The 72089-nt window shown below is 35.5% G+C and overlaps 4 protein-coding genes and 3 pseudogenes across 4 annotated transcripts; 5 read left to right on the forward strand and 2 right to left on the reverse strand.

The window, feature by feature from the left end:
* The first annotated feature begins 6018 nt into the window (after positions 1-6018).
* On the forward strand, positions 6019-7548 carry LOC145942130 (uncharacterized; annotated as a pseudogene).
* Positions 7549-18945: 11397 nt separating this feature from the next.
* On the forward strand, positions 18946-24270 carry LOC145942131 (cyclin-C-like; annotated as a pseudogene).
* Positions 24271-31447: 7177 nt separating this feature from the next.
* On the reverse strand, positions 31448-32542 carry LOC145942132 (cyclin-C-like; annotated as a pseudogene).
* A 4715-nt stretch (positions 32543-37257) lies between these two features.
* On the forward strand, positions 37258-40579 carry LOC145942133 (uncharacterized). Its single transcript, XM_083048612.1, has 3 exons — positions 37258-39084; positions 39284-40261; positions 40364-40579. Exons 1-3 carry the CDS (start codon positions 37258-37260, stop codon positions 40577-40579), a joined length of 3021 nt encoding a protein of 1006 aa, XP_082904738.1.
* A 198-nt stretch (positions 40580-40777) lies between these two features.
* Positions 40778-42199, forward strand: LOC145942134 (uncharacterized). Its single transcript, XM_083048613.1, has one exon. The coding sequence runs from the start codon at positions 40778-40780 to the stop codon at positions 42197-42199; it is 1422 nt and encodes a 473-aa protein (XP_082904739.1).
* A 3827-nt stretch (positions 42200-46026) lies between these two features.
* On the forward strand, positions 46027-47240 carry LOC145942135 (uncharacterized). Its single transcript, XM_083048614.1, has 4 exons — positions 46027-46085; positions 46529-46560; positions 46644-47096; positions 47197-47240. Exons 1-4 carry the CDS (start codon positions 46027-46029, stop codon positions 47238-47240), a joined length of 588 nt encoding a protein of 195 aa, XP_082904740.1.
* Positions 47241-54717: 7477 nt separating this feature from the next.
* On the reverse strand, positions 54718-57401 carry LOC145942137 (uncharacterized). The gene is made up of 5 exons (XM_083048615.1): positions 57187-57401; positions 56837-57005; positions 56463-56658; positions 55289-55486; positions 54718-54764 (listed from the first exon to the last, which is right to left on the reverse strand). Exons 1-5 carry the CDS (start codon positions 57399-57401, stop codon positions 54718-54720), a joined length of 825 nt encoding a protein of 274 aa, XP_082904741.1.
* Positions 57402-72089: the final 14688 nt, after the last annotated feature.

Raw genomic sequence — 72089 nt, forward strand, 5'->3', positions numbered from 1 at the left:
GTAGATGTTCGATAGCCGCTCCTAACCCGTTCACTGCTGCTCATTCAGGTTGATAGCCGTTTCTGAGTTAGCGTTAGCCGCGCGTTGAAGTTCGTTTATCACAATCTGTATTGCCCGCACATCCTTCTCGAACGAAGTCAGCTTCTCATCTGATTCTTTCTGTTGATTCATCAATCTTTTAACGCAGGATTCCACATACAGTTTGTTGACGGCATCGGTGTCAGCCTCAGGTTGCGCTACACGACGAATCTTCCTAGACCTTGCGTCATAGTCCGTAACGACGCGACACAGAGCGTTTTCGTGCACATAACTTTTCACCAATCTATCCCAAGAACCGCTTGTGCCGGTTGCATCATTTCTTGGTTCGAATAATCCAAATTTGTTGATAGGCATTTTTTTCCCCCGATACGAGTGACGCTGATCGACTGATTAGATTTGTCGAGACACCATTCAATTTATAATAATGCCTGCTTCGCGAAGTTCCTCGATGATCGACAGAATCTCATTGTCGTGAGCGTTGTGGCCAGCTCGGCGCGAAGCGTCCAGCAATCGTATCCGATCCACTAGCTCCTTGGGGTCATCCCAGTGTATGTAATCGATCTTATTGTCGGTTAGCGCCATCGCGTGAGGCATGAATACTCCCTTTCCAGATTTTTTCTTTTCAATCGATAACAATGGTGCGATTATATGTTTGTACTTGTATCCCCTGTTGCTTCGTAATTGGCCTTGTGTGTCATAATTGCGTTTATGCGCGTTCGTCGCCAATAATATGCTCTTGTATTTACGCATATCATCCTCCGTGTAAATGTCATCATCGGGAATTCTCTTGAAGATCAATTCGTATAATCCTGGTGTACCAATGTACCTCACTTTGTCTATAATTATAGAGTCATATTTGTCAATGTCGAATCGTTTGTTACCGAGACGCATTTCATCCTTGTCGAAATAGACACCGTACACGTGATCGATTTTCCTTTCTTTGTCGCCACCGAGGAGAGTGCTCATGCACTCTTGTCCCAGTGGTCCCAAGTGCTTTCGCAACATTTCTTGACCTTCCAGCGTTTGTAATGTGTTTCGAACAAACGATGTTTCGAGCGTGCTGCCCGAGGTTTCGAAAACATTTTCGTTTGCGAGTGTTTCGGGTATAGGTTGTACGATTCTCGTTGTCGTGAACGGTGTAGAGGTTATCATCGGTTCATCCAGTAAAGCATCCGATGTACGCTGTGTCGATGAGCGATTCGGGTTTGACCGTTTCCTCTTTTTCGGTGTCGCATCATCCTTCTCCTCTTCCTCTTCCTCCTCCTCCTCCTATTCCTCCTTGTACCGCTTGATAGGTAAGATTTTAATCTTTGCGGTACTTTCCGGCTGGTTTTTCACCGCGATCGAGTTGTCGACAATCTTTTGTAGCGGCTCAATAATAGGTCTAAAATGGGTCTTGATCGCGACATCGTCATCGATCTTACCGGTCTTCAAAGCGCGATGTTTCTTGCGGATTGATTCACTAGTTTTCGCAATCTCCTTCGCTATCTTTTCACGCTCGCGAATATTATCGTTCTCAGCCATGTCGGTAGAGTGTCGAATGCTCGTGTTTCACCTCTCTCGACAGAACATCGGCAACGACTAATTGTTTTGCGGTATCGCGAACACGTTAAATCCGTTTCTGTATCGGCCGATCGTAAGCGAGCTATCCTTATCTATCACTAGAAATCCATACTTTTGCTGCCAACAAGTACGACATAATTCACTGAAATCCTCGTATGTCATGTCAGTATTCACGTGATCATTGTACACATGTTTCAAGTTGGTACCATCCTGTTTAAACAAGATTAGCAGGTTTGCGTTGTCGCGTATAAGATGTTTCGGTATTCTTGCGTATGTTTGACAGAGATAGAAGCAGTCGACGTTCGAGTGGCGTCCCATTGAAAAATATTCTCTTATCGTATTTTGTTTGTCGCACGACACGTCATCGAAAACGAAAATCGAGTTTGGACATGCTTCGCTCGGTGGAATGACGTCACTGTTATTGGAGAATGTAAAATAGCCGATTTCATCGATCGACGTCAACAAATTCTCCAGATACTGATATTTTGGCTGTTGCAGTGACTTTGAGTACACGTACACGTTTTCAAAGCGGACGCCGTGCGGGCTTTCTATCAAACTAATCAACACGTTAGTTTTACCGCAATTCGAGGGGCCGCAAACGATCGCGCGTATAGTAGTCGGCAGTATCGTACCGTGTCTACGTATCTCCGCGTTGTCCCCCATCGATCGTAATCTGGCGTCATAATTCGTCACGCGTATCGCGAAAGGTTGTCGCACGAATCTCATTTTCCCACTCCCCGATTGAATCGAACGCTTGCCTATTTATAGCTGCGCGGAACCACGAATCGCTCAGTAACGAAAAAATGTTTGTCTTGCTATCAAGTCCTTACGATATTTGTAATTTGAGCGTCGAACAGCTACAATTTGTGTCGAAAACAGTTTTATTGCGAATGTGTGGCAATTACGTCCACTGCGTGTGGGACAAGCTTCCGGAACATATAAAGGCGGATTTGGAGGTTCAAACTTATCGCCGCTGTTTCGAACATTACAATCGACCGTGGCAGCAGACGCACATCGACGGTCCAGCGCCGATGATAAAGGATTGCAGCGAATGTCAGCGAAAAAAATAGGTAGAGGCCTATTAAATCTCGCGATAAACGCACTTCCGATCGAATTCCATATCCCCGGCTATCAGTTTTGCGGTCCGGGCACGCGACTACAAAAGCGATTAGCCAGAGGCGATCGAGGTATCAACCCATTGGACGCAGCGTGCCGTGAACACGATATAGCGTACTCTCAAAGCAACGATCTCATCGAGAGACACGCGGCAGATAGGATACTCGCCAAGGAAGCGCAAACTCGCATCGTTGCGAGAGATTCGACTCTCGGTGAGAGAGCCGCCGCCACAGCTGTCTGGGCAGCGATGAAAGCCAAGACGAAGTTCGGTATGGGCCTGAAGACGACAAAGACGAAGACGAAGAAAAAGATGGCGAAGAAGCGAATACTTCCGGTAGCGAAACGTGGGGGTGTATTGCCGATTCTACCAATGTTGGGCGCGCTCGGATCTCTGGTCGGTGGAGCGGCTGGTGTAGCAAAGATGGTGAACGACGGAAAAGCCGCACAACGTCAGTTGCAAGAGATGCTACATCACAATCGCGCCATGGAAGGTCACGGATTGTATCTCGCTTCATACAAACACGGACGAGGAGTTTCAACGAGAAAAAAGGGGGAAAAAAAAACGTCAAAGAGACGCTAAAAATGCCACAGGGCGTAACTACCAACATACAATTGCTACAACTGGCAAAACGTATGCACATTCCGTATTTTAGAGGTGTTTTCATGCGTGATTCATTACCGATCGGTGGTATATATCGAAACGAGAGCGGCATCGTAAATTTGGATAACGCTAAAGGATCGGGTACTCATTGGGTAGCGTATGCAAAGAGGGGGGATCGCGCTATATATTTTGACAGTTTCGGCAATCTTCGACCGCCGAATGAATTGGTGCGATATTTAAATGTGACAAAGATACAATACAATTACACACCTGTTCAAACTTACAATCAAAGCATCTGTGGACAATTGTGCTTACAGTTTCTCTGAGCGGTCGATGCATGTGAATTTAAAGACTGACATTGCGCTATTTAACTCAGTATGCGTTAAACAGTTTTGCCGATATATCTATGACATTCACGCTGTCTGGAAAGAGTAGCGTCCTCGCGGCAAACTACTTTCCCGCCGTAGATTTGAGCGACGATGAATACGAGCTAGGTCTAGCGGATTTTGAGACTTATCATACGATATCGAACGTGAATTCCTCGAATAATAAATTTTACTTTGGCAAAGATGACGCGGAAATTACGATTCCCGAGGGTTCGTACGAGCTGCAAGCGATACATGAGTTTTTGAAACTTGCAATTTTACGAAAACGTCCGCGACACGCTGTTCATGACGATGATAAAAAACACGCTGACACCACGCATATTCGGACGAATGACGACGGTGACTTTGAAGATGGAGAATATCCGATAGTGCTCCGCGCTAATTATAATACGATGAGGAGCGAGATCAAATGCGCCTGCAGAATGAATTTTAGCAAGGCTAACAACATTGGATCGCTGCTGGGATTCTCGAACCGTATACTGCAGCCGCGAAAATGGTACAAGTCGGACATGCCGATTAATATTATCAACGTGAACATTATCCGCGTAGAATGTAATGTGACCGCGGGCGCGTACAGCAACGGCAAACTCGTTCATACGATACATGAATTTTCACCGAGGGTACCACCAGGATATAAGATATCGGAAACACCGGCGCACATCATTTACCTGCCGATCATCGTGCGGAGCATTACGGATTTAACGTTACGCGTTGTCGACCAGGACAGACGATTGCTCGATTTTCGAGGAGAAGAGATCACCATTAGATTGCACGTACGACGACGACAGCGATAACGTACGTGTGTGGTGTATGAGATGCTCGTGTTGAACGGATCGAAAGACACGAGAGATAACACAATCTTTACGGAGCCAGCGACAACAACAACAACGTCGACATTCACTAATATCCAATCATCCGGTTGCAGTAAGAAAAAGAAACTGAACGCATCAAACGTTGCGTTTTTACAATCTTTGGGATTCGCGGTGCGAAACATCTGAACAATGACCGACATCCTCAACATCGGAGACGAGCCAATCTTCGACGATCGCATCGTCAAGATCGAGACTCACACGTACAACCCGTTCGCTAACACAACATTCGGACACAGTGATGAGATAAGAATACCCATACAACAACAGGATCTGTATACGTTGCCGTATGAAAGTTTCCTATACATCGAGGGAGAACTAAAGATAAATAAACCAGCCGAAGGATCTGCTGTGATACTGGGAAATAATTGTGTCGCATTCATGTTCGATGAGATTCGATACGAACTCGATGGCGTGGAGATTGATCGCAATAGAAACGTGAGAATAACAAGTTTGCTCAAAAACTATGTAACGATATCATCCGATAGAAGCGTGATTATGAGAAACGCCGGCTGGACTGATCCGACTACTGCGAATGGAAACTTCAATTTTTGCGTACCGCTCTACATGTTATTGGGATTTTGCGAGGATTACAGACGAGTGGTGATGAACGCTCGTCATGAGTTAATCTTAATACGATCGCGCAACGACAACAATTGTCTGATTGGAGATTCGACGCTGGAGCCTGTGATCAACATATTCAAGATACAATGGCGAATGCCGCATATGTTGTTGAGCGAGATTAAGAAGCTGTCGATGCTGCGCGCTCTGGAAAGCGGACATTACCTCAGCATGGGTTTTCGCTCGTGGGATCTGTATGAGTATTCGCTATTGCAGCGTACAACCAAGCATTCATGGGCCATTAAGACAGCGACTCAGCTGGAGAAGCCACGATATGTTATCTTCGCTCTGCAGACAGGTCGGAAAAACATCATGTCTGAGGATATGAGTCGATTCGACGATTGCAAGATGACCAATGTGAAACTCTATCTGAACTCGGAATGTTATCCGTACGACGATATGAATCTGGATTTCGATAAAAACAGATGGTCGATTCTGTACGATACGTATGCGCGTTTCTGCAAGAACTATTATGGATACGAGTATCTCGAGCCGAGTCTCACCGTCTCAATGTTTCTACGGAACGGTCCGTTCGTGATCATCGATTGTTCTCGACAAAACGAATCGGTCAAGAGCGCAACCGTGGATGTGAGATTGGAATTCGAGTGTAAGGAGAATGTGCCGATGAATACCACTGCGTACTGTCTCATCATACACGATCGCGTGATCCAGTACAACCCGTTGACCAATGTTGTGCGCAAAATCACTTAAACGCACCAACAATTTAGAGAGAGGGGGAAGCATAGCAGAATATAAATCAAAGTGTTATGAGATAGTTGCCATTCTTCTTTTTAACTGATACATCGAAGAGAGAGATCTCGTCATGTCCGTACCAACGTTTGTGTATCTACAGGAGTTTATCCTCAATAAACAATTCATTGTAAAGGAAGCGGCAATCCTGAGAAGAGGATTTATTTTGTCACATTATTTTTTCGCATGTCCTGTACCATGGGGTGTGCTCATAAAATCGGAGAGACACCAAGCCTCATGGTTGACTCGAAATCATCATGGATTGCAATGGGAAGATGGAAACTTTCCATACAGCATGGCTCAGCGTTTGATTACAACAGCTATCGTTGGTGGACCACATGAAGAAGAAGAAGAAGAATCCATTCTCGTATATGTAAAAGGACTTGAGAAGCGAGAATGGTTAGCCGATATATTGGATGATGCGGGAAACGGTTTCATTATTGAGACCTTGGATACTGATTACGATGATATCGAGTCTCTAAATAATCTAGATGTTAAAAACACTATGCGATGTGGAAAACATGTTAAGAATTGCGCATTACAAAATGTATTCAAAATATTTAACTGGTGGTCGCAACGCCAGAAAGAATTGCAAGATTTGGAAAAATAAAATATTTAAACATTAATGTGTTTTATCTCTTATTCCCCTTCCCCAATCCTTTCCTCACGAATCGTTTCTAAGAATTCTTTTTATCCGAGCGCCGTTTCCCCTTTTCCTAAATTTCATAGCGCCAATAGTATTCTAGAATCTCCCACCATATTTACCCCACTACTTTTAAAAATAAGCGTCACGTATATTCTTAATTTTATACGATCAGTGTAGCGTTAACCGTTCATACTGGTGGTTCACTTTTAAAATCTGGAAATATGTACTACGCTGAAAGAAGCAGTGGCTCCGGCAGACGTGTGAATAATTACGTCCCGAGTCGTGATGACACTCCATCGTTTGAGAATAAATGTGACGAGTAAGTTTAACTTCTTTCTATCTTTATATTTTTTTTTTTTTTTTACAAATTGTATTATTTACAAACTAATTTCATTTTTACAGCATTTCGTTGGAGCGTCGTGCGGTTCGTATACTAGGCAGACGATACGCATTGACAGCTACGGAATTTAAATTCCTCGAAATTGGTATCAAAGTGGATCCACCGAGTTACGTGGAAATCGCCATTGGAGATCATCGAGGAAAGGAACTGATATTATCTCTCGAAGCGTGGAAAGGACTCTACGAGCAACGTCACAATATTCAGAATCTGCTTCGAAATGATTCTAAAGATGCCTACAGTTTTATAAGCGTTGGACCGTTAACAGTGCGAGTTCGTACGATTAACGACACCAAGTTAATAAGTCTTGAATCTTCAAATGTATGCATGATGATGATCGAATCGACATTACACCGTATGTTCGATCTCGATCCATGCATTGATGTAACTTTTTACCGATTGGTTAAAATTACCAATACAGTCGATATCAAGTTTATGCAATTTTCAAATATCGCGTCCAATGTAACGAATCCTAAAGAAGTATCAAATGTAATACGCGCTAGCGACGCCTTCAACAAGCATCAGCTCATCGATTGCGAGCTGGCAGCTTTAGTTTTTAGTCCATAATATGTAAGAAAAAAATATTTAAAAGAAGAATAAAGAGTTTTTAAGTCTAAATTATGATGTAATTTCTTTGCATGCATTTCCATTCTCCATCTTTCTCCCACCCGTAAGCAGTCTCAGCTCTCATACGTAGCTCGTTGTAAGGTCCTTGCGGGGATGACGTCATGCGGAGAAGGGGGAACGTGACGCTAGAGACTGAGAGGCTAGGGATCGCGAGACTAGGGACCGAGAGGCTAGGGATCGCGAGGCTAGGGACCGAGAGGCTAGGGACTGCGAGAGAGGTAGCGCTTAGGAGAGAAAGAGAGAGCGCGAGGTGAACGCGAGAGAAAGAGAGGGTGTGAGGCGAACGTGAAGGAGAGAGATGTTGCGGCGAGGAGAGAGAGAGAGAGAGAGAGAGAGAGAGAGAGAGAGAGAGAGAGAGAGAGAGTGAGAGATGACGCGAGGTTAGGGACTGCTAGAGAGATAGCGCTTAGGAGAGAAAGAGAGAGCGCGAGGTGAACGCGAGAGACAGAGATAGCGAGAGGCGCATGCGAGAGATGACGCAGTGAAGGAAAAGAAGAGGAATTTTTAAAATGAATATATTAATTTAATATTAATTATTTTTAATTATGAATAAATGTGTATTATACATTTGTGTGTGTGTGTGTGTGTGTGTGTGTGTTTAAAAGAATATAAATGGATATAAATGTATATAAATGTATATAAATGTGAATATATAAATGTGAATATAAAATGGATATAAAATTTTTAAAAATATATATAAATGAATATAAAGATAAGAATATAAAGATGAAAATATAAAGATGAAAATATAAATGAATATCATAATATATAAAAATTGTCGGTGGTGGAGGTGGCTATGGTAAAGCCGACGATTGTGGATGCGAGGCGGTGAGGCGGCCGAATGCTAGGTGCTGTGAGAAGCGGAGGCGACGGCTGGGCGGGGACTCCTGCATAACAGAAAATTTTTATTAATTATTTTAATAATTTATAATTTATTTTAGAATATATTTAAAAAAAATAAGAAACTGATACTTACAATGCGTACACACCGAGCACATGTTCCGGCTAAATATCATACATAGCGGGGCACGACAAACGCTGCACAATTCTTGTTCTATTATGTTAAACATTCTCGTATAATGTTGTCGTACAACACAAATGTTTGGAAATAGTTTCACATTTCTTATAAAGCAGCTAGTGCACAGTTTAATATTATCCCAAGGTACATAAAACAAATTTAAAACGCACATTTTCAACGATGCATTTATAGTAAGCATCTCAACCGGTGCCACAAATTGTATAGTTGTTTCGGCAAAGTCTTCACAATCATCACTATTATAATCAGAGTCTTCAAGAGGCTCTATCACTTCTTCATCATCAGATTCATTTATCACATTTACAATTCTATTATTAATTTCTTCGACTATCATTACTTCCTCGTCATTATCACTATCCTCAATCATAATAATATCTTCATCCATTTCTTTTACTCTGATCTGTGCTATACGAATGCTAAAGACTTTTTGACGCGGAGACAGACTCTCTCCATAAGTTTCAACCCCCATCCCTCTCAAAATTATCGCAATTCTTCCTTAGAAAGATATTTAGGAAGATGTTTCGCTCTCGTTTACGACCGATTTTCTGCGAGGGTACAAAGCAGCCGAACGTTGGTGCCGATACGTTGCATTCTTCCTTAAAAAATATTAAGAAAAATGTTTCGCTCTCGTTTTTATGGGAGATTTTCCGCGAGGGTACAAAGCTGCCGAACGTCAACGCAAATAGGTAGAGGCCTATTAAATCACGTTTGACATGTTCGTCGCAGCGTCGGCTTAAAATCTTCATTCCTTTCCTAATGATAAAATGTCCATAAAATGAAAAACATAGTTTTAATGAACTCTAGAACGCTCCGTTGACAAGTTCGAGCAGCCGGACATCGGCGCTTCCGTAATAAAATTATATTAACGAGGGTACAAAATTGTCAATCATCGGCGCTTGTTCTATACCTTTTTGGGGAAAATGTCTAAGACCCCTCATAAAAAAGTCGTAAAGATACCATCTACAAATATTGCACTCAGAAAACTCCCCCTCCTTTGTCCAAACATCCCCCTCCACCCGCGTGACGTCAGCCCCCGCGCCTACGAGATACCCCCACCCCGCGTGACGTCATACCCCTCGTCTCGGAGAACCCCCCGCGCCCCGCACCCCCCTCAGAGGACCTGGGTTAGAACTCTCATAGTATTACTACTAAGATATATAAAATTTCTTTATATATATATAAAATTTTTCTATATAAATATATATATTATTTAATATTTAATTTTATTTATTTATAATATTATTATTATAATTACATTGAAATGAATCCCTTCCATCAATTTCATTTTATGGTATTTCTGCAGGCTGTGGATTGTTAGGCTGAGGATTATCAGGCTGTGGATCGTCAGGCTGTTCATTTTCAGCATCCACCACTGCAGGCTGTGAATTGTTAACCACAGTTTGTAGTGGTAGTTGCTTGGCCAAAGCGTCGGCCAGTTGATGCTACAACTCTTGCAGTTTCATTTTTAATAAATCATTTTCGGCAGTAAGAGCATCTCCACTAATGATGTCAACTTAAAAAAAAGATATATATTAGATATATATTAGATTAATAATCCAGACTTCTCTCTCTCTCTCTCTCTCTCTCTCTCTCTCTCTCTCTCTCTCTCTCTCTCTCTCTCTCTCTCTCTCTTTCTCTGCCTCTCTCTCTCTCTCTCTCTCTCTGCCTCTCTCTCTCTCTCTCTCTCTCTCTCTCTCTCTCTCTCTCTCTCTCTCTCTCTCTCTCTCTCTCTCTCTCTCTCTCTCTCTCTCTCAAACAAACACACACATACACAAACACACACACACACATACACAAACACACACACACACACACACATACACACACCTTTCTTTATCTCTTAACCTAATTTTCTGCCTCTCACTCACTCTCTCTCTCTCTCTCTCTCTTTCTCTCTCTCTTAGGCTACATTCGTTTTGGGCGCTCACAAATTTTAAGAAAATTCTTTCTTCGTTGCAAATCGAATATCAAATTCTAAATTTTATCTCTCATTCTTTCATTTTATGTCATTCTCTCTATTTCATTCTGTAATTCCTCTCTCTCTCTCATTCTATTTCTAGAAAATTTAAACTTACATTATGCTGACTTGAATTGCAAGAATTTTCACTGCTCCTTTTTGTCTCTTTAAACATTTTTTTTATTATTTTATTATATACGATATGTCGTTATAAGCGATACGTCGGATATTAGCTCAAAAAGAAAAAGTTGAAGATATATGCGTATAATAAAAATATTGGGGATCAAAATTAAACACACATACAAACACACGTACACATTTTTCAAAAATTAACTGTTGGTTATAAGTTGCTGGTTTCACTTTAAATCACGTTAAATGTCATCATGGATAGATGGAATGAAATAGAAAACGTTATAATAAATGAAATCAGTATAATAAAGGAGGAGAAGAAAAAGTAAAAGGCGTAAAAATTTAAGAAAGAAGAGTTAGTAATAGACGAAGTTATAACGTTGAAGAAGGAGAGTGAAAGGAGAGACGGTACATTATTTACATAGTTATATATAGATATTTTGTATAAATGTGTATTGCATAAATGTGTTTAAATATTTGTAATTAATATTTTTTAATAATTACACTTTTATTAAATTTTTGTTATATAAAAAAAATTATCAGATATTCAAAAATAAATTAAATTATACAAAAAGGCTACTGTACGTCTTTAAAAAAAATATCAGATATTCGAAAATAAATTAAATTATACAAAAAGGTTGCTGTGCGCCTATAAAATAGGCTGCTGTGCGCTTATAAAAAAGGCTGCTGTGCGCCTTTATCAGATATTCTAAATTAAATTAAATTATACAAAAAGGTTGCTGTGCGCCTATAAAATAGGCTGCTGTGCGCCTGTTAAAAAGGCTGCTGTGCGCCTGTTAAAAAGGCTGCTGTGCGCCTGTAAAAAAGGCTGCTGTGCGCCTATAAAAAAAGGTTGCTGTGCGCCTGTAAGAAAACGGATGTATTCTACAGATACAGTGCTGCTGTGCGCTTATAAAAAAAGGCTGCTTTGCTCCTATACAAAAAATTAATATAAAGCAGAATAAGTACGAGAAAGAAAAGATAATTCAAGAAAATCAATAAATTAATGAATAAATAGTTCGCAGTCATACTGAAAGACAAACGGTACTTATTTATATAATATCTATATAATATCTATAGATATAATTATTTTTTTATGTAAAATTATGCAATATTTGAAAAAATTTAAATTTAACTTAGGATTAATCAATCAGTTATTTATTTATATTAAATCACATTAAATTTGAACTATATTATTGCTTTATAAGCTTCATAAGATAATTTAAATTATTTATTAAATATATATTAAAATTACGTATTATTATATAATATTTAATGTAATATATCTACGCATATACGGTACGACGCAGATAATTATGCCTCAAAAGAGAAAACGCGGAAATTTGTATATAGTGAGTCGCGATGGTAGGCGCTCACTAAAGGCGAAAAATTGAGAGTTCGGAAGAAAGGTTTCAACGACTCGAAGCTGATGCTCAGAGACATGCTCAGCAGAGGGCCGATGAAAATAATGACACAAGGTTTCAAAGACTCGAAGCTGATGCTCAGAGACATGTTCAGCAAAGGAATGATAATGACAAAAAGACTAAGCGACTCGAAAGTGATGCCCAGAGACATGCTCAGGGAAGGCACAAAGCTAGACAATTAAATTATCACATTGCGTTAATTGCCAAGGACGATGAAATAAATGTGCCAGTTCATACACTTGGGCAAATGAATGTAGAATGCCAATTTTGCAAATCATTAAACTTTGCATGTGAAAAATCTAAAGATGAAAAATTCACATATTGTTGTCAAAAAGGCAAGCTTAAATTAAAGCCAATAAATTGTCCTGATTTTATAAAAAAATTATACATTGGAAATGATTTTGCTTCAAAAAATTTCTTAAATAATATTCGTTCATATAATAGTGCTTTAGCTATGGCTTCAATGGGTGCGCCGGGAAATAGAAATCCATTGGATGTTGTGAACAATGCTCCTTATTGCTTAAAGATTCATGGGCAATATCATCATTTAACTTCAACAGCAATGCGCCCAGCGGATGGGCAAGCTCCGCGATTTGCACAGCTTTACTTTTTAGATACAGAAGAAGCTGTAAATCATAGAATGAATAACAAAGCTAATAAGGAGTGTGATTCAGAAATAATGAAAGAGTTGTCAAGTTTTATGGTTCAATGCAATGAATTTGCAAAAACATTCAAGATGATGCGTCAAGTTGAACAAGATCTTAATCCGATAGGAAATAAAACCATAAATTTAATGTTGTCCTTTAGAAAAAATCCTCAACAAGATCAAAGAAGATACAATGCTCCACAAGCAAATGAAATAGCTGTGGTCTTTAAGAATGTAGATAGTGAGCCTCCATTTGAAAGAGACGTTCGGATTTATAATAAAAATTCGAACGATGTTCAACAAATATCAATTCTAGACAAAAGGTGTGACCCAATGTGTTATCCTTTGTTATATCCATATGGTAACGATGGATGGCATTCAGAACTTAAATCATATAATCCTAAATATCCAGGATTCAAAGTAACTCAAATGGATTATTATGCTCACCTGTTAGCACCAAGATTAGAATTTAGTCAATTTAAAAAGGCAGGCAAATTGAGATGTCAATTTATACTTGATGGTTATATGAAAACTGAAGCAAATAGGCTTAATTATATTAAATTAAATCAACCTCAATTAAGAGCAGAACTTTATTCGGGATTAATGGATTACCTAGATAATCGAGCACAAAATGAAGGAATTACAGCTGGTATACCTGTGATATTACCATCTTCATTTATGGGCAGTCCAAGAAACATGCAAGAAAGGTACCAAGATGCTATGTCTTTGGTAAGAAAGTTTGGTAAACCAGATATTTTTCTTACAATGACTTGCAATCCTCAATGCCCAGAAATTAAGGATAATCTTGATGGATGTTTAATAGAATTTCGACCAGATTTGGTCGTTAAAACATTTAACTTGGATGTCAAAGAGATTTTAAATGATCTAATTCATAATAAAATTTTTGGAAATATTATTGCTTATGCAGGTGTGATTGAATTTCAAAAAAGAGGACTTCCACATTTGCATTTACTTGCAATGTTGAGTGATGAAGATAAGCCCAGACTTCAAGAAGTTATTGACATGATGGTATGGGCTGAAATCAGCTAGTAACAAAAAATCACCCATTTCAAACCCATGTAGAATCGTATGAAAAATTACCCATTGCAAACCCATGCAGAATCATATTATCATATGCAAAAATAAATGATATAATCCCTATAAAAACTTACCTTTAAAAAAAAGGTCAAAAAAGGCGCCAAGTATGGGCACGCCAGTAACAAAAAATTACCCATTGCAAACTCATGTAGAATCGTATGAAAAATTAACCATTGCAAACCCATGTAGAATCCTATGAAAAATTACCCATTGCAAACCCATGCAGAATCATATTATCATATGCAAAAATAAATGATATAATCCCTATAAAAACTTACCTTTAAAAAAAAGGTCAAAAAAGGCGCCAAGTATGGGCACGCCAGTAACAAAAAATTACCCATTGCAAACCCATGTAGAATCGTATGAAAAATTAACCACTTCGAGAGCTCCACATTCTCTATTATTAGTAAATCGCAAAGCAATATTCCAAAGATGACTCGCTAATGATTTGTTTTTGTTATCCTTACAATCAAGAATAGTCTCAGACAATTCACTTTTTCCCGCTTTATTCATATATTTAGTAACATACCAGGTAAGCAGCGATGATTTTCCACCAATAAATTGTATATCCATATTACCTTCCCATGCAGTAAGAAGAACAGGATTATAGTCATTTATATTAACTTCATTATCCGTTCGAGGAAGATCATAAAGTCTACTTTCATGTTTCAATTGTTTTCTACCGGCTATCGAAGTTGCCACATCTCTCATATTCAAAGTTTCAGTAACGGGACGAGGAAATCCAAAACGACATCGACGAATAACTTTACGTCCTACTTTTTTAGAGCGAAGACAGTAATCGTTATGTATATGTCGCTGATGCGTATCAACACGACTGTATAATAATGGCGAAATATTTTTATCCGGCATTTTGCAGCTTATATGTTGTAAAATAAATTTGGAGACTTCTTCCATAGTAGATTCACCGAAAATCAATGCATTTTTAATCCAAATTAATAAGTGAAAATGTTGTATACCTCTACCTTGATATTCTCGTCGCCAGAAATAGTGCGTTACTTCTCCAATTGGATGATCTTTGGACTTGATGAAGTCAAGCATTGCCCGAAACTTATTATTGAGAAACCTGGATGTTGATACAGGATCTCTAGCAATGAGTACGCTAACGCTTAAGGAAGCGTCATGCCATCCATTTACTTCACGAATATATTCACCTAAATCTTCCCATAACCACTCACTTGGACTTAGTGTTAAAAACCATGTCGCAGGCTCATAATGCTGTGTCATACAATTTAAATCACTTCTCGGTCTACGCCAATATTGCTCCGTATTTCGAAGTGTGGCAAATATTGTACTCAAATTAGATTCCAACAATTCTTTCGATATTGCGTCTAAATATTCTGCAGCTGTATAACGAAGTCGCGGATTAGTTACATTCATTTTATGAAAAATTCCACGACTTAATTGACGCATATTTGCATCGTTCAATAAATAAAATAAGTATTGTTGATTTAATCTATACTGTGGATGTTTAGATGTTAAACGACATTTAATAAATTCATGATCATGAAGTTTAATCTGTCTAATCTCACGTTGTCCATTAATACCAGAAGAATATAAATCTGGAAAACACATTAAATCTAAATGTTGCTCACGATTATTCAAAGGCAAGTCCTGAATTTTTAACATTTGATATAAAGCTGTCGCAGTTTTATTTGCTTTCTTTTCATATAAGGGATAGATAGTATATTGTTCATAATAGCCATCGTTTTCAGCATTAGTAACTTGAGTTAACATTGCTTTCCGTTGGCCTTCTAATGTATCATTTTTTATCTCTTCTATCGGATTATTTAATAATTCAGTCTCATCATCAGCTACTTCTGCATTATCTTCTGTCTCTTCCATTTGGAATTCAGAATTTTTTAATTTTGGTAAACGTAAATCATTGTGATTATTTGGCAATATAATATGAGAGTATAAAGTATTGTTACGCTTTAACCACGTTAAAGCGTCAAATACTTTTTTAACATCAACTACCTCTTCCCAAATAATCTTTGATTTTGTCGGGATACCTCTAACTAATATATATAATTCATGATTAATATTTATTGGATCAGTATTAGAACATAATTTATTCAATGTCTCCTGTAACGGAAGTGGTAAATGAAATGTTCTACCTTTAACTTTTGGTACCATTTGTCTTTGAGGCAACTTTTTATTCATAACAGTTCCCATTTTGAGGACAGTTTGAAACGCTTTAGTTCTCTGTATAAAAATTTTTTCGAATGTATTAAGAGATGATATTACTTCAGGCACTTGATTTGTAAAGAGATTATTTAAGACGCAGTATGCAGGCATGAAGCCCTTACGAAATTTGCTTGCACAATAATTACATATATATTGCGCATCAAATTTTTGTTGTTGTACATACGTCATTAAATCTCTCCAAATTTGAATATGTATTTGTGTCTGAAGACTATTGACTTTAGAAACATTTTTTTTATAACACAATTTCTCGCACGATACGCAAACATGTCGTGGTGTGTCCACAGAGCGTTTAGTCAACGCTTTAAATGCTTTACGATATTTCAAAATAATATCATCATCACTCAAAATTGTATCAGTTCGTTGATGTCTGTACATATCTACTTTTTCCTGTGCAGAAGTCACAATTTCATTTAAAGTGTTCATATCAGCATGATTTAATGCATCATCTAGATTTTCCATCTTTCGATAAAAAACTGTAAGTTGGTAAATTAAACGCTTCATATATCTTACTTTTGGAAAATGAGGCGATAATAATTGAACTGGAAGAAACATTCCTTTGCAAAGTGTTAAATCAATATAACAGCTAAGCATATGACCCAATTTCTCATTTGAAATTTTTACAGTACATTTATGAATACTTTGCATCAGTTTTGGTACATTCTTTAAAGTACATGTATTTACGGTTTCGAGAAACTTCTGATAACGATCAATTAAAAGCTGATCGTTAATTTTACAGCTTGCAGTATTACACATCAGTTTTGGTTCATTCTTTAAAATACATATATTTACGGTTTCGAGAGACTTCTGAGAACGGTCAATTAAAAGCGGATCGTTAATTTTACAGTTTGAAGTATTACACGACCAAGATTTTTTAGCTCGTTCTGTTATTAATGGTAATATGTTTACTACTTTTCCTTCTACATTTATTACCAAAGGTTCCAATGGATTTACATCATGATGATATGTAGACTCAATAAAATAATTTTCAGATGAGGCTGTATGTCTAGATTCGTCACATAGCGCAGTTAATTTGTCTTCAATTGTAGAACAATCTGCGATAAGAGTCAAATACACTTCTGACTTCTTTTTAATCAAACTTAACATTTTGTATATATTGCGAATATAATTTTTTCTAATACACATGCACCAACGTACAATTTTTTCGGCTTTCAATCGTTTCTCAATATGACCTTTAATATTCACTTTTTCAATAATATTTTTTATAATTATTTCTGAAGACTTACGAAGTTTTATGGTGTTTTTCGACCAAAATTGTTCATATTTTTTAGTAATATTTTTGGCAATATTGCAAGTTTTTACTTCAAATGTAGATTTTGTCTTGATTTTGTTCTGTTTTCTTGTCTGATAATATCGCTTATTATAAAGCCATTTGTAATTAGGATCCAATCTTTTTTGTCTATCTCGTTCATGCTCAAAGTTTTTCGAATAACGCATACGCTTTTGTGCGCGTTTATTTTCTAAATCTTGTTCATATCGATATCGATCTTTAATTCATCTTCTAAGTTCCGTTGATATCGATTACGCTTTTTAGCGCGCTCATTTTCTAAGTTGCATTGATATCGATTACGCTTTTTACCGCGTTTATTTTCTAAATTTTGTTCATATCGATCACACAGTTTAGCGCGATTAGTTTCTATATTTTGTCTATATCGATCGCGCTGTCTAGCGCGATTGTCTTTTAAATTTTGTTTATATCGATCGCTCTGTTTAGCGCGATTAGTTTCTAAATTTTGTTTATATCGATCGCGCTGTTTAGCGCGATTATCTTCTAATTTTTGCCGATATTGATTGCGTTGTTTAGCATGATTATCTTCTAAATTTTGTTTATAACGATCGCGTCGTTTAGCGCATTTATCTTCTAAGCTCTGTTCATATAGATCGTGCTGTTCAATGCAATTATTTTCTAAATCTTGCTCATATGAATCGTGTTTTTCAGTCTGATTATTTTCTAAATCTTCTGTATAGCGTGCACGTTTATTTACGTAGTGATTTTCCAAATCATGTTGCTTACTTTCTTCATAAATATTATTGTTTGTTTTCATGCAATCCTTTGAAGCATTTTCCGTTAATTGTAATTGATTATTATTTAATTCTTTTTTAGATTGGTAAATGAACGTTGCTTTTCTAAACGATTTAAACTTTGTTGTTCCGTCTCACATCGACGTATAGTACGTATACGATCTGCTTCAGTCTCTCTTGCTTTTATTACTACTAATGAAAGCACCTTTTGAGGAGCATATTGTGTATCTTGTGGAAAATCCTCAATAACATTAGATTCAAAAATCTTAATTAAATGCAAACGTATTAAACTATGATCATATTTTATTTTTTCGGGTTTAATATTGAATAACAATGAAATTGCAAAGGCTATTGCGAAAACCCCGCAATCGCTACCATTTGATTGGTATTGTACAGTAGGAAATTTGACAGATTTTTTTTCAAAGTTAAATGTTGGAAATAATTTTTTTAAGAATTGTTCATGTTGTCTATGCAATTTTTTATTATTTAATGAATCATAAATAAATATTTTTTTTGTATCGTAATAACTACACACCCAATGTCCATCTGATGGACCTGACGAACTATGTAATATTTGTATATGTTTTTTATCAATTGGCATAGCCTGAATAATATCAGGAAGTTGTAATCGCCGCCCGACGACTGGTGATAGGGAAATTCAACGAGTACCTGTCAACTGTGCCCCACACAAACTCGGGGCACAGGGTCGTCGGGGCCGTGAGACCGAAATTGGAAGAGTGGATGAATAGGTCTCACGGCGGGACATCGTTCCACATGACACAGGTGTTCACCGGGCACGGATGCTTCGGTGAATATCTGTGCAAAATAGGAAGGGAACGCGCGGCGCAATGCCACCACTGCGATGAGGACCAGGACTCCGCGCAACATACTTTGGAATTCTGCCCAGCTTGGGCAGAAGAGCGCGGAGTCCTGGTCCAATGTATAGGGAATGATCTGCATCTGCCCAACGTGGTTGGGCGGATGCTGGAAGATGAGGGGAAATGGAAGGCGGTCTCCTCCTTCTGCTTCAAGGTTATGACGCAGAAGGAGGAGGCAGAGAGGGAGCGGGAGAGACGGGGGAGACGGGGTAGGCAAACGCTTATCCCCGAATCCCGCGAAGAAAGGGACGACCCCACCTGGGCGCCCTGGCGAGGAAGGGCCGAGAGGGCGCGAGAGAGAGACGGTGCCCGAGGTAGAGGGGGCGGCGGCGGGGGCGGCCCGCCGAGGCGGGGACGCGGAGGCGAACCCCCTCGTCGCCGGACGAGAGGACGCCCATCCGATGGGGTGGGTTAGGAGGGAGGTCGGGCGGGGGACACTGTGCCCCCCTCGCTCGAGGAAGAAAGAGGAGGAGGAGGCCCGTAAGGACGGAGTAGTTCTGGGAGGAGGGCGGGGGCGGGTGTCGCCCGGCTGGCGGCCGCACGGCGAAAGCCCTGCGGCCGGGAGTCGGGCGGCGTCCGCCCTCGCCCCTGCCGAGTTCCTCCCCCGAGGGGAGGGCCTCGGCGATGCCCCCGGGCCGATGGTCGAATCCCGTAAAGGGAGGGAACCGCGGCCCGGGGGCACGGGGGGATCATAGGGACTCAGATACCGGGTCCCATTGCACGTGATCCCCCCGGGAAGGGACGCGGCAGTGGCGGCCCTCTCACCGGTGCCCTAGAGCGCCGGTGGCAGGGCAACACTGCCTGCGGCGAGGGTTCCCCCCCTTTTGGAGGGAACTCCCGGGTGAAGAGCTCCCGGAGCTCCGGAGCGTCGGCCGAATCTCTCGTCCCTCTAGGGAGGGAGAGGGAGCCCCGCTCTGGGAGTGGGGGGTGGCGGCTCGAGCGGGAATACTCGAGCTGTGACCCCGCCCCCAAAACTTTTTGGGAGGGCGCGACGTGGGGGCGGTGTCCCCCTGCGCCGCAATCGGGATGGACCGCACGATGGTTTTGCGTGGGAGAGTATCTTCCTTTCGGGGAAGATGCTCTCCTGAGAAGGCTAGGTCTGGGGATGGCAAGAAGTAATGTTTCGGCAGTTCCTTGCCACCCCCGTAAGCGCCAGCAAAGGCACCCGCTGTGGTTTTAGTGAGGTTGGTCTTGGACCCCACCGCCGATCCACACGTGGATCGATGATGGGGGACAAGGAGTCCCACATAACCCTCATCCCCTACCCGGGGGGTGAGTGGTACCATGAGGTTTCCACAGCGCAAAAAAAAAAAAAAAAAGGAAGTTGTAATCGCCACGTTTGGACAGGTCTATAATCTGAACAATTTTTTAAAAGATTGTCAAAATGTTCCATATGTATATCGGTTAACCATTCGCCTCGCATAATTATATCTTTTTCTCTAGGCATTAGAACTATTTGTTTGTTTGTCTTTACAGCCATTTTCGTATGTATATATATAAGATAAACGCTTTATATAAACAATAGCTTTATATAGACTTTTTACTTTATATAGAATAGTTTTACTTTTATATTTTGTATAACAATTTTTTTATAAATACAGTATTCTGTATCGGCGCACAGCAGCCTTGTATCGGCGCACAGCAGCCGCTTTTGTCAGGCGCACAGCAGCCTTATATCGGCGCACAGCAGCCGCTTTTGACAGGCGCACAGCAGCCTTGTATCGGCGCACAGCAGCCGCTTTTGACAGGCGCACAGCAGCCTTGTATCGGCTCACAGCAGCCGCTTTTGACAGGCGCACAGCAGCCTTGTATCGGCGCACAGCAGCCGCTTTTGACAGGCGCACAGCAGCCTTATCTCGGCGCACAGCAATCGTTTTTGACAGGCGCATAGCAGCTCTGTATCGGCGCACAGCAGCCTCTTTGTGATTTTTTAAATAATTAAAATTGATTATACTTACCTATATGTATATCCACGTGAGAAGCCGCAACTGAAATCGTCAATTCTGGAGACCTTGATCTGCGCAGAAAATTAAACTTCTTGTTTCACATTAACATTATGGAGCTCTTGGTCTGCGCGGAAAATTAAAACTTGTTTCACATTAACATTATTTAAAGGGAGTGGACCTTTAGAAATTACATACCTTTAAACAACAAATTATTTGATAAATATAAATGAATTTATAATTTATACATGGATTAATACAACTTTCTCCACTTTTACCACGACTAAAAATAATTAAAGAAGAGAATACTGTTAGCTAAGAATGTGAACAAACATTACAAACTGTTCATTAAGAAATTACTTTCTCAAATTTTACGTTTTCTAAATGTTTTTAAATATCTAATTATATATTTATTAATAATAAATGATACATGAATGTGTATGAAATCAGACAAAAGTTGTTTGATTTGAAAGAGGACAGAAGATGGCGCTACTGACTTTTTCTAAAGGGCGCTTTTTAAGGTCATTTGAAGATATAAGGTCATTCTTAAGTTTATAATTTTTTAAATGAAACTTCTATAATTTTTTTATATAAATCGATTCTTCGCAATTTTCAGCATAAAAAGTTATAAAAAGGTAACCAAAAAATGAATAGTTTACGAAATATTTTATATCTAAATTTAACAGTAATTTTAATAAACTAAAATATTTAAATATAAAATATCTCGTAAACTATTCATTTTTGGCCATCTTACCTTATAACTTGTTATGCCGAAAATTGCGAGGATTCGATCTATATTTAAAAAAAACATAAATGCCCTTCAGAAAAAAGTTAGTAGCGCCATTTTCTGTCTCCCTTCAAATTAAACAACTTTTCTCTGGAACATTTTGTTGTACAATTAAAAATAAAAGATTTTAGGGATGGTCAATTAACTTTCTAACTACGTAAATTCGCCCCCGCTCCCTTTTCAAGCAGGGCAAGGGGTAACTATAATTTCAAATGAAATCTCATATAAAATGTTATATGTATATGGACATGGTGAAAAAGATATGGAATTTTGTGGAATGAGATTTTAATTTTAATTTTTTATCTTTCAATTTTAATTTTTTTATAATTAAATTTAATTTTTAAATTTTCTGAGAAATAAATTTTATTTTATTTTTCCTAAAAATGAGTTTAATTACTATGATTTCTTTAATTTTCCTAGAAATTAATTTAATTAATAAACCATACCTGAGAATAATATAGAAATTATATTCTTTATTATCCTCTTCCGTTGTTTTTGTTATCCTCTTCCTCTTTTTCTTCCGTTTATCTATATTGTAACTGAAAAAGTAAATATTAAATAATTTAACAAATATAACATTATTAATTTTCTCCAAGAATATGGATAAGAACATTTATATATTTTTAGAAATAATAATAAATAACGTAAAAAGTGATAATTTATTAATTTTTCCTTATTTTATACCAACAATATATATTTATAAAAGAAATAAGATAGAATGGTAGCGTAATAAGAAAATATGTACTTATAAAAGAAATAAGATAGAATGGTATAGCGTATAATAAGAAAACAGTTATTATATTATGAAAGAAATATAGTATATCACATATATGTATAGTAATAGTATTGAATGTCAATCAAATGTATGTAGTATATATTATATAATGGTATTTGCAACTACTTTCTTGTTACGCTATCATTTTACTATTTCTGTCATAATAATAACTACTTTCTTGTTACACTATCATATATGCTATTATTTCTTTTATAAATATGTAATTATTGATATAAAACAAGAAAGTGAATAAAAGTTAATATAATATTATTAACTGTAATATATATATTATTACTGTGAAAGCACATGTTTTCAAATAATGTTTCGATAATTTAACTAAATAATCATATGTATGTATGTGTATCGAGTACAATAAGAAGATAATTGTATACCTTGACAATTATATTAAAACCAGATCTTAAAACCAATCATAAATAGCAAACAATGCAACGATACTGAGAATGCATAGCAGAATTAAAAATACAATGCATAGAATTATAAATAATAGAATATTATAAATTGGTTAAATGTCATTCATTCATAAACATACCTGAATAATATTAGCAATTATGTTTTTTATTATCCTTTTATGTTGTTCTTAATTATCTTCCTCTTTTCTTCCGTTTATTTATGTTGCAGCTGATAAAAGTAAACATTAAGTAAGTTAACAAATAACTTGTGTTGCTAAATGGAAAGCATCCATTGATAACATACTTTTTGGTAACAAAAGTGTCCCCAAGATTTGTGCGAGAGAGAAAGATATAATTCCTATTCATCCTCTATGCGCGTGCGCTATACTGGCAGACATTATTGGAAACAATGCACGCGTATAAATGACGAATGGGAGGAATCTATACCTTTCTCTCTCGCACAGATGTTGGTAACACTTTCAGGCCAGCATTCTCCCTCCATATCTACATACCGTGGTCAAATGCTTGACTCTTTCAAAAATAAGCTTCATAATAAAAAGTAGCTAGGTTACGGTCTAGACATATCATGTTTTATAATTGTACAATATAAAACATATAGCTACTGCAATAATATTTTGAAAAGTTTTATGCTCGCAATAGCTTAAAATGTATAGGACTTTATTATTAACTCCTGTGGCAGTCTTTTTGGCAAAGTTTCTAATACTAGATTGATAACGACAATGGGAACTACAGGTAAGTTTCGTGAATATATCTTCTATTATAATTTATTGATGGTTAATATGCTAATTAAATTTTATTGTTCTTTTTTTTCAGTTAAAAACAAGTTTATTTATGCATACACAAGAATTTCTATATCGTACAAATCTTATTCTAGAGTGTGAATTTTATCTTTTGGAACATTCAGATTGTTGTTTAATAGTATATCAACCATATCGTCCCTTATTATTAACATTAATTCAGGATGTGGGACCAGATGATAAATTACTTACTCTTGCATGTAATTAATGACAGTATAAGAACAGATGTATGTTTATTAATCCTTCTTATCAAATAGCTATTAGCAAGCAGTATTAATTTTACAATCTAGTGTGTATTAAAAAGAAATTTTATATTTAACGAAGTCTATTTTGTTTTATTACAGGTTGTCTGCAAATAGCTTGTCTGCTAAATTAAAAAAATAGCACGATATATAATTAATCTATTGTGGAAGAGATATGATGAAATGAATGAGATTCAAGGTTTACTGGCTAAAATGCCAAAGCAAAAAGCAACACCACACCATTAACATGAAGAACCTTGTTTGTCAAATGTTTGGGATTTGCTACAGCGAATTAACTTGACAATATTGTTTTGCATTTCATTTATTGTTTACTCGACCAACCAACGTAGTACGCACGTACGCATGCACAAACACGCACGCACGCGCGCAACTTCATGTACATTATTAGTTAATAGTTAATTAATATCTCTTTTGGCCGTTACGTCTGGGGATCGATCATGTAACTTTTCTTTAGAGCGAAAACGTGAAAAGTGAAAAATTTTGCTCTGATTCCGCTAATCACACATTGGTTTCCATAGTGAAATTGTTCACTTTTCACCTTTTCGCTCTAAAGAGAAATTACATAATCGACCCCTGTTGCCATAATAAAATAAAATAAAATAACATCTTTGTAGGACATTAATATGTGATGCGTTGGTCGTTCGAGTAAACAAATATGTATATATAAATATGTAGAAATATTCTAGAGATACAATTTTTTTTCACACACACGCGCGCGCGCGCATGTGGGTGTGTTGAGAACAATTATATCTCTAGAATATTTCTACATATTTGTTTACTCGAACGATCAACGTAGCACACACGTACAAATTAAGAAAACAATTATTAGTAAATCAAGCACCCGCACCAGTTCAAGCACCAGCGCAAAAACCAGTACGAAAAATTAAAAACATTTCTCTTTTGGCCATCACGTCTGTTGCCATAATAAAATAAAATAAAATAACATCTGTGTAGGACAATAATATGTGATGCGTTGGTCGTTCGACTAAACAAATATGTATGTATAAATATGTAGAAATATTCTAGAGATACAATTTTTTTTCACACACGTGCGCGCGCATGTGTGTGTGTTGAGAACAATTGTATCTCTAGAATATTTCTACATATTTGTTTACTCAAACGATCAACGTAGCACACATGTACAAATTAAGAAAACAATTATTAGCAAATCAAGCACCCGCACCAGTGCAAGCACCAGCGCAAGAACCAGTACGAAAAATTAAAAACATTCCTCTTTTGGCCGTCACGTCTGTTGCCATAATAAAATAAATAAATAAAATAAAATACCATCTGTGTAGGACAATAATATGTGATGCGTTGGTCGTTCGAGTAAACAAATAAATACGTATGTATAAATATGTAGAAATATTCTAGAGATACAATTTTTTTCACACACGCGCGCGCACGTGTGTGTGTTGAGAAAAACTGTATATCTAGAATATTTCTACATATTTATAGATATTTGTTTACTTGAACGATCAACGTAGCACACACGTACGCAGGCACGCACACTCACCCATCGACACACACAAACACGCGCGCGCGTGCCCACACACACACACGCGCGCGCGCGCGCGCGCGAACGTACGCATACTCATGTACATTAATAATTAATTATTATAACGAAAAATTAAAAACATTTCTTTTGGCCGCCACGTCTGTTACCACGTGGTCTAAAATAAAATAAATAAAATAAAATAACATCTGTGTATGACAATAATATTCGAGTAAACAAATATGTAGAAATATTTTAAAGAGACAATTTTTCTTCGCACACACATACACACACGTGCATGCGCGCGTGTGTGTAGAGAAAAATTGTATCTAGGATATTTGTACATATTTGTTTACTCGAATATTATTGTCATACACAGATGTTATTTTATTTTATTTATTTTATTATAGACCACGTAGCAAAAGACGTGGCGGCCAAAGAAATCGTTATAATAATTAATTATTAATGTACATGAGTATGCGTGCGTTTGTGTGTGTGTGTGTGTGTGTGTGCGCGCGCACACACACGCACGAACGCACGCATACTCATGTACATTATTAGGTATAGTTAATTAATATAACGAAAAGTTAAAAACATTGTTCTTTTGGCCGCCACGTCTGTTGCCTCGTGGTTTATAATAATCTCCTCGATCGCGATTTCTTCCTCCTCGTGCCCATCTGCGAGGAAGTACTGCAACACAAAAATGTAATTTTATTATTATTTATAGAATATTATTATTTATAGAATATTATTATTTATAGAATATTATATTATTTATAGAATATTATTATTTATAGAATATTATTATTTATAGATTTACCTTTTATATCTTGCGCTGGTACCTGCGTTGGTGCTTGTTCTGGTGTTTGCGTTGGTGCTTGCTCTGGTATTTGCGCTGGTGCGTGCGCTAGTGCTTGCGCTGGTTCTTGAGCTGGTGCTTGCACTGGTTCTTGCGCTGGTGCTTGCACTGGTTCTTGCGCAGGTGCTTGTACTTCGTGCGGGTGCTTGATTTGCTAATAATTGTTTTTTTAATTTGTGCAATTCGTTTTGTAATGTAGCAATTTTTATTTCGTATTCTTTATCTAAAAACAAAATTAATGTGATTAGTTATGTAATCAAATAATATACATATGTCGTGTATAACAATTTACACAAACATTAAATATATTTAATTAACATTTATATATACCTTTTGTTTGGCGCTCACCAATTGTTCGTGTCATATGTTAGTTTGTCTATTATTGTTATCGCGCTAGTTATATTTTCTTATAACATGTTTGTCGTTTCGAATGCTTATTGTAAATTATTTTGAATTTATTGTAACGTATTGCCGATGGATAGCGAATCGGAGCCCAAAGGTAATCGATTAACTAAACGGTGCTGCCATCGCTATCCATCGATCCAAATTATTGAGTGTGGGAGCACACTACTCGCTTGCCGTGCCTTACAGGAAGAGAGGCTCGGACACTTGCTCACGAGATCCGCTCCGGAACACTTGTTCGAACACTGGCTCAGTATCTACACGACTGGTTGCTCATACCTCACTGGAAGAGAGGAGACTTCATCCCTTTGCAGGAGTTGAAATTGCATGGATGGAAGGAACTGCATTCGGCACGCTTATCTCGCTCTCTCTCTTACGTACACTGCTTTATCGCTTAACGCTCACTGCATGCTGCACGGAAAAGCTTTGGAGGATTTGCTTGAGAAGCACGAGGCACGCATCGCACGGTGAGTCGCTTACCTTTGCTCATTAATTGCATATGTATTGTTTAATCTCGCTATCCACGCGGCTTTGCGTAATTATCGTTTTATGTAAAGCATTCGCGTCGCTTTCGTATCGTTTCGTCTCATAAAACGTTCGCTATCAATCGCAATATTCGCAAAGGGGAGAATTGTAGATACCCTCCCCTAACACCTTTACTTTCCTGCTGTTGTTTTTTATTAGCCATGTCTTCCATATTTTCAGCTACTTTAGCTAATTGTATATCTTCGTCTTCGTTGTTTTTTTTAAGCGCATCTATATAAACAAACATATTGAGCTTATTGTACATAAACTAGATATATAAATTACTATTTTGAATGCGTGTATGAATGATAGTCTGTTATGTATATATTTTCTGTTTATGCAGTATAGGAAACATGTGAAAATGATTAATTTTATATAAGTAAAAACTTCTTTGTTAAAATGTTATGTTATCGAAGAAGAAATTTATATTAAGTATCATGTATTGTAAATGAAACATAAAAGCATAACAATATGTATATAAATTGTATATGTATATACACAGTGATGTGTGTGTATGCGCGCGCACGTGCGTGCGTGTGTGTACAGATACATCTTTATATATTACACATAGTCACGCTAATCTTTTATGTTTCACTTACAATACATGATACTTAATAAAATGTTTAAATTTCTTCTCCGATAACATAATATTTTAATATAGAAGCTTTTACTTATATAAAATACGTTAAATTTAATTTTATATTTACCTTTTGTATGTTGCGCCATTTCCTTTTTTGCAGTATTAGCTAAAAAACAATTAATAAATTATTAATTGAAAAATTAAAAAATACTATCACATTGTAAATATATAGAATAGTGAGAGTTTTCCAGCAAGTGACACAAGTCGACACAGTGTGACACAGTATAATATCATTCTATCACTGATGTTGAAAGAAGATAGAATGCTTTGAGTAATAATGTATCGTCTGTGTGGTTTGCTGGAAAACGCTCAGTGATATCTTGTATTTCAATTCTTTTAATAAGTAAAATTTTAGTTTTCAATACAAAATATCACTGTATTTAATAATATAAGTAATAAATATTTTTATTCAATTATTGCTTGCATTAATTTGCGTTTTAGGTTATATTCCTTTAATTTCCTTAATTAGTTCCTCAATTAGTTCGTTTTCGATATCAATATGATGAAAAGTAATGTTTAAATATAATTCAAGTTAATCGAAGCTGGTGAAATTAATTATAAAAATGTAATGTAAAATATGTACTTACAATATGTTCTTTTATGATGAGACATGTGAAATATCGAGGATATATCTAGAATGATCCAGAATCCAGTTCCAATTTATCCTCTATGCGCGAGCGCTATACCGGCAGACATTGGAAACAATGCACGCGTATAAATGACGAATGGGAGGAATCTATACCTTTCCAGTAAGTACATAATATTTTACATTACATTTTTATAATTAATTTCACCAGCTTCGATTAACTTGAATTATATTTAAACATTACTTTTCATCATATTGATATCGAAAACGAACTAATTGAGGAACTAATTAAGGAAATTAAAGGAATATAACCTAAAACGCAAATTAATGCAAGCAATAGTTGAATAAAAATATTTATTACTTATATTATTAAATACAGTGATATTTTGTATTGAAAACTAAAATTTTACTCATTAAAAGAATTGAAATACAAGATATCACTGAGCGTTTTCCAGCAAACCACATAGACGATACATTATTACTCAAAGTATCATTCTATCTTCTTTCAACATCAGTGATAGAATGATATTATACTGTGTCACACTGTGCCGACTTGTGTCACTTGCTGGAAAACTCTCACTATTCTATATATTTACAATGTGATAGTATTTTAGCATAAACAGAAAATATATACATAACAGACTATCATTCATACACGCATTCAAAATAGTAATTTATATATCTAGTTTATGTATAATAAGCTCAATATGTTTGTTTATATAGATGCGCTTAAAAAAAACAACGAAGACGAAGATATACAATTAGCTAAAGTAGCTGAAAATATGGAAGACATGGCTAATAAGAAACAACAGCAGAAAAGTAAAGATATATATAAATGTTAATTAAATATATTTAATATTTATGTGTAAATTGTTATACACGACATATGTATATTATTTGATTACATAACTAATCACATTAATTTTGTTTTTAGATAAAGAATACGAAATAAAAATTGCTACATTACAAAACGAATTGCACAAATTAAAAAAACAATTATTAGCAAATCAAGCACCCGCACCAGTACAAGCACCTGCGCAAGAATCAGTGCAAGCACCAGCGCAAGAACCAGTGCAAGCACCAGCGCAAGCACTAGCGCACGCACCAGCGCAAACACCAGAGCAAGCACCAACGCAAACACCAGAGCAAGCACCAACGCAACTACCAGCGCAAGATACAAAAGATAAAAAATAAAAAAACATGAATTATACATGATAAATAACAATTATTCTATAAATAATAATATTCTATAAATAATAATATTCTATAAATAATAATAAAATTACATTTTTGTGTTGCAGTACTTCCTCGCAGATGGGCACGAGGAGGACGAAATCGCGGTCTAGGAGGTTATTATAAACTACGAGGCAACAGACGTGGCGGCCAAAAGAACAATGTTTTTAACTTTTCGTTATATTAATTAACTATGACAAATAATGTACATGAGTATGCGTGCGTTCGTGCGTGTGTGTGCGCGCGCACACACACACACACACAAACGCACGCATACTCATGTACATTAATAATTAATTATTATAACGATTTCTTTGGCCGCCACGTCTTTTGCTACGTGGTCTATAATAAAATAAATAAAATAAAATAACATCTGTGTATGACAATAATATTCGAGTAAACAAATATGTACAAATATCCTAGATACAATTTTTCTCTACACACACGCGCGCATGCACGTGTGTGTATGTGTGTGCGAAGAAAAATTGTCTCTTTAAAATATTTCTACATATTTGTTTACTCGAATATTATTGTCATACACAGATGTTATTTTATTTTATTTATTTTATTTTAGACCACGTGGTAACAGACGTGGCGGCCAAAAGAAATGTTTTTAATTTTTCGTTATAATAATTAATTATTAATGTACATGAGTATGCGTACGTTCGCGCGCGCGCGCGCGCGCGTGTTTGTGTGTGTCGATGGGTGAGTGTGCGTGCCTGCGTACGTGTGTGCTACGTTGGTCGTTCAAGTAAACAAATATCTATAAATATGTAGAAATATTCTAGATATACAATTTTTCTCAACACACACACGTGCGCGCGCGTGTGTGAAAAAAATTGTATCTCTAGAATATTTCTACATATTTATACATACGTATTTATTTGTTTACTCGAACGACCAACGCATCACATATTATTGTCCTACACAGATGTTATTTTATTTTATTTATTTATTTTATTATGGCAACAGACGTGACGGCCAAAAGAGGAATGTTTTTAATTTTTCGTACTGGTTCTTGCGCTGGTGCTTGCACTGGTGCGGGTGCTTGATTTGCTAATAATTGTTTTCTTAATTTGTACGTGTGTGCTACGTTGATCGTTTGAGTAAACAAATATGTAGAAATATTCTAGAGATACAATTGTTCTCAACACACCCACATGCGCGCGCGCGCGTGTGTGAAAAAAAATTGTATCTCTAGAATATTTCTACATATTTATATATACATATTTGTTTACTCGAACGACCAACGCATCACATATTAATGTCCTACAAAGATGTTATTTTATTTTATTTTATTATGGCAACAGGGGTCGATTATGTAATTTCTCTTTAGAGCGGAAAGGTGAAAAGTGAACAATTTCACTATGGAAACCAATGTGTGATTAGCGGAATCAGAGCAAAATTTTTCACTTTTCACGTTTTCGCTCTAAAGAAAAGTTACATGATCGACCCCCAGACGTAACGGCCAAAAGAGATATTAAATAACTATTAACTAATAATGTACATGAAGTTGCGCGCGTGCGTGCGTGTTTGTGCATGCGTACGTGCGTACTACGTTGGTTGTTCGAGTAAACAATAAATAAATGAAATACAAAACAATATTGTCAACTTAATTCGCTGTAGCAAATCCCAAACATTTGGCAAATAAGGTTCTTGATGTTAATGTTGTGGTGTTGCTTTTTGCTTTGGCATTTTAGCCAGTAAACCTTGAGTCTCATTCATTTCATCATATCTCTTCCACAATAGATTAATTATATATCGTGCTATTTTTTTAATTTAGCAGACAAGCTATTTGCAGACAACCTGTAATAAAACAAAATAGACTTTGTTAAATATAAAATTTCTTTTTAATACACACTAGATTGTAAAATTAACACTGCTTGCCAATAGATATTTGATAAGGATTAATAAACATACATCTGTTCTTAAACTGTCATTAATTATACGCCATGCAAGAGTAAGTAATTTATCATCTGGCTCCACATCCTGAATTAATGTTAATAATAAGGGACGGTACGGTTGATGTACTATCTGAATGTTCCAAAAGATAAATCTCACACTCTAGAATAAGATTTGTACGATATAGAGAGAAATTTTTGTATATGCATAAATAAACTTGTTTTTATAAAATTTAATTAGCATATTAACCATCAATAAATTATAATACAAGATATATTCACGAAACTTACCTGTAGTTCCCATTGTCGTTATCAATTTAGTATTAGAAACTTTGCCAAAAAGACTGCCGCAGGAGTTAATAATAAAGTTCTATACATTTTAAGCTATTGCGAGCATAAAACTATCACTTGTTGCCTCACACACAACGTCAATTGTTCATCTAACATTTGTATCACTAATAACATTTGTATCACTAATAACAGAAAACAGAAATAAAAATACATAATTATGTATGCATAGACTATATTGTACAATTATGAAACATGATATGTCTAGACCGTAACCTAGCTACTCTTTATTATGAAGCTTATTTTTGAAGGAGTCAAGCATTTGACCACAAGATATATATTTTTCTCTATTTGACTTTTATTATTTTCGACAACAATCACCAACCGGCTAAGTTCGCGAAGCTCAAAAATAGGGTCCAGACAATTAACTTTTACGATTATAATTATATTATAACCTATAAGCACACATCTGTCTGTGGTCTGTGGTAATAACATAAATAATCACGAAGCGCCACTAGCGCACCCTTGTACCAAAAGGTGGAACTGTACAAGAATCGCTCATGCACATTGGGGACTTGCGTGAACGATGATGATAATGAACGACGTGGACGTTTCTTACACGAAATTTTTTATATTGAGACTTAACATCATAATATTTCCGTTTACAAAGCATATAGAGCAAAAATAAAGACACTTTCCTTATATAATTCGACCTCAATCTATCGATTAAGCGTAGTAAGAACTCGATAGCTTCAACCGTTATATGAGTAATATCCGACTATGATATCTCAAACTGTCCGATTCGCGTAAAGATACACGGTGCCTCACTTCTGAGAGGTCGGTCGACTTCGCCCATACTAGGCGCGAGACACTATCGTGTCTCTTGATATAATGCTATATAACGTGTGCTATATAACGTGCATGTTACATGTAACGTACACATTAGTTGTAATTTTCCACCCATAGATGTAATATTTGTAATATAACATATGTTATATTTTAATTATATTGTAATTATATCCCAGATAGCATCGATATTCTAGGATGCCGAAAATAATCAAATTTTTTCAGTTAGAATATAATTACAATATAACTACAATATAACATATGTTATATATTACAAATGTTACATCTATGAGTGGGAAATAACAACTAACGTGTACGTTACATGTAATATGCATGTTATAACGTGTTACATAGCAGTTATATATTTGTATTATTTAAAATAGGATATTTTTGTATATATGTATGTGTGTACAAGGTTTAAAAAAAAAAGTTCCCTCTTTATTTTCTTCCAGGAAACGACAAATTTGCAGTTCTCTCGAGTCATAAATTTTTGTTTAGATATTCTGAAAACATTGGTACGCAGTTTGGTATAGAAGCGACTTGGCATTTAAGTACGTTTTTTTTTTCAACTAATGGAGCGATTTTTTTAGTGTGTCCAACTGCGAGATACGGGCAGTTATTCAATTTTTGACTGCGAGAAATGAGAGTGCAACAAATATCTATTAATAGTTAAGAAAAGTTTATTAGAAAAAATGCATGTGAGCATTCAAATATGGTCCGTGTTGTCATCAGTATTAAATATATCTTTTAAAATTCTTGACAATGAACAGCAATTAAAAATTATTTGAATACTCATACATTTTTCCTCATAATGGGACACGCTAAAAAAATCGTTCCATAGTTGCAAGAAGCGTATTTAAAGCTGCGAAGTCGCTTTTGATTCAAACTGTATGAATGTTTTCAAAATTCCTAAACAAAAATTTTTGACGCCCGAGAGGTCTGTAAATTGTTGTGTCTTGGAAGAAAAAAAATAAAATAGAGAAACTTACTTTTGGTTTAACCTTTGTGTATAGACATGTATGTGTGTGTTTGTGTGTGTATGTAATTATATGTGCACTACTATATTATAATTTATATATATAATTAATAATATCTCTGTTGTATTATTTATGTTGTCGAGCCGTCAAGAGGAAAGACAAAAAAAAGAAGGAAAAGTTGAGAAAGAAAGAGAGAGAGAGAAAGAGAAAGAGAGATAGAAAAAGAGAAAAGAAGATAGAAAGAAAGGAGAATAAGAAAAAGACGGGAAGAGAATAAAAAAGTACGTTTGACAACGCATCCCAGCAAACACAAAATATAACTGCTTTGTAATATGTATATAATGCTATATAACGTGCATGTTACATGTAACGTACACATTAGTTGTAATTTTCCACTCATAGATGTAACATTTGTAATATAACATATGTTATATTTTAATTATATTGTAATTATATCCCAGATAGCATCGATATTGTAGGATGCTGAAGATAATCAAATTTTTTCAGTTAGAATATAATTACAATATAACTACAATATAACATGTATTATATATTACAAATGTTACATCTAAGAGTGGGAAATAACAACTAACGTGTACGTTACATGTACTATGCATGTTATGTGTTACATAGCAGTTATATATTTGTATTATTTAAAATAGAATACTTTTGTATATATGTATATGTGTGCACAAGGTTTAAAAAAAAAAATAAGTTTCCCTATTTATTTTCTCCCAGGAAACGACAAATTTGCAGATCTCTCGAGTGTCATAAATTTTTGTTTAGGTGTATTTTAAAAACATTGGTACGCAGTTTGGTGCGGAAGCGACTTGGCATTTAAGTACGTTTTTTTCAATTAATGGAGCGATTTTTTTAGTGTGTCCAACTGCGAGATATGGGCGGTTATTCAATTTTTGACTGCGAGAAATGAGAGTGCAATAAATATATCTATTAACAGTTAAGAAAAGTTTATTATTAGAAAAAATGCATGAGCATTCAAATATTGTCCGCGTATTGTCATCGGTAGCAATAATAGACTTCCCACTCTACTGCTTGTCGTGCACATCTGTCCTTTCTAAAATTCTTGAATTTTAACGACAAATTATATGGATACTCATACATTTTTCTTCATATAGTTGAATACGCTAAAAAATCGTTCTATAATTGCAAGAAGTGCATTTAAAGCTGCCGAAGTCGCTTTTGCATCAAACTGTATAAATGTTTCAAAATTCCTAAACAAAAGTTTCTGACGCCCGAGATATCTGTTAATTGTCATTTTTTAAAAGAAAAAAAAATAGAGAAATTTACTTTTGAATCAACTTTCGTGTGTAGATGTGTGTGTGTGTGTGTGTGTGTGCTTGCGCGTAGTGTGTAGAAAGCCCATGGACTTATAATATATGGACTGTGTATCGGAGTGGGAGAAATGTATCCCGTACGACTGATTGTGAGAGAGATGCAAAATGAGTGGAATTTCTCCTCCACGCATTCGCACAAGAGGGATCTCATGCTAACTAATCTATGTATAATGAGAGGAATACGCAGTCCATATATATTATAAATCCATGAACCTCTTTAAAATTTATAAAATATGATTTTTTCTATTTGATATTAATAATTTTTATTTTATTTTCAGGTATACGCTGTAAAAAAAAGGATGTTTGCTGATATTTAAATATAGTAATAATAATAATAATATGTATTAGTGAAAATTCATTACTTATAGTTATAATTGGTTATGCAAATACGTATATAACTTATATTTGTATTATTTAAATGATAAAACTGTAAATTTAACTTATATTATATTTAATTTACATTACTTACATTATATTTAATTTACAATTATAATATTACATAAATTTAATTTACAATATTATATTTGAATTATTGAGATATATATTACTTTTGTACAAAATATAATAAAGAGATATTTGATAAAAAGTTGATGATAATGATGATATGCTGATGATGATGATGATGATGATATGCTGATTATGATGATGATGATGATAATGACATTGATGAGAATGATAATGATGATGATGACATTGATGACAATGATAATGATGATGACATTGATGACAATGATGATGATGACATTGATGACAAAAACTTATAATAGATAATATATTATTTTAATTGTGTTGAAAATAACATATATTTATTTTTTTTCATACTAAAATAACAATTTTTGAAATACTTAATAACATATTTCTTTTTCTTAATACTTAAAGAATTTTAATTAACGCATAATTTTAATTATTGCATAATTTTGTTTTAAATAATATAATATATTTATTATCTAATTGTTAAAATAATTAACTCATTTAATTAGATATTTCATTTTCGTCATTTCTATTTAATATTTTCGATTTCATCTATTTAAACGATTCTCGCGAAAGCCGTGCAACGGCTCGGATTATCGCCGAGCATGTTTACGTTTTTTTCTGTGTCGCGCGTCTTTCCCCGCGCCTCGCCGCCCATCGCGGCCTTATTCAACAGCTGTTCGAAATGAAAACACTTTTCGAGACCTTGACATATATTCTTATATACCACATAGTAATCGACCGACTTTTCGTGCGTTTACATCTCTCTCGATCAGCTGCGCTTCTTTATCACGACATCCTTTGTTCGCTAATTTTTCAAGTCTGTGATAATCTCTTGTGTTTAATAAGATTTTCTGTTCTGAAATAAACTCGTGTAACTCAGATCATTGTGTCGCTTAATTGCGTATTTACATTCGCTTCGCTTTAACATTTATTTTGGTCCTTCGAGCCGGATTTTCTACTTCGATTTCGCGAACATTCTGGAACACTCGGCAGTATTCTCTCGTGTGTCTCGCGTTAGCAAGACATTTTCTCTATCTCTGTGAGTGTCAGTGTTCTATATTGCCGCATCATCGTGAAGTGCTATCTCGATCACATTGCATTCGCATTGTGAAACATATTATAATACATTGTTCTAAGTGACCGTTAACAATTTAATTTCAACAACAAGTGCTCGTGACCTTTTTCACACTCAAGATGACAACATTCGGAGCAGTCGTCGAAAAGCAACAACATCTCTTCGGCCTGATTTCCCGCGCTTACGTGAACGCCAAAAAACTGGGGCCCGAGAAATTCAATCGATTCGCTATTGATGCTCGTCTTCAATCTCTCGAGTCTAATTGGGAGAAATTCCAACTAAATCACGACAAGATCATCAGCAGTCTTACTGAAGAATGCGTAAGCATGCATATATCACTGACGATCTTTACTCTACGTGTGAAGAAGCGTTCTACGACGGAAAAGCCAGTCTGATGCATGACCGCGAACCGCTCCTTCCGAAACGTGACGAAGGAAACGAATCTTTTCACGGGAAGAGTGCGTCAGGATCATGTCGCGCGCTGCCAAAAATCAACTTGCCAAAATTCTCTGGCGATTACCATGAGTGGCCTTCATTTCGCGACCTATTCCATTGTATGGTCGGATCGAATCGCGACATACCGAGTGTCGAAAAATTACATTATTTGAAGTCGCAAACCACCGGCGAAGCTGCTCGGTATATCGCCAATATTCCGGTGACAGAAGAAAACTTCTCGCACGCGTGGGAAGCGCTCACATCTCGGTATGAGAATCGTCGCATCCTCGTCACCACCTATCTCGATCGCATCTTCGATTTGAAGCAGCTTATGCAAAAGTCTTGTTCGGACCTCAAAGTGCTATTATCGACAGTCAAGGAATCTCTCGGCGCTTTACAATCTCTCGGTGCGCCTACCGACCATTGGGATATCCTCATCGTCTATCTCGTCGCTCGGCGTCTCGACTCGCAAACATTGGAGGCTTGGGAGCTCGAACAGGGAACGTCCACCGACCTCGCCACCTTCAAGGATCTTGAAACCTTCCTCGAAGGTCGCATTCGGGCATTAGAGACCGTGCAATCTCGCTCTTCAAAATCCACCAACGCTGCCTCGAAAGTGCCTCCGAAAAGCAAACCCGCCGCTCATGCGCATGCTGCTGTCGTCGGCAACACGAAGTGCTCGTTCTGCAGCGCAGCACACTACATCTCTTCATGCTCAGAATTCGCTGCTAAATCGCTTAGCGAACGCCAAGAATTTGTCAACCAGAAGCATCTGTGTTTCAATTGCCTCGGAACACACCGGCTAAGTGAATGTCGCACCTTGAAGAGATGCAGGCACTGCAAGGGACAGCACCACACGCTTCTCCATCGCGACGTCGCGTCAGCTCCAGTCGCAGCGACTTCCTCAAGTACTTCAGCAACATCTAGCGCAGCATCATCTGGATCTTCTACAGCGCCTGTTATTCGGTCTCATCACGCCGCTGTACCATTCGAGCGTCCTCACGTATTGCTGGCAACTGCCTGTATGACGCAAGTCCCTGACCATGGTAAGCATTTCAAGGTCAGAGCACTACTTGACCAAGGATCAGAAGTATCGTTGATTCGAGAGTCATTGGTGCAACTACTTCGACTTCCTCGTGGTCGCGCGTCACTACCTATCCTCACCGTTGGCGAACAGCACGTCGGCTCCACTCGCGGCATTGTCTCATTACTCCTTCGATCGCGCATTGATCCAGCGGTCGAAATCAACGTCTCTGCTTTCGTCCTGCCTCGAGTCACTGGGCAAGTTCCTGATCAAGCTGTAGTGACTTCTTGGACGCATCTCGCTGATCTACCATTAGCCGATCCAGAATTCGCGGTGCCACGCGGCATTGATCTAATTCTAGGCGCAGACGTTTATGGCTCTCTCCTGCGCGGCTCTGTTCTTCAAGGACCTCCAAACGCTCCAGTTGCTCAAGAGACAATCTTCGGTTGGATCGTTTCCGGACCTACCAGTTCGGTAACCTCCACTTCTCGTCCAGTCTCATACACCGTCCGATTCACCAAGGACACTAATCTGCACGATGAGCTGCAGAAATTCTGGCTCCAAGAAGAAGTCATCTCTTCATCATCCAGTCATCTTCTTCCTGATGAACTTGAATGCGAGACACACTTCCGCGAAACACACTCTCGAAATCCTTCAGGAAGGTACGTCGTTCGTCTGCCATTCCGGTCTAATCATCAACCACTAGGAAAGTCAAGGTCATCAGTTCTTCGATCGCTCGAGCGAGTCCGTCAACGACTACAACGAGATTCATCGTTCGGCGACCTCTACGTCAAGTTCATGACTGAATATGAGGAGTTAAAACATATGCAACGTACTGCCGATTCTTCAGATCATCTCACGGCAGTCTACCTTCCGCATCACGGTGTTCTTCGTGAATCCAGTACCACGACGAAGTTACGAGTGGTATTCAATGGCTCAGAGCTGTCCACGTTTTGCACTTTTCGGCCGATTTCCGAGGCTCACCGCCTAGCGGCCCCCACTTACGCTCGAAACCTTAGCAACGCATGGCCCGATAACCGTAGTTGCTAAGGTCTCGAGCGTAAGTGGGGGCCGCTAAGCGGTGAGCCTCGGAAATCGGCCGAAAAGTGCAAAACGTGGACAGCTCTGCAATGGCTCATCGCGCACTACTACCGGCGTTTCACTCAACGACTGTCTATATTCGGGACCGAAACTGCAGCAAGATCTCGACGCAGTTCTCTTACGCTGGCGAACTCACCACTTCGTATTCGCTGCCGACATTGAGAAAATGTATCGGCAGATTGTGATGCATCCCGAGGACCGCCATTATCAACGAATTCTCTGGAGTACCGTCGGAGCCCCTCAGGAATTTGAGCTTTGCACTGTGACGTATGGCCTCACGTGTGCTCCGTACCTCGCTTTTCGTGTTCTTCAACAGCTCGCCTTCGACGAAGAGCACAACTATCCGCAAGCAGCCGCGATACTACGGAGGGAAACTTACGTGGACGACGCCCTCTCTGGTGCTGATTCTCTACCAGAGGCTCAAAAGAAAGCGGATCAGTTAATACGACTTCTCACGGCGGGCGGCTTTCACTTACAAAAATGGGCGTCAAATGAAGAGTCCATCCTGACTAGCCTCTCCATGATCTCTGAAATCCCAACCTCTCGAGAACTTCCAACCGAAGCTCGCACTCTCGGCATCGCTTGGCATCCTGCAAACGACGCCTTCAAATTTCACGTGAGTCAGACTACGTCCTCACTCACTCTCACCAAACGATCTGTCTTGTCTCGTGTAGCTCAATTATTTGATCCTCTCGGATGGCTCGCTCCAGTAACCATAGTCGGCAAAATCTTCATTCAACGCCTCTGGAAATCGAATATCGGATGGGATGATCCATTATCATCATATCTCGCCAACGCCTGGATCAACTTTGACGATAATTTGAAGGACGTTTCCGAACTCGCAATACCACGCTGGATAGGAACATCTTCATCAGCACGAGGCATCGAATTTCATGGATTCTCCGACGCCTCGCAAGATGCATTTGGAGCGGTTCTATATATTCGAACCTTCTCTAATTACTCCGACGCCAAGGTCACACTCCTCGCAGCCAAGAGTAAGGTAGCTCCCGTCAAACGGTAGACAATTCCAAGATTGGAACTCTCAGCCGCCATCTTGCTAGCTCGTTTGGTTGCCCGAGTTCAAGATATTCTCGAATACCAGCACGTTCCTGTACATCTGTGGACCGACTCGAGTGTCACCCTCGCATGGATCAGAGGTCATCCATCCAAATGGAAAGAATTCGTTTCCAATCGAGTGGCCGCCATTCAGGAGCTAGTTCCCGACGCACGGTGGCATCACGTTGCTGGAGTCGACAATCCAGCTGACTGCTTGTCTCGAGGCCTCTCACCACGTCAACTCCGTCATCACCATCTCTGATGGCACGGCCCATCTTGGCTCCAAGGTCTCTCAATTGGGTGGCCTTCAGATGCTCCTCCAATTGACTCTTCAATCGATCTCGAAGAGCGGTCTCAACCTCCTGTCCACGTGTCGATGGTAAGAACACCACCTCCTCACTGGGACTTACTTAATCGAATTTCACAGCTTAATCGTCTGCTGCGTATCACGGCCTGGATCATGCGCGCTACGCTCCTCTTCAAGGGTGACACCACACCAGCCTCCACAGGACTGACCAGCGACGAGATCCTCAACGCACGGACATTCTGGCTAAAGGAAACGCAGAAGGCCTATCTTGGCCGAGAACTGGAGATCTGCGCTCAACCAACTGCTCTCCCTCGCACTCATCCTCTACTCAAACTGTCGCCATTCGTCGACTCGGACGGCATTCTTCGCGTCGGCGGACGCTTGAAAAACGCATTACTCGATTCTGAAATCAAGCATCCAGCTATCTTGCCTCGCGACTCTCCTTTCTCACGCCTTGTAATTTCAGACATCCATCAACGGACTCTCCATGGTGGAGTTCAGATCGTTTTAGCTACGATGAGACAGCAATACTGGATCATCGGTGGTCGAGCCTCGGTCAGCGCTTTCATCCGCCGGTGCGTTCGATGCACTCGACATCGCGCCGCCACCGCCAGCCAAATGATGGGATCATTACCGACGTCTCGCGTGACACCAACGCGCCCTTTCTTCAACTCCGGGGTGGATTACGCCGGTCCATTCACGCTTAAAACCTGGCGTGGACGTGCTTCTCGCACCTATAAGGGGTACCTCATCGTCTTCATCTGCTTCGCCACATCAGCTGTCCATCTAGAGCTCGCCACGTACTACTCGACGCAAGGATTCATCGCAGCGTACCGACGATTCATCAGCAGACGCGGTCGATGCAGCTCGATCACGAGCGATTACGGCACTAATCTCGTCGGCGCCGATACCGAACTTCGCCGTCTATTTAATTCCGCTTCTCGAGAAGTCGCCCACCTTTCTCATCTTCTAGCCGCCGACGGTACCACGTGGAAATTCAATCCTCCCTCCGTTCCACATTTCGGTGGTAAATGGGAGGCCGCGGTAAAATCCACTAAATTTCACCTTCGACGCGTTATCGGTGACTCCGTGCTCACGTACGAAGAGTTCAGTACGTTGCTCATTCAAATAGAAACCGTCTTGAATTCGCGACCGCTTTGCGCGCTTTCGGACGATCCCGCCGACGTCATCGCATTGACTCCCGCGCATTTTCTTGTTGGCGAATCTCTCATAGTTCTTCCGGAACCGTCGCTAACCGAAACGCCGATCTCTCGCCTTTCACGGTGGCAACTTCTCCGCCACATGCTCGAACGATTTTGGCATCGCTGGTCAACCGAGTATCTGCAGCGCTTTCAAATTCGAAATAAGTGGCAGCAGTCAGCCAATTCAATTGCAATTGGGTCTCTCGTACTAATTCTCGATGAGCGATACCCACCGTCGAAATGGCCGTTAGCGCGAGTCACTGCTGTACATCCGGGTACAGACGGCCTAATTCGGGTTGTATCCGTCCGTACTGCCACGTCGGAGTTCAAAAGACTCATCGTTAAATTGTGTCCGCTCTCGATCAACTCGTAATAATTATGCGTGTAATTGTCGTCACGACTTTCAATGCGTCTTCACTTTCTGTCAAACTGTCCAATCTGTTTAAATTCACGTTGCGTCATTTACCATCTCACTGTGTACTGCTTAAATCATTTAAATTCTGTTCATTACTCATTATCACGTACAATATTGTAGTCATTTTCATCCATTTCTTATTATTCATTATAGTTTCATTACTTCAGCGGCGTCCAGCCCCTGAGGCGGGCGGTAATGTTAAAATAATTAACTCATTTAATTAGATATTTCATTTTCGTCATTTCTATTTAATATTCTCGATTTCATCTATTTAAACGATTCTCGCGAAAGCCGTGCAACGGCTCGGATTATCGCCGAGCATGTTTACGTTTTTTTCTGTGTCGCGCGTCTTTCCCCGCGCCTCGCCGCCCATCGCGGCCTTATTCAACAGCTGTTCGAAATGAAAACACTTTTCGAGACCTTGACATATATTCTTATATACCACACAGTAATCGACCGACTTTTCGTGCGTTTACATCTCTCTCGATCAGCTGCGCTTCTTTATCGCGACATCCTTTGTTCGCTAATTTTTCAAGTCTGTGATAATCTCTTGTGTTTAATAAGATTTTCTGTTCTGAAATAAACTCGTGTAACTCAGATCATTGTGTCGCTTAATTGCGTATTCACATTCGCTTCGCTTTAACACTAATGTATATATATCTTTGATTAAATTTTAATAATTTTCTTAAATTCAATAATATATACTTTATAATAATATTTACATATACTTTAAAAAAATCGTGTGTGGGTGTGTATATATATAATATAATATTTATATATAATATTTATATATATATATATATATATAAATTAGCATAATACCTATTAGAAATAGTATACTTTCGTAAAATGCTGAAACGCAAAATTCAACGTACTTTAGAAGAAGAAGAAGAATTTCAACGACGAAGTCGTGAAAGAAAAGCAGAGAATCAACATCATCGTCGCCAGATTGCAAAAGTAAGAAATAATATACCAAAATCAGTTGATAACAGCAGAAATCATACTATTTGTGTTGCTGGTACAATACATGATGCTCGTATAATAGAATTAAACGATAATGTTGAAGAACATCGTGTTACTGATACAATACACGATAATCGTATAGTAGAATTGGATGAAGAAATAGTCGGACAAAGTTCTGGAAATACTACATCAATATGCCAGCAACGTTCTGCAGAATGTGTCAATCTCGTTATCGTTCACGACAGAGAAATCAACCTCGCTTAAATAATAATATAATAATACTTTGTCAATTAATAATGTAGTTGAATATTATATTGGTTCTATGGATGTATCTTGTGTTCATTGCAATGCAAAGGATTTTGCATCTGAAAAAGTATCTAATAAAGGAAACTCATTTCACGATTGTTGCAATCATGGTGCAGTATATTTACAACCATTACCTGAATTTCCTCAACTACTTCGTAATTTATTCGATAGTAGTCATATAAAATCTAATAATTTTTTCCAACATATTCGTAGTTATAATAGTTCGTTTTCATTTGTATTATTTAATGCTAATTTAATTAACTTTAACAATAGACGACCTGGTCCATATTGTTTCAAAATACAAGGACAAATTTATTATCAAATTAATACAGCATTATATGCTGCACAAAATGAAAGTCCTACTTATGGTCAACTTTTCATTGTGGATTCAAATGAAGCTATAGATCATCGTCTTAATCAAAATTCATATTTTAGATATTAGATTTTGAAATTGTACAAAACCTTGAACAAATAATGAGAGAATTTAATGTATTTGCTCAATCTTATCAAATGATGGGTGAAGAATTAGAAAATCAACGACGTTTACAAACGGAATCAGATGAATTATTACCAGAATTACAATTATTATTTACTTTAAAGCCAAGAATGGATCGACATCGATATAATGCTCAAAGAACTAATGAAGTTGCTGCTGTTTTTTGTACTACTGCTGATGGAGAAATTCCAGACTCATACGTTACAATACGTAATAGAAATACTAAAACTTTACAAAATGTTAGTATTATGGATCCAAATGTTGAACCATGGATATATCCATTGTTTTATCCATATGGTACCCAAGGATGGCATCGTTATTTAACCAAAATAAATAGTGATAGACGAATAACTAGAGGGCAGTATATTAAATATCGTATAGCTATTCGTGATGAATTTAATGTTTTTTTATTAGGACGTCGCTTATTTCAACAATGGCTTGTAGATAATTATGTTAAAATTGAAAAAGATAGAATTGATTATTGTAAAAATCATCAAAAAGAATTACGTTCTGAAACATACCAAGGATTAAGAGATTATTTACAAACTACGGCGAATAACTTAAATGGACGTATTGGAAAAATGGTTATACTTCCTTCCACGTTTATTGGATCGCCGCGTAATATGTTACAATATTATCAAGATGCAATGGCAATTGTTAGTAAATTTGGTAAACCAGATCTTTTTATTACTATGACTTGCAATCCAAAATGGCGTGAAATCGAGGAAAATTTATTGCCTGGTCAACAAGCTTCTGATAGACCTGATATTTGTGCTCGTGTTTTTAATATTAAAAAAGATTATTTAATTGATTTAATTGTAAAGCAAAAATTTTTTGGTGAAGTAGTAGCGTTTGTATACGTTATTGAATTTCAAAAACGCGGTTTGCCACATATTCATTTGTTGATTACTTTAAAATACAATTTTAAAATTACTACTCCACAGATTGTTGATAAATACATTTCTGCTGAAATTCCTGATCCTGATGAAAATCGTATTTTACATGATATAGTTATGAAACATATGATTCATGGACCTTGTGGCGATTGGTGCTTGGTAGATGGACGTTGTTCGAAACACTTTCCAAAACATTTCTTGAAGAGACTAGAATGGATGAAAATGCTTATCCTTATTATCGTAGACAAGATAATGGTAGAAATTTTGAACGTCCTGGCGGATATATAATTGATAATCGTTACGTTGTTCCATATTGTCCTATTTTATCGATTATATTTAATTGTCATATTAACGTAGAGGTAGTTTCAAGTATTAAATCGGTTAAATATCTGTATAAATATATTTATAAAGGACATGATGTTGCTGCTATAACCATTGAACCAGTAACAGAAAATGTAATTATTGATCATGATGAGATACATAATTATATCGAAGCTCGTTATGTTGGACCTGTAGAAGCCATTTGGCGTATTCTTGGTAAGAAGTTACAAGATAAAAGTCATGCTATAATGCGTTTGCCAGTCCATCTTCCTAATGAGCAAAATATTATAATCGAAAATGGAAATATTGACGACGTCATGACATCTGCTTTAAATCAAGCTACTATGTTAATAGATTATTTTTCATTGAACTTACGAGATGAAGAAACAAGACAATATTTATATATAGAAATTCCACGCCATTATACATTTAAAAAAGAAAAAATTAATGGTAGAAATATATCGCGTTGGGTTAAACGCAAAAGTCATTTTAATTGTGTAGGACGAATATACTCCGTTAGTCCAGCACACACAGAATTATATCATTTGCGATTATTATTACTTACAGTAAAGGGGGCTACAAGTTTTAATGATTTGAAAACTGTAAATGGAGAACTTTGTCAATCATTTTCAGCGGCATGTTTGGGTTTAGGTTTAATCGAAGATGATGATGAATGGAAACGAGCTATGAATGAAGCTGTTGCATGGATGATGCTTCGACAACTTCGTAGATTATTTGTACGTATATTATTACATTGTCAACCATTACACCCTGAAGAGTTGTGGGAAAATTTTAAAGAAGCAATGTCTGAGGATTATGTTCGACATTTTGGTATGTTACAAGGACAAAATAAAGCTTATATGTAAATTAATAGTATGCTTCGTGCTGAAGGTAAAAGTCTTGCTGATTTTCCACAAATGGAACAGTTAATAGAAAATAGTGGAGAGGAAGATTACATGACACTTGATGAAGATATGGAAATAGGCACCAAACAATACAAACAATTAAATGAGAAGCAAAAAGAGATAGTTGATCTTTTATTAAATAGATTAGACAATAAAAATAATAATCATAATTTTTTTATATTGATGGTCTGGGTGGATCAGGTAAAACATTTATATACACAACTATTTATCATTTAGCTAGAATTAGAAATAAACATATGTGTACAATGGCTTTTACGGGCATTGCAGCGACATTATTACCTACTGGAAAAACAGTTCATAAGACATTTGGTTTACCGGTTCCATTATTTGCTGATTCGTCATCTACTATTAAAATACAAAAGAAACTCAATATTTGAAGGAAACTGATATTTTTATTTGGGATGAAGCACCAATGTCACCACGATATGCTTTAGAAATTATGGATAGAACATTGCGTGATATTATGAATAATGATTTTCCCTTTGGCGGAAAAATTGTTTTATTAGGTGGTGATTTCAGACAACTTTTGCCTATTAAATTACATGCTACTCGAAGTGAAATTGTAAATATTTCTATTAAATTTAGTTTAATTTGGAAAAATTTTATAAAATTCTCTTTAACACAAAATATGCGAGTTCTTCAAGAAGAAATTGAATTTGCAAAGTTTTTATTGGATATGGGAGATGGCAAATTAAATGATTTAAATGATAATATAGAAATTCCTGAATGTTGTGTAGCGCCTATTAATGCTGATATTGTTGAAGATATATATGGTGATTTAATACGAAAAAAGGAGTTTGTCAAAGTAGCTAAATGTGCGATACTTTCTGCAAGAAATGTTGACGTAGATGAAATCAATAAAAAAGTTGTTGAATTATTAGATATAGCTAATGAACGAATTTATACAAGTGTAGACAGTGCTATAAATGGTGACAATAGTGACATTGGTGAAGCTTTGTTACCAGAATATTTAAATACTTTATCTCCATCATCTCTTCCTCCACATGAATTGCGTTTAAGACCAAATTGTATCATTATGTTGATTAGAAATCTTAGTATCAATGAAGGTCTTTGCAATGGAACACGATTAATGGTTATAGAACTTGGAGATCATTTATTAAAGTGTAAGATTTTAACAGGTGATAAAGCAGGAGATATTGTGTTTTTGAATCGTATAACATTATATTATGCAAATATATATCCTTTTACTTTTTCCAAAAGACAGTTTCCGATAAAATTAGCTTTTGCTATGACAATTAACAAATCGCAAGGACAAACGTTTGATAAAATTGGTTTAGATCTTTGTAAAGATGTTTTTAATCACGGACAACTTTATGTTGCTTTTTCACGAGTTCGTTCTTGGCAATCATTAAGAGTTTACCTTGGTAATCAACGAAATAATAGATACGTAAAAAATTATGTATATAAGGAAATGTATATTTAATTTTTTTTGCTTTTTAAATCTGATAAAAAATGATTTATATTAAAATAACAATAACAAAGTAAATAATTTAAAAAATAGGAACGAAGTAAAGTCGACCCAACTAGCCAAAATTATATTTATTTAAAAAACACACAACGTTTCGACCATATGGATGTGGTCCTTATCAAGTGTAATATTCATTAGTAGAGGTGCAGCCAAATTAACGATAACGTCAACTTTTCCATAATATAGTTACAACATATTTAAATAAACATAACATAAATTCAATTTTGTCAAAACATTTGAAAGAGAGAAAAAGAGAAAACGATCCTATCGTTATGATGATTCGTCAAAAACAGTTTTTGACGAATCATCATAACGATAGGATCGTTTTCTCTTTTTCTCTCTTTCAAATGTTTTGACAAAATTGAATTTATGTTATGTTTATTTAAATATGTTGTAACTATATTATGGAAAAGTTGACGTTATCGTTAATTTGGCTGCACCTCTACTAATGAATATTACACTTGATAAGGACCACATCCATATGGTCGAAACGTTGTGTGTTTTTTAAATAAATATAATTTTGGCTAGTTGGGTCGACTTTACTTCGTTCCTATTTTAAAATTTTACTAGCGACTTTTTAAGTATCTAATTATTATTTTAAATAATTTAATTTAATTTAATTTAAAAAATAAAAATAAATATCTTATCAGTATATTAATACTTGTTATGTAATATTAACAATAATTATGGTTTATTATTGTTATTAATTATCAATTATTATTAATTGTATAAATGTTAATGTTATTAATAATAAGACATATGGTATTTATATTTATTTATATTTATTTATACTTATTTATATACGTACATTTATATTTTTATTTAAATTTATTTATATTTAGTTATATTATGTTATTAAACTTTTTAATATCTCTTTTACTGTTTTTATATATATATATATATATATATATATATATATATAAAACTGCATTGACCTGCAGGCCAAACTAAGTAAGGGTAGCCAGATATGGTGAACCTGATGGAGGGCAGCAGTAACCATCAGTATTGCACTAGGGCAGAAGAAGAATAACTTCGGAATGGCCTAGGAGCAAGCTATTCCAAGCGTGACTGAAGCAGTCTTAAACGGTCGGAATACTGTGGTGCAGAAAGGCAGGGGAATCTACTGCACTATCACTCCCATGAGCACTATGCAAATGTCGACAAATGAATCTAGTTTGTCTGGCGATCCGACTGACGATCGGCGCTGTCTTGCGTCCGGGGTAGACAGTGGAAAATTGGCTACCGGGCATGGGGGTGTGGACCACTGGGCACCACATGCGAAATATGCGACCAGAGATGACAAAAAATTCAGTGGTCGTGCTGAATGCCGGCTGGCAACCTGGAATGTTCGAGGACTTCGACAAGTAGGAAAGCTGGATATAGTGAAGAGGGAACTCATGAGGTGTAATGTGAGGATGGCAGGAATCTCTGAGACTCACTGGCGAGGGAGAGGTCACTTCCTAAGCAACAGTCATGCGGTCTACTTCTCCGGATCTGACGACACAAGCCGCAACGGTGTGGCTTTTGTGATACCCAGCGGGCTGGTTGGTTCCGTCCTTGGCTATGACACTGTCAGCGATCGCATAATATCTGTTCGCATCAAGGCAGCACCTTGCGTACTGAACTTCATCCAGGTCTACGCACCGACAGCCGACGCGGATGCAGAAGACATAGACAACTTTTACAGCTCTCTGCAAGCAACCATCGAGAAAACCTCTAACCGAGAAATCACAGTAATCATGGGGGACTGGAACGCCAAAGTGGGACGCACCGATAACGATAACCACATTCGCAACGCAGTTGGGAGATACGGTATAGGAACTCGAAACGAAAGAGGTGACAGGCTTATCCAGTTCTGCATTGATAATAACTTTACAATTGTCAATACAGTCTTCAAACAACATATAAGAAAACAATACACCTGGACGTCACCAGATAACCGTACCAAAAACCAAATTGATTATATTTTGATCAACAATCGATGGAGATCGGCCATACTCTCAGCAAAGACACTTCGCGGGGCTGATTGTGGCTCGGACCACAAGCTACTGGCTTTCAAACTTAGAGTAAGAATGAAAAGGTGTAAAGGAGCCGCAGTAAAGGCCAAACTACCGCCAGTTACTGACCAAAGAGCTTTCCTTAGCAGACTTAATCACGAAATAGCATCGACCGACATGGAGGAATTGACCGACCCAGATGATTTGTGGAACCGACTCAAGGGCGTCATCGAGACATCTTTAACTGAACAACAACCAAAAGATCGAGCAAAAAACCGTGACTGGATTTCGGCCAATACCTTCAAGATAATAGAGGAAAGAAGAAAATTGCTAGCAACCGGCTTAAATAACACCGAAGCGGTAGACGAATACCGCAGGCTATCGTCGTCCATCCAAACAAACTGTCGAAGGGATAAAAATAACTTCCTAAACGATATCTGTGCGGACATCCAACTTCATGCAAATCGATTTCAATCGAAAGACGTGTTCCACAAAATCAAACAGATCACGCGGAAATTCAAACCCCGCACATGGACTATCTCTGACGAGAATGGCGTCCCGGTCACGGAAATCGACAGCATAATAGAGACGTGGAGAAGATATTGTGAGAGATTGTATGCGGAGGATGAGCTGGTGGTGGCCAGTGGGCGGGAAGAATATGAACAGGAGCCACACATCTTGATAGAGGAGGTGGAAAGAGCTGTTGGAAGACTGGCCAATAACAAGTCTGCTGGTATAGACTATATAACAGCAGAGGTACTCAAGGTAATGGGATCTACCGGAACAAGAATTCTTCATCGCATCTGTCAGAGAGTGTGGACCACCACAGTATGGCCCAAAGAGTGGACCACCACCATAATAGTTCCACTCCATAAGAAGGGCCCAACCTGCAAGTGCGAGAATTATCGACTAATAGCATTCATCACGCATGCCAGCAAAATCCTACTACACATTATACATAGCCGACTGCAGCCGTTTGCCAACCGACAGATAGCCCCAGAGCAGGCTGGCTTTGTCAGTGGCCGAGGTACAAGAGAGCAGATCCTGAATCTGCGACAGCTGAATCGAAAAAGCTAGAGAGTACTATATACCCATGTTCTTGTGTTTTGTGGATTATGAAAAGGCGTTCGATAACGTCAAATGGCACCTACTGTGGCCCATTCTTAGGGAAATGGGCTTTCCGCTGCACCTCATATATTTAATTAAAAATCTATACGAAAATAGCACAGCTGTCGTAAGACTCGAGAGTACCACCTCTGGAAAGAGTGTAATCAGAAAAGGGGTCAGACAAGGCTGCATACTCTCACCACTTCTGTACAACATCTACAGTGAATATATAATGAGGCAGGTGTTGGAGGACTGGAATGGTGGCGTGACCATAGGCGGTGAAAAGATCTCGAATCTTAGATATGCGGACGACACGCTGCTGGTCGCGAGGAGCAAAGAGGAGCTCCTTGCACTCCTGGATAGGCTTAATAACACCAGTTTGGATTATGGACTTCACATAAATAACACCAAGACAAAAATCATGACAGTCGACCGGGAACATGATAACTTCCCTGGCACGTCACGCATTGGTCGTTTCGAAGTAGTCGATAAATTTGTATATCTGGGCGCACTAATAAATAACCGGGGAGACTGCGGGGAGGAGATTCGCAGGCGTATCCAGCTGGGAAGAGTGGCAATGTCCCAACTGACCAAGGTATGGAAAAGCCCCAACATCACACGCCAAACCAAAATCAACTTGGTCAGAACATTGGTGTTCTCGGTATTCCATTACGCCTCCGAAACATGGACGCTACGAGCAGCCGACCGACGACATGTGGATGCGTTTGAGATGTGGTGCTGGCGAAGGATGCTGCGAATCCCTTGGACAGCGAGGAGGACAAACGTGTCTATACTGGCAGAAATAAATCCGCCCCAAAGACTGTCCAGCTACGTGTACAGCCGCATCCTCAAGTTCTTCGGACACATAAATCGCAGCAATACTATCGAACACCTGATAGTCCAAGGGAAGCCGGAAGGGAAGCGACGACGAGGTCGCTCACCAACCCGATGGACCGATACAGTTAAACAGCTCCTTAATACCAACATGGAGGAGGCAGTGAGGGCCACCATCAACCGAGACAGATGGCGCACCACTATTAGGGACGCTATCAGAAACATGGAAGGACAAGCATAGTCACCACACATCTGCCAAGATGTCAAGGACTTAGATGATGATGATATATATATATATATATATATATATATATATATATATATATATATATATGTGTGTGTATATATGTATATAAGTTAAAATTAAACATTTTTTTAGGAATTTATTTTAGAATATTATTATTCATTTTTTAAGTAATTATTATTTAAAAAATTATTAATTTATATTTATTTTTATTATTAATAAAAAATAATTTTTTTTAAAGAGTAGTATATACTTTCAAAATTAAAGTGAAAATAATAATATGTTAAAACAATATGTTGAACAGTAACAAAGAGAAATAGATATAAATATTAAGGATAATGACATATAATTATTATTTCTTTTTTGAACAAATCAATAAATTACATAAATTAAACATTATTAAAGATTAATTAAAATTAACATTAAAATTTAATTAAAATTAAAATTCAATTATTTGATAAACTGCAACTCTTCTTATTCTGCATCTAAAAAAAAGCATTTTATATTAATTTTAATAAACATTTTTTTTAAATATATATTTATATAATATTAATTTATAATAACCAATCTGTACCAAAATCGATGAAATATTCGATTCTCATTGGTTCGATACACATTCTGGTACGCATTGGTTGCTATACCAGAATGACGCCAAAAATCGCCTATATATTGTATATATATATATATATATATATGTATATATATATATATAAAAGCAAGTATTTGATTGGCCACTGCGTCTCTTCTTGCCGCGTGGTAAGCTTTATTGCGTGGCAAGCTTTACCGCGTGGCAAGCTTTACCGCGTCCTGTGTGCAGAAGCCATTTCAATCGTGATGAAAGCACTGTGCGAAATAACGCAAAGTACCTTAGAATCTTATAAGATACGTATGAATAATGTAATGTGTGCAAGTACGTGTGAATAATTATATCCATGCGATCAACTGTGAAGTGACATGCAATCAATGCAGTATCATGATAAGAATAGTGCAAAGAGAAGAAACAACAGATGTGCCGCATGTAATACAACACGTGAGTACTGATTTGTGATTTTTCCCTAATCGCGTGTTAATGAAAGACGTGTATTCTTTATATATTGTTTATGTAATGTAAACTATAAACTTCAGTACTGGTAATGTATATCGAAACATGCCTATTATCAATAAATCACTGTGCTATCTGGGATATAATATATATGTATATTTAATATACACTACCAGTACTGAAAATCTAGAGTTTACGTTACATATATTATGAATTTTTAGTACTGACAGTACATCGGAACATGTCCATTAATTGTAACTAACATATATATAGTATTCAGATTAACATTTTTTATTTTACAGAGCTCAGGCTATATTGAATGTACATGCTGAGTGCGATGGAGGTATAAATAAATAATACGAAGAAAAGAAGCAGCAAATTGGCGTGTAATATAGCATAACACATGTGAGTATTAGTTTGTGGCTGTTTAACATATCTTCTCCGAAAGATAAATAATTGTTGTAATATGTAATTAATGTACATATAACATATGTTAGTTACAATTAATGGACATGTTCCGATATACTACCAGTACTAAAAATTTATAATATATATAACGCAAACTACAAATTTCAGTACTGGTAGTATGTATTGGAACATGCCTATTATCAATAAATCACTGTGCTATCTGAGATAGAATTACAATATAATAACAATATAATAGGCCTTATATTACAAATATTACATCTAAATAGGTGTAAATAGATATACTACATACTACATCTATAACTAGATGTAATATTTATATTATAAATATATATTGTAGTTATACATATTGTATGTAATTAAGTATATCACAGATAACATAGTAATTTATTGATATTAGGCATGTTCCAATATATACTACCAGTACTGAAAATCTATAGTTTACGTATACGTATACGTTTACGTATCTATAGTTTACGTATTATGAATTTTTAGTACTGACAATATATCGGAACATGTCCATTATAGGATGTACAGGAAAATTATAGGATGAGTGAAAAACTACAACTAACAACTACGTAAAAACGAATGGTTTTAAACCATTTAATTTTTTATTATCTTATTGTATACACATATCTAATATGCATGTTATATGTGTAACGTACTTGTTAGTAGTAAATTTTCATTAAAATATTAATTATTATTTCATTAAAATATTAATTATTATTTCATTAAAATATTAATTATTATTTCATAAAAATATTAATAATTTTTAAAATATTAATTATTATTTCATAAAAATATTAATAATTTTTAAAATATTAATTATTATTTCATTAAAATATTAATATAATTTGTATTTAAAAAATTTACATATATATATGCATGTGTATCACTGTACACGAAAACGCAAATGACTTAAACCAAATTTTGTCGAAATCTATATACATAAACGTATGAATAATAGTCTAATTCTACTTTAGTATTAAATGCCACTTGGCGAATGGAACAAAATCATTTTTTGAATAATTTTGACAGTTTTTTAAAAAAATTCAATATACTCGTATAAGCTTAAATTGTTATACGATCTAAATGATCTAATATCTCCATCCAATGTCAATGATTACTATTCTGCAATCAGAATTTTAAAATGATGGATCCACTATGACTGCTGCATATGCAATATTTTTTAATTTTATATTTATTGAGAATGTAGTATTTCTTTATATTATTTGTTATAGAAAAAGTGAAAAAATTGAACTTTTAAGGATGAATTAAATTTTAATTTTTTTATTTAAATTTAATTTATGTTTAAAAATTCAATTTTTTAATTTTTTCTATAAAAAATAATACAAAGAAATACTACGTGTATTCGCATCGAATATAAAACAAAAAATATTGCGTATATAGCAATCGCGTATTGGATTCATCATTTTGCATTTTGTAATTCTAATTGCGGATTAGTAATCATCAACACTGGAAATTTATACAGATATCAAATAATTTAAATCGTATAACAATTTACTCATATATTTATTTTATTTTATTTTTTTTTAGGACAAATTGATCGACGATTAAAAAAGTCGCAGTGCGAAGAAGAGTATGATGGCTGACAAAAAGAAACATTGATATCGAGAAGAAGCAGAATCAAAGATTGAATAAATTTTGAAGATTGTGGAAGATACAATACAAAAGAGAAAGAGATAGTGATGAAAAGAAAAAAGATAAGAATAAAAGTAAGGATAAACATGAGGAAATTTAAAGAAGAATAGGTATATTTTATACCTCTTGCGTATTTTCTTCTAAAATTCTTTTTTTTTGGAGTCCGTATTCCTTTTAACAATTTCGATAATGGCATATACCCTTCTATTTTCTTTATATCAGTTAAACTGTTTACAATTAGATATGATGGATCAACTGTTTTAGAGAAAAAAATAATTATAACAAATAATTATATATATAACTAAATATATTATATATATGAATATATGAGCCATTACCTGCAGAATACATAGTTCCAATAACTTCAATTTTATCGCCTTTTTTAATTTTTGTGTCAGAAAATTCATTATTTGTAAAATTGATTATATGGACTTCCACTTTATATGTCCCATCAGTAAGCGAACCATATCCAATAGTTTTATTTAATTTATTATTAAACATTTCATAAAAACTAGATTTAATATATGTTTTTAATACTGTAAAATAAATATTTAAAAAATTAAAATTATATTAGAAATATATTAGAAATATATAATAATTAATATAACAAAATAAAATAAATTTAAAAAATATAAATTAAATTAAAATTAAATTAAAATATAAAAAATATAAAATAAAAATGAAATAATTATAATAATAATGTGTTATAGCCCTAAAACCTATAACTATAATTATTAAAATCACATAATATAATTATTATTATTTTTGTATATATTACACAAAAATAAGTAAGACGCATGCTTGCAAAAGCGCTGAGGCAATAAGAATTTCGACAAGCATACGAAATCAGAAAAACGAGACTAACGCTGAGTAAGCACTGCGCTTATTAAGAAATTACCAAAATCGCAAGCAAAGCGTTCCATTAACCTCCTTCGCTTGCGACTGGTAACCCAATTATTAGATATAAAAAGGACCCTAAGACAACTCTCGAGGTCCCAGTCAAGCTGTAGTAAAGCGCCAGTACGTTAATAACAAACCACGACACGATTGTGAACAAGTGATCTACGCAACAACTGTGTAAGCATACTTTGTACAACTGACTATTTATATTAAATTTATTGTGAAACCACAAACGGGAATGAGATTCCCCCTGACGTTCCCGAGCTTCCTAGTTCTAATTCGGTAACGATCCTTTAACTATCCTGTGCCTCACAAGGGCATAACAAATGTAATTATAATTAATATATAAAAACTTAATAATATAATTATTGCTACGTAATTATATATTATAATTAATTATATTATTATTATTTAATGATTATATTGTTATTTATTTTATTATTATTTTTATTATTGTTATATATTATTTTATTATTATTGTTATTTTATTATTATTTATTATTATTATAATTATTATAACAATTAATTAGATGTTAAATTATAAAATTATAAAACAAATAATATACACAATTATAATTATATTACATATGAAATTATTTATATTATACTCACTTATACGTTTCGAAGTATTTAATACATCTTTTAATTCAACATAATTCGGTTTCGTATTTGAGATATGTGTAGGTTCATATTTTCCTAAGTTTGAAATTATTGTGTTGCTCTTGATATGTAGTTCAAAAGGCACACTGCCATTATTAAATTTTTCAACTTTTGGAGTGCGTGCTTGCACACCGTCTAGATGAATTATCTATTAAATTCACAAATTTTTAAATTTAATAATTTTAAAATATATACATATATTAAAAATTAATATATTATATTAAAATATATTAAATAAATATATTATAAATTTTACTTTATTTTATAATATAGCATATTTTGTAGTAATTTTAATTAATAAAGTTTCTATCAATAAGGACGCTTACATAATTAGTTAGTATTATAGATTCTATGTTATCTATGTCATCGTTCCAGGCAATTATTTGTATTCGTCGTCCGTTTCCGTTATTAATAAAGAATTTAAAAATTTTATATTGGTTATTATCTCCGACGTATCGCGACGACTCGATTCCATCGACATAACCAATAATTTCACTATACGTATATATTAATATTTTTAAATTAATCATAATTTTGTAAAATTAAATTTTTAAAAAATTCGAAAATATAAAATACTTTGAAATAATTGAAAAATATACTTTAATTTTTGAAAATAAGAATAAAAATCTTTATATATAATTAAGAATGATTAAAAATAAATTTATATTACACTTACACAGTTGAGTCAAAAACTTTAACTGTATCTATTGCTTCATTGGTAGAAAATAAGGTTATCGTATCTTCATCTTCGTTATCAGCATTTTCATCTTCATTATCAGCAATATCTTCATTATCAGCAATATTTTCATTATCAGCAATATTTTCATTATCAGCAATATCTTTATTGAAATCTTTATTAACTTCATCAATCTCAATATTTTTTTCAGCCATTTCTTTGGAAATATGTATTCTGCATATAGAAAATTATAATTATAATAATTTTTTAATTTATCATTGTTATATTTATTATATTTGTTATATTATTGTTAATATTATAATTTAATATTATTATTTATATTTTATATTATTTTTAAAACTATATGACATTGTAATTATATAATATATATTGTTTTGTAAACATATTTTTTTATTATACTGTTGTATAATTATAGGTACAATTATTAATTTAAATATTTTATATATACATATATACAGGGTGTCCCAGAACTGGCGAAGAAGCTTTTAATGACAGATTCTTCATGAAATTCTAAGTCGAAAAGTTCTTTACAAAAATGTGATCCAATGAATAGAATTTGAATGGTGAGGCATTGAAGTTGACGTATGGGAGCGCATGAAATTCGCGCGGTCAGGAGCGTAACGGCCAAGCTCGGCACGGGTACAACTTATAACTCGTGTATCGCGCCGATGCGTGTTTATCGTTACTCTATAATATTCTGTTATTAATAATATGAATTAATTATTCTCATTAATAATAATATTTATCTTTATCAATTAATAATTTTGTGTACTTGACCTACTGGTTGAATATCCTTAAACTATGGGATATGCGAGATATTGATTAGACTAACTTAACAAATGACAAATTTAAAATAAATTAATAAATAACAAATTAATCATAATTTTATCAATTAATTAATTAATTACTCAAATAACTGAAATTAATAAATAATGAGTAAATAATAAATATTGAAAAATAGAAAAAAATAAATAAATAGTTAATGAATAATTAAGTAATAGTGTAATATTGAAATAAAGTTTCAGAGAAGAATATAAAAAATTTCAAATACATATTTTGATAAAATATCAAGTTTAATGTCTTTCGATTAATCAGAAAAGAATTACAATTGCTTTGCACGTTACAATTACAACAAGTGTTCAAAATGTCCATCACCCACTGCAATGCATAGACGTGCACGTTTTATTAGATTTTGACATGCTTTTTCAATCATGTCTGCCGTAATGTAGCCTAAAGATGTCAACAGCTTTTCTTCTAGTGCTGCCTCATTATCAATACGTTCGCGGTACACGAGTTCTTTCATGTGGCCCCACAGGAAAAAGTCTATAGGATTTGAATCTGGTGACCTTGCAGGCCAATTTATTGGTCCACCACGACCTATCCAAGCATTTGGGTATTTATCGTTTAAAACCCGTCTCGCTCTAATAGAAAAATGCGCGGGAGCGCCATCGTGCTGAAAAAACATGTCCCGTCGAACATGCAATGGAATATCTTCTAATAGTTCGGGCAAATCATTATTCAAAAAATTGGCATAAATTTCTCCATTCAAACGTGGCGGTAATTCGAACGGTCCAATCTGAAAAATATTTAGAATTTATACTACCCTATTATAAACATAAAAATTATAAACAACGTGAATTTAACAATTTATAATTTTTTAATTATAATATTATAATTTCATAGGTTTCCCTGTACACGTTATTTAGATCGTGTATTAATATGAATAAATAAATAGATAAATAAATGAAAATGATTAATAAATAAATAAATAATTACCAGAGAATTCCCAATAATACCAGCCCATAAATTGCGGCTGAATTTGGTGTGGAAATTTCTTCTGGTAATGACATGAGGATTTTCTTCTCCCCAAAAATGATAATTGTGAATATTGAACGTTCCTTCTCTTGAAAAATTTGATTCATCCGTGAATAGTACTTTATTAACAAAATTGTTATTATTTTCTTCTTGTTCAAGTAGCCACGTACAAAATTCGATTCTAGCAACATAGTCTTCGGGTAGAAGATCTTGCACACGAGTGTAATGATAAGCATGCATTTTATTGTCTTTCATAATTCTATTAACGGTACTTTTAGATAAATTTAATTCACGTGCAGCAAATCGTATACTTTTTTGAGGATTATCTCCAAATACTTGAAGAACAACTTCTTCATTTCGTGCGTTTCGGAAACACTATGTGTTTTGTTATATGCGTGTTTTGTTATATGTCCACTATTACGACTTGTCGCGCGTCTCAAAATTGACAGTGGGCTCGAGAGTAACTTTTTCGTAAAAATGGAATTCTCGAACGAAGAGTACTGTGATATGTTATTGACGTACGGTGAATTCGGACAAAATGCAAATGCTGCTGCTCGGGAATATGCAATTCGTTTTCCTCATCGTAATCGGCCGAATGGAAATGTATTTTTAAGATTGATTAATCGAGTGAGACACACTGGTCAATTATCATTGAACAGACAGGGAATTGGTGGCATTAATCGTACTGTCCGAAACGCACGAAATGAAGAAGTTGTTCTTCAAGTATTTGGAGATAATCCTCAAAAAAGTATACGATTTGCTGCACGTGAATTAAATTTATCTAAAAGTACCGTTAATAGAATTTTGAAAGACAATAAAATGCATGCTTATCATTACACTCGTGTGCAAGATCTTCTACCCGAAGACTATGTTGCTAGAATCGAATTTTGTACGTGGCTACTTGAACAAGAAGAAAATAATAACAATTTTGTTAATAAAGTACTATTCACGGATGAATCAAATTTTTCAAGAGAAGGAACGTTCAATATTCACAATTATCATTTTTGGGGAGAAGAAAATCCTCATGTCATTACCAGAAGAAGTTTCCAAACCAAATTCAGCCGCAATTTATGGGCTGGTATTATTGGGAATTCTCTGGTAATTATTTATTTATTTATTAATCATTTTCATTTATTTATCTATTTATTTATTCATAACACAAATACACGATCTAAATAACGTGTACAGGGAAACCTATGAAATTATAATATTATAATTAAAAAATTATAAATTGTTAAATTCACGTTGTTTATAATTTTTATGATTATAATAGGGTAGTATAAATTCTAAATATTTTTCAGATTGGACCGTTCGAATTACCGCCACGTTTGAATGGAGAAATTTATGCCAATTTTTTGAATAATGATTTGCCCGAACTATTAGAAGATATTCCATTGCATGTTCGACGGGACATGTTTTTTCAGCACGATGGCGCTCCCGCGCATTTTTCTATTAGAGCGAGACGGGTTTTAAACGATAAATACCCAAATGCTTGGATAGGTCGTGGTGGACCAATAAATTGGCCTGCAAGGTCACCAGATTTAAATCCTATAGACTTTTTCCTGTGGGGCCACATGAAAGAGCTCGTGTACCGCGAACGTATTGATAATGAGGCAGCACTAGAAGAAAAGCTGTTGATATCTTTAGGCTACATTACGGCAGACATGATTGAAAAAGCATGTTAAAATCTAATAAAACGTGCACGTCTATGCATTGCAGTGGGTGGTGGACATTTTGAACACTTGTTGTAATTGTAACGTGCAAAGCAATTGTAATTCTTTTCTGATTAATCGAAAGACATTAAACTTGATATTTTATCAAAATATGTATTTGAATTTTTTTATATTCTTCTCTGAAACTTTATTTCAATATTACACTATTACTTAATTATTCATTAACTATTTATTTATTTTTTTCTATTTTTCAATATTTATTATTTACTCATTATTTATTAATTTCAGTTATTTGAGTAATTAATTAATTAATTGATAAAATTATGATTAATTTGTTATTTATTAATTTATTTTAAATTTGTCATTTGTTAAGTTAGTCTAATCAATATCTCGCATATCCCATAGTTTAAGGATATTCAACCAGTAGGTCAAGTACACAAAATTATTAATTGATAAAGATAAATATTATTATTAATGAGAATAATTAATTCATATTATTAATAACAGAATATTATAGAGTAACGATAAACACGCATCGGCGCGATACACGAGTTATAAGTTGTACCCGTGCCGAGCTTGGCCGTTACGCTCCTGACCGCGCGAATTTCATGCGCTCCCATACGTCAACTTCAATGCCTCACCATTCAAATTCTATTCATTGGATCACATTTTTGTAAAGAACTTTTCGACTTAGAATTTCATGAAGAATCTGTCATTAAAAGCTTCTTCGCCAGTTCTGGGACACCCTGTATATATATATATATATATATTTGTATATAAAAATTGTGATTTTACTTTAAAAAAGGAAATACAATAAATAACATCAAATTTTCGTTTTGTTTAATTAAAGATGCATTAGAAATAATAAACAATTCAAAAAATTGAAAAACGCGTATTAAAATCAAATAGTTAAACTGTTAAAGAGATTGATTATATTTTTAATATAATATATTAATTTTAATCTTTATTTTATTGAAGAACACAATGGAAAATTTAAAAAAAGGAAAAGCTAAAAAGAGTAGATAGAATATAATAGATTAATAGAAAGAATGATAAATGATAGAAAAGAAAAGAAAAGTGTCAAAAGTTATGAACTAATAAAGCTAGATATAAAAGAAAAAAGAGCGTGAGTTTTAAAGAAATGAAAGAATGACGAAACGAATAAGGCCCGCTAGCGATAGCACCAACATCATTTTGGTTTTAAACGAGACTTAAATATATGATGTTTGTCTTTATTTATTTAAAAAGAAAGATAAAAATAGATAGATATATTTAAGTCTTGTTTAAAACCAAAATGACGTTGGTGCAATCAGGCTTAAATAATAGATATAAAAATGATAAATTTACTTACCTGCAATATGAATTATCACAGTATATTATCCAAATTTCAAATGATATTTGATTTAACACAAAACAAATGAAAATTATTAAAAAACAGAAAGAATATCTTACGTGAATGTGCATGCGTATCGAATTAAATTTGACATTTGACTTGTATGTTTTTTTCTATATGTATATACAGGATATCCTAATCATACAAATCATCAAATGTTTAAACAGTAATATAGATTGCGGTCGAGAATGCGCTACGAATGATTCAAATCATCATTCTATCTTTGTCCTACATTCCAGAAGAATAAAGATAGAGTGATGTTTTGAAGCATTCATAGCACATTCTCGACTGCAGCCTATATTGCATTGCCGAAAGAAATAAATGGCGCGCGCGAAGCGCGCGCTTTGTAGTGTTCTAGTACAATAAACAACGCAGTATTTACGTACACTTTTACAACTTTTTGTGCAGAATATTGTGAGAAATCGATTACATGAAAAAAATATAATGGTTGCATTTAAAAAATTCAAAGTGATTATGTTTTATTATCTTATATATTATACATATATAGTTTTTCATTATATTATAAAAATGTGTAGAAAAATGGGTAAATAAAAGTCAAAATGTGAAAATAAGCATTATTTTTAAAAATCTTTTTACATTGATACTTGTCTCGCAAATAACAATTTCCCCAAAAAATTTTTTAATTTAATATATTTTAATTTTATACATTAATAAAAATAATGTCTGCACACAATTTAAGTAAAATTGACCATCTCGAACGCGAGATAATCATCGTTATCAAAATTTGCACTTTTTCTATGTATTTCATACACATAAATAGCGTAATAAAATCTTATATGTTACGTTTGGAGTTGACTTGACAACTTTGGCAAGATTTGGCATTGTCTGGCAGAGCGCTAACATATCAGTAAGACTTCCGCTCGTTTAATTATTAGTGAATGCCACACCATAAGTAGCACATGAAGCTTTAAAACGTCTGCGATAACGTTGTCGTAGCTTAAACTGCAGCATTTTTGTCTACCACAGCTACTGCCACAACGTCATTGTGACGTTTTGACAAAGTTGTAGCAGCAAAAATGGGACAACATTTTTAGGCTTTGAAAATGTCACAGCCATATGGTTGCACAGCTATTTTGCTGTAAAGACGTTGTCATAGCCACATTAGTCGGAGTAAAGATATAAAAATAACGGATGTAATTAATAAATAGATAATGTTTTTCATATGGTAAATTAATATTCAATAAAAGTTAAATTTTTATTTTAAAATTATGTAAAAAGATTGAAAAGAATATTTAAAAAAATTTTTTACTTTAACTGGGATTGAACTTCTGACAACCCGAAACCTTCGCTTCAAAAACTTAGGTAAACTTAGATTTAAAAAAATATGAATTAATCATTGCAAATTATTACAATTTATAACTTACATATAAGTATACTAGAGCGGACGCAAATTCATAAGTACAGTGATTACAGAACTACATACAAATCCTTAAGTAATCATTTTAGAGCCGCATAAATGAACGCATTAGGTCCGCTGACCATCGCTGATATATGCAAAATTTAACATAAAAACTGATAGTCATGTTACTCCTTGCCTTTCTTAATTAGTTGTCATGATGTCTTTACAATCATTAATACAGCTAAAATAGCTGTGGCTAAATTTTTGCTTTTTATTATTGCTATCACAACAAATTCATAGCAATTAATGCAGCTAAAATCGCTGTGGCTAGTTTTGGTTTTTTTTATTGCTGTCACAACGACTCTACAGCTTTTTATGCAGCTAAAATAACTGTGGCTACATTTTGGCTTTTCTGATCGCTGTCACAGCGACTTTACAGCTGTTAATACAGCTAAAATAGCTTTGGCTACATTTTGGCTTTTCTGATCGCTGTCACAGCGACTTTACAGCTGTTAATACAGCTAAAATAGCTGTGGCTGTATTTTGACTTTTTTATTAACTATCACAGCGCTTTTGCAGTTAAAAATCCAGCAAAATAGCATTTGCTGCCAAATAGATATAATTAAGGCTGGCAGGGCGTTATACCAGCTACATTTTTGCTGTCGCAGCGAATATAGCCAGACTGTGTTACTTGGGGCATTTATATGCATATATGAGGCGCAAGCATGGCCCTGATATGTATTATTTTAACAATTCTTTGGATAAGGCTGTGGCGTAACAAACTTGCATGGTGCTGATAAGTGTCGCGACGCCGACAAAGCAATTTCTAGCAGGAAAATTTTGCAAACAAAAGAATCACCTCTGACAAAGCTTCTTTTCCATAAAATTTTCATATTTGGCTGCAAACTGGAAACGCTTGCACGTACATCTGAAGCTATTCATATCTTCAATAGTGATAACACTGTATCTAAGAATGATTTCTATCAGCTCGTTAGGTAAGCACATTATCGTAGTCATTATGAAAAAATTTCAATGACACGCAAGAAAATATAATGAATCAAAGTGATCACAAGAAACAATTCGTAATTAATTTTCTGCTTTTGAAAAATACACCAATCTGTTCTACTGCTCCTATGTATATGGCGATGCAAAGAGCACAAGCACGTGTTTTATGTACACTACAACAGTTTCCACACTCTGTCCACTCTTATACTGAAATCCTTACCTGAAAAGTGCTTGTGCATTGTGTTTCTTCCTACAATAGAGTTGTCACGTGACATGTCTTGCGCACAAAAATAGGAACGAAATTTAAAAACTGAGAATACGTTATTTTCATTGTACTTATATACCTTTAAGATAGAAAAAGCTAAAGAATTAAAGAAGTACTACATACCACGGTCTCGCAGATTTTAAAATAAAAACGTATTTTAATTATTGTAATTCAGACAATAATGTTAAACAAATGAATTCAAGTTTGTTGTGCGCAACAGTAAATGTCTTTACAGCATCAGCAAATATCTTTATAATTATGCATAAAAAATATTGTAACAGTCGGGAATATTCCACGAGAAGGAGCAGCTTGTCAAATATTTATTTTCATCATTTTATATTTGAACAATTTTTGTAATTCTTGAAAAAAAAATTTTATACTTTTATAATTAATAGATGTTTGGTACATTCTAAATATTGCATAATGTAATAAATATTATTAATTTTGCATATAACAAAAATAAATAAATGACTAAATTAAAAAATAGAGCAAAATGAGGATATTCTTCCGAATGGGACACTTCGAGTTCGGAACAGCCCTTTAGCGTACTGAAAGTAGATACCAAAACAACGTAATATATAAAATTTCAGCCGCGGCAAATCATTTTTTCAACAGTTTTTACCTAAAAGTAAAATCTCAATTAAACTCAATAACAGTATTAATACTTTATAATTATCAGTTTACTTTATAATTATCAGTTTGTGTTTTTGGTTAAAGCAGAGAATACTTTGTAATTATCAGTTTGTGTTTTTGGTTAAAGCAGAGAATTCTCTGCTTTTTTTTTTTTTTTTTTACATATATAAATATATATAAATATATAATTTACATATATAATTTAAAAAAAACAAAATTACAAACAAAAAAATTAAAAAATACAAAATGTAAAAAAAATACAAAAACAAAAAATAGAAAAAATATGGAACTAAAAACCTCCCACGTCCTCGTCGTTAGTTCCGGGTAATGCCAAGAGCAGGGATAAATAAATATCTGGGTGTTGTCCTGAATGGATTGTAATCTTTCAGGATTAGGTACATTATATCAATGTTAGGTGTAGAGTGAACTTCGTTTCATCTTGCAAAGTACATGCGTGGATGCAGTGAGTTCACCCCCCCCCCTTCGGGGGCTCCACACCATTGGACAGATCCACGCATATCAGAAACGTATGTATACACACACACACACGGGGGGGGGAGAGTGCAAGGGGGGCCTTCGGCTCCCCTCCCGCACCCTCCCCGTCGGTAGGCAGCGCGTGGATCTTCGCACGTGCGGTGTCCAATTTTTTTAAAGAAAATTTTTTAAGAAAATTTTTTTAAATAAAAACATTTGAAAAAATAATTTGCCGCGACTGAAATTTTATATAATACGTTATTTTGGTATCTACTTTCAGTACGCAAAAGGGCTGCCCTCAACTCGAAGTGTCCCATTCGGAAGAACAGCCCAAAATGAATATATATGAAACCAAAATAATAAAATATTACACTATATTATGCACAAAGAAAGATTGAAGAATAAACAGATGAGAGTATTTTCAATAAGGACGCATTTAATGATATTATTTTTTTCTATGTAATAAATTTTATTATTTCTAGTAAAAATTATGTAATATGTTTGTTCATTGTTGAAATTGAAATTACAACAGTGATTTAACAATACACATTGCACAGTGACAATTCACAATACATAAAACAGTTCAAGGGACATATATAGCACATAAGAGTCTGACGTATTGTACAATATAACACGTGTATCTTCATATCAGTGTCATTTGATTATCACATTGGTACAACAATCTGTAGATTCATTACATTTGTGTATCATTTTTACTACATATTTTGAGTATTGTATTTAACTATTTTTTAAAGCAAAATGTGAGCTAGGAACGTTAAGATCAGACTTTAATTGATTTTTTTGTCAATAAATGCCTAAATAGATTATTAAAACAAATTAAATTACAAGTGGTCAAATTAAAGATAATTATAATTCGTAATTATATACGTGTCAGAGAGAAACCTTATACAAAGATTTTATTTTATTATTATTGTATTAATAATAATTAGAAAAAATATCCGTTATTGTTATAGTCATATTCCATAGGTTTCCACTCTTATTACTCTGTGAGTTCTTATTAGGTATATATTTATTTATTGTTACCTCAAGTAAATGTCTCATTTCGTCCCATATCTGAAAATAAAGGATATTAAACATGAGCAAATATTAAATGTGGACAAAGCTTTGATTACACACATAAATTGAAAAATAGAAACTATATATAATTTTTTCTGTCTATGCATAAAGGAATATTTCATTGACTCATATTTTTGCCAAAGTTACAAATATATTTTAGTATTAAAATAAATAAAAATCACATATAAATAATTGCCAACCTGTATAGCATTTATTACTTTGTTGCAAGATTTGTGTGAATAAAATCTGTCAAACATCTGTACGTTGACAAGACAATACGGGAATTTACCAAACTCTATTCTAAAACATCTTCCTTTTCTAATCATGGCACTGAAAACAATACAAATTATATATATGTAAATATATATGTGTTGATAAAAGAGTTTATCGAACGATTCAGATAATTCCAAACATAATATTATACCCACTATTCTGCTTTGCAAAATAAAGCGGCAGGGTAGTTATTTATCTTTATCACATCGCAACGTAAACCGAGTCTCCTGGCCACGCTGTGATATATTATATATAAAATAATATTTTCGCCACATTTATTTTTTAAGACCTATTACAGATATTACATAACAAAAATGAATTAGAGAATATGTTAATATATAACAAACATATAGCCATGTTTACAGCAGTAGTTGACCATAATTATAATATAATCTATAATAATTTACATCATCTATACACATGTTGTCCAAATTTGAGTTGTCCCATCTGCATGGTCGAAAGTTTAATGTGTCAAAAATATATTCATCCAGCGTATCTATTATTTGCGTCCCTTCAATTTCGTTCCATAAATTTGCATCGTCGATATTATTGTTTCTCCAATAGTTTAAATTTTCAGTGGACATCGAGAATATCGGATGATCGGGATGCTTTTCTTTGAGGCATTTCATTACCTCATGTGCCATTTTATCTAATGATGCTTTTACTTCCGAGTAAGCTGTACACTTTTGGGGATTAGTAGGAATACTATGAGAGTTCTAACTCAGGTCCTCTGAGGGGGGGTGCGGGGCGCGGGGGGTTCTCCGGGGCGAGGGGTATGACGTCACGCGGGGCGGGGGTATCTCGTAGGCGCGGGGGCTGACGTCACGCGGGTGCAGGGGGATGTTTCGACAAAAGGGGGGGGAGTTTTCTGAGTGCAATATTTGTAGATGGTATCTTTACGACTTTTTTATGAGGGTTCTTAGACATTTTCCCCAAAAAGGTATAGAACAAGCGCCGATGATTAACAATTTTGTACCCTCGTTAATATAATTTTATTACGGAAGCGCCGATGTCCGGCTGCTCGTCAACGGAGCGATCTAGAGTTCATTAAAACTATGTTTTTCATTTTATGGACATTTTATCATTAGGAAAGGAATGAAGATTTTAAGCCGACGCTGCGACGAACATGTCAAACTTGATTTAATAGGCCTCTACCTATTTGCGTTGACGTTCGGCAGCTTTGTACCCTCGCGGAAAATCTCCCATAAAAACGAGAGCGAAACATTTTTCTTAATATTTTTTAAGGAAGAATGCAACGTATCGGCGCCAACGTTCGGCTGCTTTGTACCCTCGCAGAAAATCGGTCGTAAACGAGAGCGAAACATCTTCCTAAATATCTTTTTAAGGAAGAATTGCGATAATTTTGAGAGGGATGGGGGTTGAAACTTATGGAGAGAGTCTGTCTCCGCGTCAAAAAGTCTTTAGCATTCGACGAGTTAAAGTGTCCTATGCGAAGTGTCAGTGGCACAGTGTAGTGAGTTAAAAAGAAATGGAAAATGATAATAATTTCGAAGCGATATTAGACGAGTCGTCTGACGAAGATCACGCGCTGTCGGATGACAGTAATTATATTAGTAATTGCAGTGAGGACCTTACGGATATTTACGACAAGGTAGTGGACAATTCACAAATTCTTGCGCTAAACGGACGTACAAAAGTTTGTACAATATACTTTTATTATTCGACGGGTACTGATCAAGCTCTATGTACTACATGTATGATCTCTATTCAAGACTTCGGGCACATGTATGCTGTTCGGAAGCATGTGATTCAATTACACGACGCAGTGGAGAGTCGATCGTGCTGCAATTGTAGAAATCCATTGTATATAATAATTCCATGCAATATGTGCCCTATTTGCACACAATAAACTTTGGGAGATTGTGCTGGGACACTTAAAGTGAGAATTCTGAAAGTGAAGATGGCGTCTCAGGAAAGATTGAAGAACATTCCAGTGACTTCGATGGTGCATTATTTAAGAAATCGCGAACTTGATGTGCAAAAACCTCAAGCAAGAGATGTGACCCATTTTCTGCAATCTCATGAAAGGAAATTAATGGGAACTACCGTATGTAACTGCGTCACATCATCTAAACACAACCGAATCGCGTGTTTTCAGCGTCGATATCAAAAGGTATTGCATTAAGTGGACAACCGAAAGTTAGTAGGAACCCAATGAATATGACATTGCCACCATGGCCATTATTGCTATTACCATCCAACTCAGATGTGTTGCCATCCGAATCGGAGGAGTCGCCAGAACATAATATTCTGAACTCAGACTTAGAAATCGATGAGTCGGATGTGAGGGACGAAGATTGAGAGTGTGTTGTAAGTATTTCTTTTTAATTTAAAAATTGTTAAAATAATTAATAAAAAATTTTTTTTCTGTCACAGAAGGGACCCCTCGCAGTAGTCCCACGGCCGTCGTCTTGCCACCCCCACCATCGTCGGCACAGCCGCCCGACCGCCTCACCACCGTTGCCGCCACCACTGCCCAGCCGCTGCTCCTCCGCTTGCCGCCCACGCATTAAAAATTTTTATATATTATAATATTTATATTCTTATCTTTATATTCTTATCTTTATATTCTTATCTTTATATTCTTAGTGTTTATATTCTTATCTTTATATTCATATTATATTATTATATTCTTATATATTCTTATATTTTAAATTTTAAATTTACATTCATACGCACACACACACACACACACACACACACACACACACACGCACGCACGCACGCACGCACACACACACACACACACACACACACAAAATTATAAATATTACGCATACTCATTTTAAGAATAAAAATTATTTTAAATATTAAAAAATATATAGTTTATTTTAGAATAATTCCTCTTTCCATCTATATTAAGAATATTATAAAAGAATTATTATATATTAATATTATTATAAAATAATTATATATTAATATTATTATAAAATAATTATATATTAATATTATTAAAATATTATTAAAAATTCTCTCTCGCGTTCACCTCGCGCTCTCTCTTTCTCTCCTAAGCGCTATCTCTAGCAGTCCCTAACCTCGCGTCATCTCTCTCTCTCTCTCTCTCCTCGCCGCAACATCTCTCTCCTTCACGTTCGCCTCACACCCTCTCTTTCTCTCGCGTTCACCTCGCGCTCTCTCTTTCTCTCCTAAGCGCTACCTCTCTCGCAGTCCCTAGCCTCTCGGTCCCTAGCCTCGCGATCCCTAGCCTCTCGGTCCCTAGCCTCGCGATCCCTAACCTCTCGGTCCCTAGCCTCTCAGTCCCTAGCCTCTCGGTCTCTAGCCTGGCGTTCCCCCTTCCCCGCATGACGTCATCCCCCGCAAAGACCTTACAACGAGCTACGTATGAGAGCTGGGACTGCTTACGGGTGGGAGAAAGATGGAGAATGGAAATGCATGCAAAGAAATTACATCATAATTTAGACTTAAAAACTCTTTATTCTTCTTTTAAATATTTTTTTTTTCTTACATATTATGGACTAAAAACTAAAGCTGTCAGCTCGCAATCGATGAGCTGATGCTTGTTGAAGGCGTCGCTAGCGCGTATTACATTTGATACTTCTTTAGGATTCGTTACATTGGACGCGATATTTGAAAATTGCGTAAACTTGATATCGACTGTATTGGTAATTTTAACCAATCGGTCAAAAGTTACATCAATGCATGGATCGAGATCAAACATACGGTGTAACGTCGATTCGATCATCATCATGCATACATTTGAAGATTCAAGACTTATTAACTTGGCGTCGTTAATCGTACGAACTCGCACTGTTAACGGTCCAACGCTTATAAAACTGTAGGCATCTTTAGAATCGTTTCGAAGGAGATTCTGAATATTGTGACGTTGCTCGTAGAGTCCTTTCCACGCTTCGAGAGATAGTACAAGTTCCTTTCCTCGATGATCTCCTATGGCGATTTCCACGTAACTCGGTGGATCCACTTTGATACCAATTTCGAGGAATTTAAATTCCGTAGCTGTCAATGCATATCGTCTACCTAGTATACGAACTGCACGAGGCTCCAACGAAATGCTGTAAAAATGAAATTAGTTTGAAAAATAATACAATTTGTAAAAAAAAAAAATATATAAAGATAGAAAGAAGTTAAACTTACTCGTCACATTTATTCTCAAACGATGGAGTGTCATCACGACTCGGGACGTAATTATTCACACGTCTGCCGGAGCCACTGCTTCTTTTAGCGTAGTACATATTTCCAGATTTTAAAAGTGAACCACCAGTATGAACGGTTAACGCTACACTGATCGTATAAAATTAAGAATATACGTGACGCTTATTTTTAAAAGTAGTGGGGTAAATGTGGTGGGAGATTCTAGAATACTGTTGGCGCTATGAAATTTAGGAGAAGGGGAAACGGCGCTCGGATAAAAAGAATTCTTAGAAACGATTCGTGAGGAAAGGATTGGGGAAGGGGAATAAGAGATAAAACACATTAATGTTTAAATATTTTATTTTTCCAAATCTTGCAATTCTTTCTGGCGTTGCGACCACCAGTTAAATATTTTGAATACATTTTGTAATGCGCAATTCTTAACATGTTTTCCACATCGCATAGTGTTTTTAACATCTAGATTATTTAGAGACTCGATATCATCGTAATCAGCATCCAAGGTCTCAATAATGAAACCGTTTCCCGCATCATCCAATATATCGGCTAACCATTCTCGCTTCTCAAGTCCTTTTACATATACGAGAATGGATTCTTCTTCTTCTTCATGTGGTCCACCAACGATAGCTGTTGTAATCAAACGCTGAGCCATGCTGTATGGAACGTTTCCATCTTCCCATTGCAATCCATGATGATTTCGAGTCAACCATGAGGCTTGGTGTCTCTCCGATTTTATGAGTACACTCCATGGTACAGGACATGCGA

Source organism: Prenolepis imparis, unplaced genomic scaffold (genome assembly GCF_030444845.1).
Source record: "Prenolepis imparis isolate NDT839.2.m4 unplaced genomic scaffold, iyPreImpa1.0 SCAF_10, whole genome shotgun sequence".
Lineage (NCBI taxonomy): Eukaryota > Metazoa > Arthropoda > Insecta > Hymenoptera > Formicidae > Prenolepis > Prenolepis imparis.

Excerpts from the sequence above, each read along its gene's own strand:
- LOC145942133 (XM_083048612.1), top strand. The coding sequence starts at position 37,258 with ATGGTCGGATCGAATCGCGACATACCGAGTGTCGAAAAATTACATTAT. Across the intron at positions 39,085-39,283 it reads CCACGACGAAGTTACGAGTG|CTCTGCAATGGCTCATCGCG; the intron begins GTATTCAATGGC and ends AAACGTGGACAG. Across the intron at positions 40,262-40,363 it reads TCCTCGCAGCCAAGAGTAAG|CACGTTCCTGTACATCTGTG; the intron begins GTAGCTCCCGTC and ends CTCGAATACCAG.
- LOC145942135 (XM_083048614.1), top strand. The coding sequence starts at position 46,027 with ATGTCTGAGGATTATGTTCGACATTTTGGTATGTTACAAGGACAAAAT. Across the intron at positions 46,086-46,528 it reads GGACAAAATAAAGCTTATAT|GAAACTGATATTTTTATTTG; the intron begins GTAAATTAATAG and ends CAATATTTGAAG. Across the intron at positions 46,561-46,643 it reads TTTATTTGGGATGAAGCACC|TTGTTTTATTAGGTGGTGAT; the intron begins AATGTCACCACG and ends TTGGCGGAAAAA.
- LOC145942134 (XM_083048613.1), top strand. The coding sequence starts at position 40,778 with ATGCGCGCTACGCTCCTCTTCAAGGGTGACACCACACCAGCCTCCACA.
- LOC145942137 (XM_083048615.1), bottom strand. The coding sequence starts at position 57,401 with ATGGCTGAAAAAAATATTGAGATTGATGAAGTTAATAAAGATTTCAAT. Across the intron at positions 56,659-56,836 it reads CTATAATACTAACTAATTAT|ATAATTCATCTAGACGGTGT; the intron begins GTAAGCGTCCTT and ends TGAATTTAATAG. Across the intron at positions 55,487-56,462 it reads AAATACTTCGAAACGTATAA|TATTAAAAACATATATTAAA; the intron begins GTGAGTATAATA and ends TTTATTTTACAG.